General features: G+C 42.4%; 4 protein-coding genes across 4 annotated transcripts in view; 2 read left to right on the forward strand and 2 right to left on the reverse strand.

Moving 5' to 3' along the window:
* Window positions 1-19,521, reverse strand: part of rreb1b (ras responsive element binding protein 1b) — a 30,728-nt gene extending 11,207 nt beyond the window's left edge. The window contains exons 1-5 of the mRNA XM_048247822.1: window positions 19,133-19,521; window positions 7,543-7,654; window positions 2,796-2,900; window positions 2,191-2,447; window positions 75-164 (exon numbers count right to left, since the gene is read on the reverse strand). Coding sequence (XP_048103779.1) covers window positions 75-164; window positions 2,191-2,447; window positions 2,796-2,898 — 450 coding nt within the window. The 5' untranslated portion in view covers window positions 2,899-2,900; window positions 7,543-7,654; window positions 19,133-19,521. The remainder of the gene's footprint in view (window positions 1-74; window positions 165-2,190; window positions 2,448-2,795; window positions 2,901-7,542; window positions 7,655-19,132) is intronic.
* A 7,985-nt stretch (window positions 19,522-27,506) lies between these two features.
* On the forward strand, window positions 27,507-30,615 carry nrn1b (neuritin 1b). Its single transcript, XM_048253286.1, has 3 exons — window positions 27,507-27,731; window positions 28,770-28,908; window positions 29,672-30,615. The coding sequence occupies exons 1-3, from the start codon at window positions 27,674-27,676 to the stop codon at window positions 29,898-29,900; spliced, it is 426 nt and encodes a 141-aa protein (XP_048109243.1). The 5' UTR covers window positions 27,507-27,673; the 3' UTR covers window positions 29,901-30,615.
* An 11,466-nt stretch (window positions 30,616-42,081) lies between these two features.
* On the forward strand, window positions 42,082-59,004 carry lyrm4 (LYR motif containing 4). Its single transcript, XM_048240040.1, has 3 exons — window positions 42,082-42,229; window positions 42,826-42,946; window positions 58,732-59,004. The coding sequence occupies exons 1-3, from the start codon at window positions 42,114-42,116 to the stop codon at window positions 58,798-58,800; spliced, it is 306 nt and encodes a 101-aa protein (XP_048095997.1). The 5' UTR covers window positions 42,082-42,113; the 3' UTR covers window positions 58,801-59,004.
* Window positions 58,985-60,134, reverse strand: ppp1r3g (protein phosphatase 1 regulatory subunit 3G). The gene has a single exon (XM_048240022.1). It carries the CDS (start codon window positions 60,050-60,052, stop codon window positions 59,228-59,230), a length of 825 nt encoding a protein of 274 aa, XP_048095979.1. The 5' UTR covers window positions 60,053-60,134; the 3' UTR covers window positions 58,985-59,227.
* Between the last annotated feature and the right edge of the window lie 814 nt (window positions 60,135-60,948).

The raw sequence follows: 60,948 nt of genomic DNA on the forward strand, positions 1-60,948 counted from the left end.
GGTTCCTGTGTGCATGTTGAGTGTAGAGGGGGAGGGGTACCATATAGGACCTGTGTGTGTGTTTGTGTGTTTACCTGTCTGATGTGCATAGTGAGCTGGTGCTGGGAGCCACAGGACTTGTCACACAGCGGGCAAATGAAAGTCGCGCGATCCTCTTTGACCTCCTGCAACGTGAAGGCAGACAGAGCAGAGCAAGCATCTCAGTGAGGGCATACCATTCCAGTGAACCCCCCCCCCCCCCACCTACCCCCACCTCCCCTGCCCTACTCCCCTCAGCAGCCTCTACACAACCCAGCCTGGAGAGAGGGAGAGAGAGAGGGAGGAGAGAGAGAGGGAGGGAGAGAGATCAGCTAGGAGAACGATGCAGCCTTGTCCAACACCCCCCCCCCACTGACAGGCAACAACAGCTGACTCCCGTCCCCCGTTAAGTTTCCACAGGACATCAATCACTTTCGCATGAAACACATCAGGGCAAACACACGGGCCAATGACAACTCCTGCTGCAATGTGATTCAGTTACAATAGAGAGATAGCTAATCACAGCTGCTGCGTGTCATATACGGTCACATGCAGTTCAGGGTTTCATTGACTGGTGCATCTTCTTCTATTTTGACTCTCGAAGGTTACAGGCCAGCACATTTCCATGTGATGAACTAAAGTGACAGTGGTACAGCATATAATGCTACATCAATACAACCTTCATGCACACTATGCATTTACTTTCATGGATACTATGCAGATTTCATTGTAGATATACCCGATGTGGTGCACTATAAATATAGCAAACTTATATCAGTAAATACAATCAACCCAGAGTTTATGATTAGATGTTTTCCAGTCATTTTCAAATGAGTGTAATCTGAATGTGTATGTGCAGCCAATCTCATCATCTTGGGTGCTTAGTCTAAAGACACACAGTGTGTCGGATTCCTTGTCCTGTTGACTCTGGGGCTAATCATTAACCTGCAATGCCCCTGGAGCACTGTGCTGAACTCCCTATCCCTTACACGTCTCCCACATGGGCAAACACACAAACACACACTCTCTTTCTCTCAAACTTATACAAGAACTACGCCCAAGCCCATCACAATTAGCACCAAAGTTCTCCTCTCAAAAGCAGGTCACGTCCACAGTCTCTTCCTGAGGCCCTCCTGGCCTGTGTGTGTGTGTGTGTGTGTGTGTGTGTTGGGGTGCTCGTGTCAGGGTTGGGAGGGTGGTGGGGTATAAAACGGCAGGAGGTGTGTGTGTGTGCGTGTGTGTGTATGTGTATGTGTGTGTGCTTGACGAGGTGAACACACGGGGTGCTGTGTGCTGGGAACAGTTGTTCCAGCGCTGGCGTTACGACGGAGCACAAGTGGCCTCCCCATCTGTCTGCGCTACGTTGACAAGCAGCACTTCTGGCCTGGACCCGAGCATCCCTAATTCACCACGCCAGGACACGGCCAGACTCCTGCCGTCGGCCATCAGCCAGCCACCTACCCCACCCCCTCCTCCTCTACCCACGTGTGGAAACGTGCTTAGCGACACTGACCGGGCACTGAGGAACGGTTGCTTGTGGGGGTGGGGTGTTGGAGCTGGGCAGGGAGGGGGGTGTTAGGGTGCCTGAGAAGGGGGGAGGGGGGGCAGAGTGCTGAGGGGGCAGAAACACCTGTTGACTCCACAGAGGAGCGCTTCACTGGGAAGCGCACACTTTAATTGGAGGCATAAGACACACACAGGCCACTGACAAAGGGGGGATTGAGACGGCAACAGGGGCCATTTGCTGCCGCTCGTTCAGCCAAAGTTCAGGCCAGTCAAGCCTGTGAGCCACGCGGTCACATACACACACACTTACATGCACACACGCGCACACACACACTGGTCATGCCCATCCCTTTGTATCCAACCCATCCCTGAGTTTACAAACCCATAAGTGGTAACTGACTAAAGGTTATCCATCCATAAGCAACACAAGCATCGACTTCATGGTTTACTGAAGCAACAGTGAGACAGTGTGGGTGGGAGATTCTGTTAGATGGACAAAAAGGGAAATATATATGTGTGTGTGTGTGTGTGTGTATGCGAGAGAGAGAAAGTGTGAGCGAGAGAGAGAGAGAGAGAGAGAGAAAGAGAAACAGATGGGTGTGAGTGAATGAATTAGTGGGCGAGTGAGTGAGTGAGTGAGCGAGTGCACATGACAGAGGCTCATACCTGATTCCTCCTCCCCGTCCGATTGGCAGAGGGGGACTTGCTGGGCATCTTGACGGGCGTGGTGCTGGTGGAAATAGGCTCCACGCCGCCCCCGTTGATCTGCCCCGCGTTCATGACCGTGTTCATCATGGAGTTGATGGGAGTCAGGTCTCCTCCCTCCTCTCCTCCCCTCGCCTCCTCCGCCTCCTGGGCGCTTACATCACCCTGCCGGGGCGCCCTCTCATCATCTTGCAACTCGTTCTCTTGGTTGGCCTTCCCTGAGAGCAAAGGTGAGACAGCGGCAATTAACCCACTGATAAAAGAAGCAGTCCTTGTTAGTAGCATGGGTGATGATAGAACACTGACTTTTGGACTCCCTCCACCACCCCCCCTGGCCATTCAAGGAACAGGCTAGAATTGCCCGTTCTATTGTCATAAAAGTACTTGACATAGAGTCGTGTACTCCTTGCATAATTGCAGGCGAGATGGCCCTGAGTCGGGATAGGAGGGGTAATGGTGGATTGCTTTTTGCCCCCTTCGGTGTACTATCTGGCCTTATCTGAAAGGAGCTGGCCCATGTGTGTCCATTTCCATCATTATCAGGCCAGGTCACTCTATTCCCTCACCTTGGAGGTCCTCGTGCGTCGTGTCGGATTGGACCATGTCCGTCGGCATGGCAGCGGTGGCCCCGCCTCCGATAGTCGTCTGTTCAGTGGAGCTGCTGTTCATGTCTAACCAAAAGAGGCAGAACAAGAGCACATGAGTAATGGTGTGAATGATCAGGGTCGGTGCACACAGACAGTGTGAGGACACACTACAGCCAGCTGTGATCGCAGCATCAGAGAGAGGGTCCATCACTGGCTGTGTACAGCATCAAAAAAGACTGGGGGAAAAAAAGCTGTTTTGTATTTGTTTGCCACAACGGTACCAAAGAATTGACCACACTTGCTCAACATGATTCAGCATTATCAATAACTACACTGATCATAAAATATGATCACAGTCATTCCTTAATTATCAGCCATATCCCAATTTCTTGTGGTGCAACACATTTTTGTGTCTTGGAAGGAGAGACACAGTGTGTCACAGGAAGACATCTCATCACATCACCGAGAGTACATCACAATCAATCGCCCCATCCCTCCCGGTGACCGGGCAGCAGCCGAGGCTTATAGTGCGCGCGCGTGTGTGTGTGTGTGTGTGGTGAGGGGGTGCATGTAACTGAGACCATGCGGAGATTGGGAGTGTTTCCTGAAAGGATGTGGGTGGCTGTGCTGAGCTGGGAGCCCTGGAGGATGGGGGCTGGAAAGGGGGTCTGCTGATCTGAGAGACACACTGAGGCAGCACAGGATCACACACGGTGGCCCCCTTACCCAAGCCCAGAGCCTAGAGCTACACCCACAGGAAGGACCTCTCTGGACACTTCCTCTTTTAGCACATGCGCGTGGTGCATGTTTGCACATTCCAGGAAGCTCTCTAGTCACTGTGGCTTTGAGTTTTTGTTTGTAATTCGCAGACATCTGCAAAACAGATAGAAGTCCATATAGATATGAAAGTCAAGTGTGGTGTAAGCCCCCGCCCCCAAACCTCTGGCTCTCTTGGGGTCTATTTTCTTAAATCGAGACAATGTTTGAATTTTTTTATGGCAGAGGAAAAACTGCTGCGTTGTTCAACTCATCACCCTTGAAAGCATCTTCCAATGTTTACCCAAAACTGAGGTCAAAGTCGACCTTTTAAGATCCCACTCCACGGCAACATCTGAAACAGCAGCAAAATGTATGCAGAGAAACCGGGAGCAGTGAACTGCGAAAGTCAACCCAGCTGGTCTGCTTCTCCCCACGGTCGTTAGTCAAACTTCAGGGTGACCATGTCTGCAGACAGACAGACACAGAGAGAAAGAGAGAGAGAGAAAGAAAGAAAGAGATAAAGAGAGAGAGAGAGAGAGAGAGAGAGAGAGAGAGAGACAGAGAGAGATAGACAGACAGACAGACAGACAAAGAGAGAGAGAAAGAGAGAGGAAGGTCCTTTTAGAGGCCGATGTGAGGGCTGGCCAGTTGGGTAGAAACTCGATCGAGGACCAATGAGAGCATCCTGCACCGGGCAGAAGCCATGCGAGTCCTGTTTAGGGCAATCTAAGAGGGGGGCTGCAGAGAGAGAACTTGCAGGCCCTGCTCTATCTGCCACAGCTGTGGGTGTTTCCATTGATAGCAATGTACAGAGCAGCGGCAGTGAGGCCCACCTCCCAGGAGAGGAGTGGAGGACGGGGGGAGCAAGAGAGGACAAGAGCAAACAGCCTGAAACAGCCGAGGCAAGACCTTACTCGAGCACCAACACAAAACAAAAAAACGGCAGTGAAGAGGGAGAGACAGTGGGAGAGAGAGAGAGAGAGAGAGAGAGAGAGAGAGATGTAGAGAAATAGACGAAGACAGAGAGGCAGGAATGAAGGAGAGAGGAAAAGAAGGCGAGGAGGCAAGAGGAAGAGGGATGGGGGAGGAGGAGTGGAGAGAGAGGCTTGGAACTCTTCTCCTCGCTGAGTGAAATACACTCACTCACACACACACACACACACACACACACACACACACACTGAGCTGAGGGACACAGAGGGAGGGGGGGAGGAACCAAGCTAGAGCAGGAAGTGGCAGAGCAAAAGAAAGTGAGTGAAAGAGAGAGAGAGAGAGAGAAAGAGGAGCGGAGACAGAAAGAGAAAGAGAAAGAGAAATGGTGAGAGAGTAGAAGAGATAGTGGGAGGGGGAGAGGGGGAGAGAGTGCGCCGGACAGGGCAGATTGTTGTCTGCTGTTGGCTCCCCAGACGTGCGCTGCCGTTACATGGGCCCTATCTTCAGCAGCCAGCAGCGTGCTGCTCCGTCAGGCTAAACCGCCCCTCTAGCGCCTGCAAAGGGGGCTGAGCTTCAGAGCTGCTGCACAAACCTGCCCACAGTCACTCAGTGCACAACTCTGCACCCCCACTTTGACTAGCCTCGCTCTGCTGCTGCTACGTCTGCTCACCACCATGCTGCTGCCTTTCAACATTATCATCGGAAAATGCAGTGTTCGTGGGTGTCCTATTAAGCACCACAAGCAAGTCCACAAAGCGCAGTATTATCCAGCTTTTAAGACGGAAAACCATGCCATGTGGTCAATGTGATGGTCAGTCCCTGTGCAGTGTTTTTGCTACTTTCTGCTGGCTCAACTGCCTCAAAGGAGGAACAGAAATCTGCAACCGCCAAAATCCTCATATCTTCACTCTGCAGTGTTGCATTTAGAGTGTTTCTAAGTCCGTGTGAACGTGCACGGGTGTGTGAAGAACGTCTGTGTGTCGTTGGGCTTCCTCCCGGTGCCCCCTGGACGAGCGGGGCCCCCTCGACAGAGAGCCACGCACTGGCCCAGAGGGGGCACTGGTGAGGGGACCCCCCTGGCTCCTCCATGGTGGCCTTGGGGTGTGAGGGCTAGGGGGGGGTGGAGCTGGAGCAGGCCAGAGCTCTGAGATTAGCTCAGGATTAATGGCCTGTCATTAGCCCGGCATCCCTGCACTGAGCAAAGGGGATCAAACCACGAGACGCTAATTAATTAGCGACTCACGCTAATCACAACCAGATGGAGGTCCGACGCTGCTCGAGCGAGACAGGAGCCCGAAAAAACGGGGTGGTGCCTGTCTGTGCGGACCCACCTTGAGTGTAATGTGGGAATTATCTGGGAAGGGCGATGCTAGAAGCAGACAATGGGTGACAGAGCAACACGGACGTTGGGACAGAGAGAGGAGGAAGAGAGATGGAGAGGGAGGGAGGGAGCGAGGGAGGGAGGGAGCAAAGCGAAGGGAAAAGGAGGAGACTGGTCAGGGAAGCCACATGAGGGAAGTGCAGGCGAGCGGAGCAGCAGCAGCAGCTCGGATGGATCGCGCCCCGGCCAGGATACGACCTCATATGGCCAGGGGAAGAATGAGGGGAGAGGGCTGCAGCCCAGAGGAGCCCCCACCACCACCACCTCCAGCCCTGCTAAGCCAAGATAACCCAGAGCCAGTGGCCACTCCATCTGCCCCATCACACGCAGTCTCTCACTCGCTCGCTCCCTCCCTCCCTCTATCTCTCTCTCACCCTCTCTCTTTCTCCTCCTCCTTCTCTTCACACATCCCTGCGAAAGTCAACAGCAGCAGGACAAAGGAGGCATGGAAAGTTTCCCCCCCTCAGTCCTCTCTCTCTCTCTCTCTCTCTCTCTCTCTCTCTCTCTCTCTCTCTCTCTCTCTCTCTCTCTCTCTCTCTCTCTCACTCTCTCACACTCTCTCACACTCTCCCCCTTCCTTTCTCTCTGTGTCCCAGCGCTCCATCCTGTCACTAACAGAGAGCAGGAGCATTTCCGGTTTTCAGAGTCGGCTCTGGAGGCATGGGGCACGCCTCAAACGGTCTGCTACGCTCACCTCCTCCCTCCCCCTTCTCTCCCTCTCCCTCATCCCTTCCCTCCCCCACTATCATCCCCCCATCTCTGCTCTCTCTCTCTCTAGAGAAGTTCTCCTCACATAACTCTCAGCCTAAGTTTAACTAAAGTCGACTTCAAACTCTAACATTCAACAACTATCTATACTTTCTACATGGGAATTACACATTAACAAATAATCTTAGCCTGTTTTTCATCCGCCACAGACAATACACACACACACACACAATTCATAACCACCTCCTCTACAGCTGTGAGTTAACTAACTGCTCTGCACTGTTTTGTTAAGCAGTGTTTAGCAACCCTTGATCCCTTCTCAAAGTGTGCACACAAATACACACACACACACACACACACACACACACACACACACACACACACACACACACACACACACACACAGCCACCCATACATGCGTGCACACGCTCCCTCCCTCTCTAAGACCAGTGGCAGAGCGAGAAGCACCAGCCAGTGGGAAGCTGGGAGGGGTTTGGAATGCAGCGTTCCTACCAGTCAGAGCCAGCAGATCACACAACGGCAGTTGAGCAACATCCACACATCTCTCCACACATCGAGAGAGAGAGAGAGAGAGAGAAAAGAGACACAGAGAGATAGCCATCTCAGGAGGACCTGGAGGGCACACTCCTCTCCTCCTCCTCCCCCTCCCCCCGACCTCCTCCTCCTCTCCTCCTCTTTCTCTTCCACTGCCACCAAGCACTAATCTTAGAACTCATCTCACTTCAATGCCTTTTCACCCTCTTATCTAATAGTGTAGGGGTTTTGTGTCTGCTTATAAATGGATGAAGGATGATTACAGAAAATAAATGGGACCCACACACACACACACACACACACACACGTCACACAAACACACTAACAGACAAGCAAAACCCCAAGCACACTCCTCAGTGAGGATCATTCGGTGGCTGTGGAATATTTACCCGTTTGTGAGTTGGGGCCGTAGGGTTCAAGGGGTCATGGAGTGGTGGGGTCACAGTCGGATAGGTGAGAGGGCAACGCAGAGAGAGAGAGACTCAGCAGCTTCTGTTCATACTGCAGGAAGAAAACACACAGGCCAGATTTACACTCCACTTCATTCCACTCAGCTCCATAAACAAGACGATGTCACAGGGAACAATACACACATCACTGAGACAGGAGGACATATTGGCAACACATGATTAAAGGTCAGATACCAGCAGACATTTCAACACATTGGCCACATTTATTTAGTTTAATGATCATGGTCTAAACAGTTGACATAAAATATGTTTGACGTTAGCCCTACTAGTGTAACATTACTGCACTAAAATTACTTTGTGTCCAAATATAACAAAATAAATACATGTTACGTTGTGAGCACAATAAACAGACAACATTTCGGCAGAGAGGATTTCAGTAAACCAGAACCAAAGACACCCCTCAGACTCGCAACAGAAAAAAAACAGAAATGCATCGTGTTGGTTTACAAGACTGTGCTTGTAGAACACCGGGGAAAAGCCTGGGTGACTAGGATGCAGGAGGCCCATTTGGCGAGTCATGGAGGGTGACGTCACACTGACACATCTCCGCTGAGCAGGCCACGCTGCCGCCCCAGCAAAGGTAACAGGAGAGACTCGGCCCTGGGCTCTCGGTCCCTTGTTAAGCCGGTAAACTGAGACTTCCTGCCATCCCATAACACATCAAAGCCCCGCTGCCTGCCAAGTTTCCTTTCCAAGGCGGCGAGCAGACTAACCCCAAGCGGCCAGCAGAGGCGTCGGCTGCTGCAGCCACCGCTCGCCCGCTATGCCATGCACCCCAACGGACGGGAGAGGCAGACCGGTCGATAGGAATGACAGGAAAGAAGAGATGACAAAGGGATACTAGGAGTGGGAGTAAAGATGCTGGGGCAGCAGAGAGGCAGATGGGAGGCAGATCAGAGGGATTTGGAGGCGAGACAACGGGCTAATTAAAGTCTGACGAGCACAAACATGGCGGTGGTGGTGGCGAGCACTTTCTGCTCGTCATCACTTTTCCCCAGTCGCTGCCCAGGGAAGTGACCAAATGGCGGCCAGGAGGATTACAGAGGACCTGCAGAGGCTGGGGGGAGCCAATGGACTGAGCTACTGGGGAAGAGAAAAGAGGGTATCACTTCTAAAACTACATTTACGGAAATGAGCATGTCACAATAGTGCGAGTAATTTCTCTTTAAAAAGTCATTCTTGAAAATGAAAGGTGACCAACTTCTTTCCTCTCTCACTCTTGTGTGCAATCACGCTGGATGATGTCACAGCAGAGCTGGACAGTAGGACAGGAGGAGTGAAGAGGGGGGAAGAAAAGCCCAGACTGGGAGAGTGACTACGTGAGTGAGTGAGGGTGTGTAAGCACGGGAGAGTGAGTCAGGGAGTGAGGGAGTGACCGACCATAGTGAGGTGGAATGTCTCGGCAGACGGCAGCAGCCGCCACATTGGCCGGTGACAGGCACAGGCAAGTGCAGAGGGCCCGGGCCTGGGCAGGTGATGCATCGTGTTGTGCTTGTGCTCTGCCTCCTGGATCAGTTTCAGCACAGCCCCACACACAGCACAGCACAGCAGAGGAGAGGGGAGCAGGGGGTGTGTGGGGGGTGGGGTGGGGGGGAGCAGTAGTGATGGCATCCGGCAGCACGGAGAGGAATAACGCCACAGGAGAATAAGAGAGAGGAAGAGAAAATGAGGCAGAGGAGAGGAATGAGAGAGAGAAAGAGATAGAGTGAGAAAGCGAGAGAAAGAGAGAGAGAGGGCGCGAGAGAGAGAGAGAGAGAGGAATGAGAGAGAGAAAGGGAGGGAGGGAGAGTGGCTTGACTGGTTCGGCTGCTCTGTTTGCCTCTGAAAGCCTTGACTTAACTTCCCCTTGTTGTGTCTCTTTATCTGCGCGCTATCTGCACAACACATAGGCACTAATGTATACATGTATACAGACACATGAGCACAAGCACAGACAGGAACAACCACCACCACAAACACATAGACATACACATACATACACACACACACACACACACACACACAAACAAAGACACAGTGTGATGCACTGATCTTCAGACAGCTGTGCTCAACTACTCAGATGGTGAAAAAAAGAGCTCACAGCGCATCAGCTCCATCAAATAAACGAAAAACATATTTAAACAAGAAAACAAAAAAAGTGCAGAAAAGCTGAACGTCTTTTGCATGATAGAAAAAACAAGAGCAACAGGGAGCAAAAAGATAAGAGTGAAGCATGGTGAAAAGGGAGAGCGAGAGAGAGAGAGAGAGAAAGAGAAAGAGAGAGAGAGAGAGAGGGAGAGGAAGGAGAGAGAGGACCCCTAAGGGGTTAACAGTAAGAGCAGTGAGGGGCGGAGCGGGAAGCCCTTGGCAAAGCTGCACTCAGCTGTCAGTCCGAACAGGTGGCCCTGACGCGACCTTTGGCTTCTTTTGCATACAGCCTCCATTTTGTTTGAGGCTTCAAGGCTTAAAGCTCAACCAGCTTTTCTTAAAAAGAGAACTCACTTGTGTCCAGACGAACTGATGCTATCCAAATGTTGCTACCCCCCCTCCATCCATCCCCCATGGATGACTCTGTGGGTGTGTGTTTGTGAGTGTGTGTGTCCGTCCGTGCGTGCCTGTATGCATGTGTGTGTAAACAAATATTAACCAACATCATATTCCCAATGTGGTAGGTGGGAGGAACATACTAGGTCAACCTCACCTGGATAAAGACCACAGCATCTTTAAATAACAGCGTTTGGCTATTTGAAGGAAAAGAATAGCAAACACAGTCACACACACACACACACACACACACATCAACACACAAAACACTTTCACACATGATGGTGTGGTTGATGGTGAGGTTTATTTCGTCCAGAGAAGCTCTTGAGCACACCACTGTTGACAGACACAGACACAGACACACACACACACACACACACACAGGCTCTGGTCGTATAGCTGCACAGCCCGGCAGCAGCCCACTGCAGAGCCACCCATTTCCAGCACTGTGCATTCCAAGCTATTTTAAAACTCAGCCTGCTTGCAGATTTACCCAAGCGTACACTTCTGTTCATTATTTCATAATCATTCCTCTCAAGCCCCTCATCCCAACCCCCCTCCCTCTCCTCCTCTCCCTCCATCTTTCTCTTGCTCTTTTTATCTTTTTCCTTTTCCCGGTCCTCACCTTCCTCTCCTCCACCCTTTTTCTCGACACAATGAGACGACACAACGGGCCACAGACGCGAGCTGAGGGCAGCGGAGCGGCCGCGGCCCATCACACAATCCAGCAGCAGCAGCAGCAGCACTGAAGTTGAAGTAGGTCAGAAAGTTTATTTGGCAGCGTGGAGCATGTTTACACGCTTAGATCCCTCTGCCTCTCTACTATATTCCCCACAGTCTGACCAGCCTCCCACCCCCCTGGTTAGGCCCTTGTGATTCACAGCTCTCTCTGTCTCTCTCTCTCTCTCTCTTGTGGGCTCTCGCTCACTTTCCCTCCCTCAGTCCCTCTCTGTCTGTCTTCCTCTCTTTTTCTCTCTTCTGCAACATCCTAGAACCCAAAAGCTCATATGTTCCAATAGTTTGAGCTTCATCCACCCTCTCTCTTCACCCCTATTCTTCTACTTCCATCTGGTAGACTCTTTCAGTCCCACAGTAATCATCATGTTTTTGTTAGCGTCTTGCTCCTTTTCCCCCTATTCTCTTGTTGTCTTCTTCACATTTTGCCACTTTAGCCTGCATTGTGTTTATCGTTCACACTCTGTTTTTCTACTCTGTATTTAGCTCTCTCTCTCTCTCTCTGGTCTGTGCTGCTGCTGATGAGTACTCTCTGCTCTCAGAATCACACTTATACAGGAATATGAATGAAGTCACTGAGCTGACTAAATTATTAACACAAGAGATCCGGTTTTATTGGTTGAAATCATGTGTTGTGCTGCACTGCACAGCAATAGCTTTTTACTTCCTGTTGAGAGTGTTCTTTATCTAACTACTTGTTTTTAACTCATTCATCCTTCTCTCAACTTCAGGACCCTTCATTATAGTGGATGGCCACATCATCAGCCAGGGCCTGAGGTTCCCATAGAAACTCCCATCCACTGACCTACACCTTCAAGCTGCCACCTCCTAGCCCCTCCTACACACTGACTCCTCCAATCTCCACTCCCTCTACTCATGTCATGTGACCCTTCCCTGGCCAATCCAGTAGGGGCAGGTCAGATGACAGAGCCTGGGCAAGCTGAGGAGTGGGGGTTGTGTGAGAGGGATTGACACCTGGGAAACAGCAGGAGACAATCCATCAATCACCATGTGTGTGTGTGTCTACTACTGCCACAACAGCAACAGGCCTGGGCATTACACACACACACATATGTGCAGTCGCTCTCATTCATACACAGACACATGCCGCACACACACACACACTCCAAAACTGCCACTCCGAAATAAGAGTCACATTGTGCTTGGGCAGCTCTGCTGTAGCAGTGGGCTTTATGAGAATCAGAGCCTTGGGACAAGCTCCTACTGTATAAGAGGGCAATTCATCTGGAACAGGGGAGGGGGCAATAGCTCTACTGCCACTCTGGAGGAGGCAATTCATTTCAGTCTTTTGGGGAATACACATGAGCAGATCTGAGGAAAACTCATGCGAGCCTATAGCTAATTGTACATGAGCCATGCAGTTACCACATAGAGTCTTCAGAAAGCTCATCTTTTCACCATCTTTCAAACATCTTTTCTTCTCATACAGAAATGGGTTTCTCTAATCATAACACTGCATCACGTGACAAGCTTGTCACCTCATCCACATCCGTCTTATTTAATTTTGTTGCAGAGACATCATACAGAGTAGAGGATAGACACCAACAAGTTATTCTTAAACTAAAGGCTAATTATTAATTCATGCTCTATTACTATTTTGTGCTCCATCAATGGCTTGCACTGGGAGCCAACAATTACCTACCTCTAATCTCAGATCTATGATATGAGCACAGCCCAAGATCTTCAGATCATGATTCTTCCACTACATTCAGATTTGTTATAGGGTACAACATGTCTACATCAGCCTATTTGGCAAATATTATCTAGTTTATCTAACACTAGTTTGAGGAATATGACTGAATTCCGTTTAAAATAAAAAATTTAAAAAAAATCACATTTCCAAAATGTTGAATTCAGCGCAGCCAGTCCCAAAGTTACCAAAGCGAAACCATCCTGCATTGACACTACACTAATACCCGCGCAACAAATGCTATTTCCACCTTGTCAGTGTCATTACTCTGGATCACAAAGAGCAAGAGGGTAAGTGCCAAACAATAAAAATCAACATGCCATTGCTCATTTTATACAAGAGCCAGTTGTGTCCATCCATCCTACAACAATGAGGCCTGATTCTGAACACACTTTAAGCTGATGATGACTCCAAATATGAAATATAATCTCTTGTACTTTGACCTGCCTGGCACGCGGGTGAGATTCACAGGCAGAGGAACGTTGGTCGGCTTTCTATCTCTGACAGCACACTCAGTTAAAAAACTAACAAAGCTCAACAAAACCAACACAATCAAAACAAAAACAGTGATTGCTCAAAGCTAGGGTCATCATGAGGAACCTGCAGAAACCCTGACATCAAGGAAAGGCTCTTATCAACACAATGACCCCACCATCATGATGGAACAGTGGAGATACCACTCTATTTTAAGTGTTGCTAACTCTCCAGTGGCTAGCTAACTAACCTACTTTATTACTAACTGTGTGGTTATCCCTACACCCCTTGCCAGGATGTTTGGTTCTGATTGGGTAGAGGATGCTCCACACCGACCAGGCATCAAGCCCTGTACATTGACAGGTCTCTCAGCTGCCCTCAAAGTGATAAACAAACCACAGTCTCATAGCAGCAGGACACTGATGGGCCATGTTTGTCCCGGGGTGTGTTTAGCCAACAGGGCCTCCATGGCTGCGTTTTTTGTGACACATCATGTGTCAGCGGGTCCATCAGGGAACTGGGCTGCTATGTCAGGTCACTGGTCAGGGTCAATGGCTTAGGGAGTGCAGGAAGCCATGCTGGAGAACTGGATACACTGTAAGCCTTCAGTTTGCTCCCTAAAGTCTTTAGCACAGCATAGTGCTGTGGCTCCGACACCGGCACACCGATTCGACAAAGTAAAAGTTTGTAAATAAAACTACACTAGATAAGTTCATTATTTGAGTGTGGTCACTACTACGTTTTTGTTTGTGATACTTTACTTCCTTACTGTGGCTACAATGCAGGGGAGCAAGCCTAGCCTAGCCTACCTATCCATCACTAAAACAAGATAGGAAAGGCTTCATTCAAGGTTTCCCTGATAGTGTGCTGATTCACTATCCAACTGCATGCAAAAAGTGCTGAAGACCTCAGTGTTTTTCAGTTTTTCATCTTTAAAAATGAGGTAACAATATCCACTGAGATATAACTGGTGCATTTAAAAATGGGAATCACATCATTCATCCTTTTAGAAAGCTAAGATTATTGATGGAAGTGAAGTTTAAACCTAAGGTTTATGACATGGAGATACACATTTAAGCAATTGTTTTTTTTTCTGTTTGCAGGTCCTTGTCATAAGACCCAGGCTGGATTTCATGCTCTCCTTTTGCTCTGATGAGTGCTCTATTACATTCCTCTGAACCAGGAGAACAAGTCTCATACCCTGTGATAAGGGAGTTAATATTTACAGGAACTCTGGAACGAACCAGGCTACAAGAGGCACAAGTGACCTTTGCCTGGTTTCCATGCTTCATTTTATATATTTTTTTTTTCACCCACTGAAGGTCATGTTATCCATTTTCTCTCTGAAAGAAGCTTAGGAGGTAGTTTGATGCTACATTCATTCACTTTCATTCAGAACTCCTGAGATGAATTGTTTTTGACCACAACAGTCTCTGGCTAGTTTCACTTGATTTGCTTAGAGAACGCTGTGATTGTTAGTAAACTTTTAAGATGTTTGCACATCACTGATGTGCCCAACAGGTTTGAAGACTTGAGGGCTGTAAGTCAGTGCTTCAGGAGCATCACTAATCCACAGCATGTTGCATGCTAGCAATCCTCCATTATGTGTGTGGGTGTGGGTGCGTCTCAGTGTGTGTGTGTGTGTGTGTTTGTGTGTGTGTGGTTAGGAGACGGGAGCGGCTGGGTTTCACATCACTGAAAGCAGGCCCTTTCTGGCCCATTGTCTACACCACCTCGGGGCATGTTGGGATAGGCTGCTAAAGGGCTGGCTGACTTGCCTTCATCCCTCGGGATGGCGAGAGCAGAGCGTTAACATCCTCCCGCATCCATGCCTTTCTCTCCCCCTTTCACCAAACATCTCCAGGTGTCTTTTTCTATGGTGGACTAGGGACAAAAGAGGAGGGAAAACGCGACACAGAGGAGAGCTACTCTGGAACAGGAGGAGGGCAGAAAGATCTCTGTGCCCTTCATTTTGCAATGACACATAAAAATGCGGTCCTGCCTCTTCATCACAATATTTTAAATCAGTGATCCCTATGGCGTTGTGCTTTCACAGCAGTGTGTTTCTTGCTTTAAGAATCGATGTTGCAAACTTAACCGAATTACATTACACTGCCAATGGTGGAGAAGCTGGGAGGGGGGGTGCTTATTTAATCTAAATCAAAACAATTAACAGTGGCAGCCTGATGAGTTGAATGTTAAGAGTTTTGGTAAGGTCTGGGATGGAAAGCTCTATGAGAGGAGTATTGAGCCGAAGCTTCGAACACATCTGGTTCCCATTGCTCAGCCTTCTCAGAGACACAGAGGAGGATCTGTCCAACCGGAGTGAGAGCTTCGGCGGCTCCCTCGGAGTCTGCTCTTGGCTGTTAAGACTCAGCATGGCCGCCGTGCCAGATTATCATCTACGCCTCCTCCTGACTCCAACTCCAACTCCAACTAGTCCAATCGAAAGCTATGGACATTAAGAGCTTGATGTGACGACTTCTACAAGTTTTTAAATGTCACCGATATATAATGAGTCGTAACAGAGGAATGTCATTTGTTAGTCAGGATGAAGATATTAGCAAATGGCAACTGCTGCCAAATATGCACCTCTCCACCATCCTGGCCCAATCACCCTCCCTCTCCTCCTCTCCTCCCTCCATTCACAGTCCTGTGTATTCTACACTACAATGGTGAAAAATATTATCAAAAATATGCATTTTGTCCTTGAACAACAAACAATAACAGTACTGTGTCAATTTGCAATCTTGTCTTGTGACAAAAGTAGAAGTATTAATAACTTAACGGGGTCATCACTTTTGGGGCAGCTGACATGCTGACCTAATGTTAACTTGAATTGGATCACTTAAAACACTCTACACCCATTCATGACTAGGCTTACGAATGCATTACTAATACACCAGTTACAGGCAGAGTCAACTTCACACTGAAGATGGCCTGTTCTAGAGAAACAGGTTATACGATGCTGCTTTGCCGGACATCCTCCCCCATCTCTCTCTCCACCTCCCTGCCTCCTTCCCTCCCCCTGCACCGATCCCAAATGAGCAACAAGTGTAGCTCTTCTTGAGTACCGACCCTCCCCCCTTTCTGTTCTACCTCGAGAAGCTATCACAAATCCACAGACTGTGAGCAACTGCCAGCTGACAAAACTGTTTAGTCAGCAACAGAGCCAGGGTGGGAGAAAAGGGGAGGGGGAAACCAGGGGAGAAGAGGAGAAGCCAGTACGAGTTGTGGGTAATCTGTTCTCTCCCTCTCCTTCTTTCTATCTATCTTTCTTTTCTTTTTTTCCCTCACACACACAAAAAAACACATGCATGACAGATGAGTTTACAGGACTCATGTTAAAACCTTCGGCAGGACCACAGAGTTAAAGTGGGAGGTTACTGTATCCAACTTCCTCCATCTTCCTCATACACAGACTGTTTCATTTCCTGTCAACCACATCCCTACTCCGCTCACAGCCTCCATTTTCAGATTAGTCCATCTCTCTCTCTCCTCTTCTCTCCATCTGAGCATCAGTGATGGTCTTTGAGACCACAGGAAAGAGGTGTAGCAGAGAAGCATGTTACCCCTAGTTGCTGATTAAGAGGGAAGTTGTTTCACAGTAAATGGCTACACCATATCCTGAACTACATGGCTAAAATCGGCCAAACATCATCTGTTAGAGCTTAAGAGTTTAACTTATATTTAGGAAAATTATTGTGTGCTACTCAAACCCACTATATTAAGCTTTTTGGTAAAACACAGAATTGAGCAATCATAATATAACGTCAATGTGCATTTTCCAAGAGCATATATAAATAAATGGTCAACTCGCTATTGCAAGGAAAAAAAACACAGCACAAAACAGTTAGCATCCTTGATGAGAAAAACCAACACAACAACTCTTCGACATCTCCCCAACCCACACAGGTACAGTAGCACATTCTACATCATGTCTAGCACCTAAACAGGCCTCCCATCCCCTGTGTGAGAGAGGGAACATAATCTTATCCAAAATAGGCGCGTTAAAAATAGGTCCCAAGCGAAAGAGGATGCCCATCCTACCCGTGGACGAGTGAAGAGAGCGGCCATCACTGGGGAGAAAAGGCCTGCTGAGGTGACCCGCCACTCTCCATCCTCCACAATTTAGCTCTCTGACCCTCTGGCCTGCCAGATTGGTCACTTATTAGTAATTATATTCATCATTTACAAATTATACAAGCACATTTGTGCATCTGCTGCTTCAACCTTGACTATATAGTTTTGAGAAATGCCCACCAGTAAGGAAGGAGGAGGCCAAACTTCATTTTATAACTTGTATTTTAACTTCTATGGGTGTGGCTCCTCAGTTGTGGTGACTAAAGCCACAGATTCATCACAGGTGTGTGGGCCACATTTGTTTCACCAGACACCTGAATATGCCTCATATCTGTGGCATGTAAAATCAACCAAGCCTGAAGTTATTCAATGCTTTTGAAATTGTATGGGATTCCGGGTTAACCAGATGCTTTTGGCTTCTGGTTCTTGTAGCCTATTGACAGCAGTTTGTTTCTCACTATCCCCTGTTGACTACCCATTTAAAACAAGGGAGATTATCCCCCAACCCCATTTCATGTTGTACCATTGAGCTTAATGTGCCTTAGGCTTTTCAGCCTGCCTCAGGCTTCACACGTCTGATTCGCACCGAACAAACAGATCTCCACCCAACACCTAGCTCTATTGTGCAAGCAGCCTTTTCAATGGAGATAAACTGAGAAGAGAGGAACAGTTATATGTCTAGTACTGCTTCAAAAAAAATGCCTGGCCATTTTGAAAGGCCAAAACTGTAATGGGAGTTCCACTTTTTACACTTGATTATAACCTATTTTATAAACACCCAGTATTTGTTCTATGTAGTCTATCTAAAGTTAGTCTGTCATTACTGCATCCAACCTTGAAAAATACCTGGCCACCGCGTTTCTTAATACACATCATCTGAAAGCTGATGGTTTAAGAATCAGCGCTGAGCTGGAGTAAAATAGTGGATGATACTGCCTCCCTAGGCCTCCTGGAGACCCGTGTAGAATTTCGTAATGGAATGTGAACTGTTCATCCGGATCTGCACTCTGCTCTTCTATGACTCGAAAGTTAAACGATCATGGGAAAAAGATGGGAGGAGAGTGATCAAAAAGCCAGAGGCAGGACACTCATTGTGTACAACATGTACTAAACAGCAACTTAACCTGTTCTACAGTATAAAACTACTTACTTGTTTACTAACAGTAGCACCGCGTCGACAACTTGTTTGTCTAGACTCAACCTTGCAAACAATAGTTCATATGTGTTATATTGTCCAGGCTACTGATCAGCAATTACATCTTCCATGTTTAGTTCCATCTTTGAGGAGAGTAGCCTATCTGATGAGGAAACTCGCGCCGTTGACTCGACGCCCGCATTATACTTCCTCCTTTGGGACGACATTTGTTCCTAAATATCCCTTTTACTTGACGGGTATATAAAGTCACAATGCAGAGATGATGATAACGATATATGATGTGTACAGACAATATGAAGACAACCCAAATAAACTATTTGTAAAACATCTCTGCAAGGTCAAAAACGTAAAAAGGACGCGTGCCCCCCACACGTTGGCTCAGATCAAAGTACACTGAATGATGTGGATGCTTCGCCGCTCCGTCGACACAAACTTGGTTTCAATCTCAAGTTATCAATCAGTCATTCGGTCTCAATATACAAGTTAAATTGAACCACGAAAGCAAAATACAACAAATATATTCTCCAATCCTCCATCTCGAGTTACCGCAGCCCAGGTAGTTATAAATACATGTGCGCAAAGGACGGACAGTCAAATTCCTGTAGTCAGGCGATCGAACTATGGATGAGAGTGAAACTAGGAAGCGCTGCCGACCTGTAAAGAAAGCTAACTTTATCCACACATCTCATTCGAAACTGTTTTAAACTTCAGTAGCCTAGTATCTATCTTACAAACTCATATCGTTGAACATCTGTCAATGTGTATGGCAAATATGAAACCAAGAGATGCCTGTTGCATTGGCAAACTTTTCAAACTAGCCTACTTACATTTGACTTTGTCGGGGTTGGGCTGCTTGCGCCGAGGCATAGATGATGGTGAATGGAGATGATGGACTTAGAAAAAACTGCAAACTTGTTCCGGAGAGCAATCAAAATGGCGTTTCAGATGATGTTCAAAGTTCGTCAACTCAATAATTTAACCCCCCTCAGGTTTCTCCTCAAAAAGAAGTAGGCCTGCGATGGAGAATGTCGACAGTCGACAAGGGGGAGAAAACTCACTTTTTCTTCTTTCTCCCACTTAGGTCGTTCCTAGGCGCTGCTCACTAAACCTGATAAGTAGACACATCACGTGTTGCTCCTAGTCTCCAAGGGGACGTGTTACTGAGGCTGCTGCCACTGCGGTTCAGCATGTGAGCATCTCTACGGGAGGGGTCTCCATCGAGCTGGGAGGAGGGGTGGAGAAGTTACCAAATTGTTATCTTCCCTGTCTGAAACTGCTTCGGTGGCGTCACAGAGTGGGGGATGATTGTCAGAAGTTTCACGCAGCATCAAATAGTTGACTTTACAAACTATTGTGTAGACTAGGCCTGCGTTTTAAGTTCGGCTACCCGACTAATCATCCACTGGACCAACTTTTATTTAGAGTAGGGTAGGCTATGTTAGACAACTCAGCGAAGTCTTGCGCAAAAGTTTTTTTTACCGTAGTGAAGAGTCGTGTTGAACCTATATTTTTACATTTCAATGTCAATGATATTCCAGGATTTACCATTCCCCGTGTGCTATACGCTATTGCAGAAGTTCACCCATTATCTAATTCATGTTGATAAACGTACGTTGCCAAGAAACGGCTAACCTACCTCACGCTAAAAAGTTATGTCGCTTGCACGTCATCAGTGTATTGATTGTCAACTATATTATGCATTTATATGTCGAGTTTTGGTAGTAATACGTAGATGAAGGTGGGGGAATTGTAACGTATTGATTAAATAAGTGTAGCTTAGAAGTCTTCTTTCGATGCCATGTTTGTTACGGTGATGCAATCTTCCCCTAGCCTCGCGCTCTGGCGCCTCCAGCCCATCACATGAGACGAACACCTGTTGGTCGTTACGGTGCAACAGAGAACATCACTCATCTTAGTGATACTCTGAAAAGAAAGAAACAGGATTTCTGTTCACTTGAAAGACCATTCAAAATTAATACAAGTTATTGATTTGCGCGATACTCTAATGTTTTTCAGTGTTTTCAGATTTGGTTTGTTCGCAAGTCACAATTCATCACATAGCCTAATGCATTCCTTATTGTGCTGCTCTAAGTGAACAAAACAAAACTCTCATTAACAATTAAGTTTCACTATAGGCCTAATTTTTCCTTTTCTTGTGGATAATAGCAGCCAAAGGTTACCTTGCTTATGACAATAGGCTATCCTTTCATCTTAAAAAACCTCAAAGATGCAGGCTTACATTTATCATAGGTTTCTTATTTTCATTTAGGATGTAGGGTGTTGTTCCCTCAGAATATCCTCAAATCATTAGGTCACCAACAGTAAAAGTAAGGCTTTTATCCTTATATGACATAGAGTTTGTATTTATTCAGGGAGAAATCAGACTATCACGATTAACATAATGTACAGACTAAACAACAAAGATATAGGCCATGTTGGCAAGAAAACAAGCGAAACACTACACCTTCAAGCAAAGCAAATCCATGGCTCAACATATTCACAAATTCTCTTCATATTTGACATTACTGTATGTCATATGTTCAAAACATATGCAAAGAAAAGGAAAGTGAAAGAGCCATTGATACTGTGAATGAAGGAGTTGCTCTTGTTATGTGTTACACACGCCCTTTGTCATCTCTGTTATCAAGCTTGCATGGCATCTGGTTGGCCTGGTCCTTCTGAGGAGACTTGTGGTGACTGACTCAGAGTGAAAACAGCTGGTCTACTGAAAACAATATTCTAGCACCAGTAGAATTCCTCATCATAACATATAAGTCTGGTCCTCTGTGTGTGTGATGGTGTGATCAGGGTAAAACAATGATATCTAGCAACTGGAATGTGCTCATCTCTGGATGCTGTTTGGTATTTTTTTGAGTGTTTGATGGTGGACTTTTCCGAAGGAAAAAATCTAAATGGCACATCATTACAGATGGTTGCTGAGACAACTTCTGTCCACTCCTCCAATGGCAAACTGCTTCACAATTTCTCAAGAAGAAATCGAGCTCTGTTACAACATGAAATATACTCCCATTACAGGAATAGCTGATATTTAGACTGAATACATGGTATTAGCAGTCATCCATGCAAGTGACAATAATGAAAATCTATGTTCTATGTTCTTGGATAAGAGATTGTCCACTGCAGATGTAATTTGACTAATATTGGGACAAAGCTTCCTAAAGTTATTTTTGTAATGTTCCTGTGAGGTCTCCACAGTAGCATGCATGTGCATTGTGCTGCACAATGGGGCTTAAGTGGGGAACTATGAGGACGTTCAAGGTGTTGATGTTTATTCAAGATTGTTTCATCAGATAGGCTACTGATCTAATCCTGTCTAACTCTGCCAGGTTAGATGAATGTTTTTAGCAAAGAGAGATTAGGAGGTGTGGTAGGGCAAATGTAAAAGGTTGATACTTTCTTCGATGAACAAAAGAATTGCAATTGTCATGGCTGATATCATAAGGTTGGGTAAGGATATGTAAAACAATATTAGCTATTTCTGTTGTAAGCTCTTGTAATAGTCAGCTTCTCAAGACTGTAGTGCCTAAAGGAATTCTGGGGGAATACTGAGTTGTGCATCTCTGTTAAATCAACCACTAGATGGCAGTCCTCCCTTGCATAGAGCTTATGTAACAGTACAAGCCCGACCTTGTATTTGCACAGCCTTTGACACACTACAACCTGCAGAGTTGCCTGTGGCCTACATGCTATTTCTCATCTTACCCAGCCAAAAAGGTTTACAATAGACATCACAGGGTTTATAGCATTGCACTTGTTTCTCTGTATTTAGACTAGGTGGCATGTGTATGGCCATTATTCATTTGTTTTACCTTTATCTGCAATAATACAAAATCTAAAACCTTACCACACCAAGGCAATGTATGTATAAGGTGACACATTGTGCAACTATGGAGGTCCTCCAATAATGAGAGAAATGCAATTACAATTTAGGCTATAAATACCATGGCAGTTAGTGAACAGACAATAGGACGCATCAAACGAGCACATGCATGTGTTCTTGGAAGGCTGACTACAGAAACAGTGAAACACATTGCCCTCCAATGGTGATTTTCATGAACTTGTCAGTTGTATTCATATGCACTGATCTCCCCCAGTTACCCTCTTGCCCTTCTGGCTTTTGTATGAAAAGTGCTGGACTTGATTACATGCCACTGATAGTCCACTTACATATCCATTCACTGTTGCTGAAGTAATAGTATCTTTTGCATAACAGTGATGAAATTATCAAGAACGTACACAGCAGGCTAGTACAACCCCAAAACAGAAAAAGTTGGGACGTGTAAAATGTAAATAAAAACAGAATGTGATAATATACAAGTCTCGTAAACCCTTATTTAGCAGCAAAAAGGACATAGACAACATATCAAATGTTGAAAATGAAAATGTGGACTATTTCATGGAAAATATATGTTAATTTTGAATTTGGTGCCAGCAACATGTTTCAAAAAAAGTTGGGACGGGTGCATGTTTACCACTGTGCTGCTTCACCTCTTCATTTAACAAAATTCTGTAAATGTTTATGAACTGAGGAGACCATTTGCTACAGTTTTGAGAGTGAAATGTTGTCCCATTACTCCCCGATATAGGATTTCAGTTGCTCAACAGTATGGGGTATTCTCAGTCCTGTTTTTCATTCCATTATGCACCTAATTTGACAAATCTGGACTGCAGACAGTCCATCTTAGCACCTGGACTCTTCCTCTATGGAGAAATACTATTTAAATATGTGCAGAATTCATTTTGCCATTGTTTTCCTGAACTAGTCAAGGTAGTCCCTGGAAAAGACATTGCCTGGATGGCAGTATATGTTGCTCAAAACCTGTATACATCATTCAGAATTGATTGTGGTTTGCCAAATGTGCAAGATTCCCATGCTGTAGGCATTAATGCTCCTCCACACCATCTATAGATGTTGAGTTTGGAACTGAGCACTAAAACAAGATGGATAGATTGGATACTTGGATGGGCCCTCTCCTCTTTAGCCCCGATGAGTCCATGATTTCCAAAAAGAATGGCAAACTTTGATTGGTCTAACCACATGACCTTTTTCCACGTTACCTCAGTCCATTTTAAACAAGCTCAGGCACAGATAAGAAGGGGATATTTTCTGTATCATGTCTCAATACAATTAGCTGTTACAATTTTGGCTGCAGTTTTTGAATTGAGTATCAAACTGTGCACACAATGGTTCTCAGCTGACTCAGAGGTTTTCCTAAGCTCATACAATGACAGGTCTGGAAACAGGTCTGGTGTCAGATGCAGTGCCATCTGAGGTCCAAAAGACCACGGCCATCCAATGTGTTTTTTAGCTCTATCCCTTGTTTGCAAAGATTTTTCTGGATTCTCTGAATGTTTTTATAATATTATGTCCTGTAGATGATTAACTCCCCAAATATATCACAATTTCATGTTAAGAAGCATTAAAATTATATATTTTTTTGCGCACAAGTTTACGCAGATGATGAATACCCCTACATCTTTACTTCTAAGAGACCCTACCTCTCTGGGATGCTCTATTTCATACCCAATCTAATTAGTTGTGAAACATTCTTCCTTTTGTTTTCTTTATCATTATACAACTTTTCCAGCATTTTGTTACCCCGTCTTTTTCTGAAACATGTTACTGGTATCAAATTCGAAATTAACATATATTTCCCATGAAATAGTCAAATTTGTCTTTTTGAACATTTGAAAAAGTCCTTTTTGCAATTAAATATGAGTTTAAGAGATTTACAGATTATTACATTCTGTTTTTATTCATATTTTACACAATGTCCCAACTTTTTCTGTTTTGGGGTTGTATAATCATCTATGAAATAATGTACTGTACATAATACAAGGAAGTTTACAAGGAAGTTTATTGTCACATGCATATAGTTACTGGAAGTAAGAAATGCAGTGAAATTATGTCTGGTGTCAGCCTATTTGTGCATTTATGGGGGGTAAAAGTGCAGTAGAAGAGGGGTTTAGTATATTAAGCGGCAAGGGCTGCATAAGAAAGGTGGGGGAGGATTGGGATTGGGGGGGGGGGCACCAACAAGGAGCACCCAAGAGCAACAGGGGCAAGGAAAAACTCCCTTACCAAGGAAGAAACCTTGGGCAGATCCACGGCTCAAGGGGCTATAGCACATCTGTAGTTGTGTATAAAACCAAAACAGTTGTTCTCCACACAGAGACTCCCAGAGTATCTGTTAGGCTGTTCAACATTAAATTATAAGCTTAAATTGAGCAGCTGTTGAATTCATGGAGACAAACGTTACCTTTAATGATGTGACGGATCATTAATCATCAACATGCTATTAGTCATAATCAGGGTTGGGTAGTAACGGACTACATGTAATCTGGATTACGTAATCAGATTACAAAAATCAAGTAACTATAATCAGCCCAGATTGCAATAAAAAAATTGTGTAATCAGATTACAGTTACATTGTTGGGGATTACCCGATTACATTTTATCATGCAAACAATGCAACTTTTTTATGATAGCCTAGCTATCTTATAATTTGACAAGCAGTTTATTTGGATGTTCAGTTTTTAGACTTTTTAAAGATATAGTTAAGAACTGGCAAATATTGATTTTTCTCTTGACCAATATGTTTGTTCTTACTTAAAATGACACTTGCACATGCCAAAAGGTTGCAAGACAATGGTTCATATAATACCCACCAAGCCTCTTTTTCACAGCAATCTGGGTTTTGAGGCAGGAATGATTATTTGCCATCACTTTGGCCTTGTGCTCAAGTTTTTGACGGATTGAGGTCCGCTCTAAAATGTTGATATTGTTCTCTGTTAACCATTTCTTGCCTTGTTTGGCTGTATGTTTTGGATCATTGTGTGGTTTAATGTTCAAATGCTGCCTTTTGGGGCAGCCATTGCCTACTGGTTAGGGTTTCGGCCTTTGGGCTTGACTTCGACTTCACTAATTTACAGACTGGGATAAATGCAAAGACCAAATGTCCCTCACGGGATCAAAAGATATACTTACTTACTAACTTACATAGGCTACTACTGGGGCAGGTCTCTCGGCACACTGCCTGATCTTTTCCTCCTAATCTTAATGTAGCCTCTTGTTTTAGTGTTACCATTTACTTTGAGATAGTCACCAGGTCCCCCTGGTTGAAAAACATCCCAAAATAATAATTTTCTCACCCCCACAATTGAAACAGACATGGTGTCATTTGGGTTTAATGCTTCCCTTTTTTATGCCAATCTCAGGCCATGTCCCTGGGTCAAAAAAATCCAGCGAAAGCTAAATTATTTGTCCAGGTGTGCCCTTATAAAGGTTAAGCCGAGTTGTGCATGTTTGGAGAAGAGTGGAGAAGAAAAATAGAATGAGAATTCTTTCATCAGTTCTGTGGTGGTGTCTTTTACTTAATGGGCATATTTATTGAACATGTTTTTGGTAATCCAACTGATTACGTTACTGATTACAAAAATTGCCATGTAATTTGTAGTCAGTGATGGATTACATTTCAAAGTAATCTGACCCAATCCTGGTCATAATGACAATCATAATCTCTGTACAAGGGTAAAGTTGACTTTGGTTTGGACGTCACATAATGAGCATGACATAATAAATATTATAAGAGTAATTAAGTTATTGGGTTTTATGTACGAACCAGACATTTGTTCTGATGGTACTCCATCCATTTTCACCATCTGTTTACAGTTATTTCAATAAGAATTAGATTCCCATTTTAATGTATCATCATTTCAAGTTAAAGGCAATTCACCAGCAGCTGGTTTATAAACAAGGATAATGGCGGCAATGTTAAATGACATGCAAAGTTATGTGCAAAGTAATAGGAAACTGATGACACAAGTGTCACAAGGAATGTTTTCCTTCTTTTTGTATGAGTGCCTCATACCACCCCCTGCATGATGCCACACTGGAGGGCTGCCCATGTCGCCTATATTGAAATCCGCCACTGACTCTGTAGCCTGTAGGTTTGTGCTTTGTCTCCATCCCATTAAATGGCCAATGGCCTTTATCCTGCAATGCATGCAAATCAATACAATCAACAGAAACATTTAACTCTTGTAGAAATGTGTTTTACTAACCCTTTCAAGAGGACCGGTTGTAAGGTTTGATGAAAGCACTGGTTACTCCAGCGCATTTAGTTTATTTCTCTTTTTACTCACAATACTCTGCACTTATATGGTTTTAATTAGAGGGAAGCTGTTTTACAGCATTACTGCCATTGGTTCAACTTCTGGCTCTAATAGCACTCTGATGCTTTACATAAAAGTGCTTGCTATACTGATATGGAAACATGAGTAATTATTTGCTGGTCGATGTATGTCATGGGTGACAATTCTGATGATCTAGTCCGGACGCATCTGCCATTGCCTCGCCTACGGTCAGTGATTTTTTTATTCTGTTAGTCATTTCTGTATGTTTTCTACGCATCTGTTGTTGAATCCATTTTGTATCTTTCAGACTGTCTTAATAAGTCATGTTTGTGTAATGGTTACAGAAGCTTTAGGTTCTATCTTCAACATAACAACAGATATTTTAAATGATAATGTGCAGCTCTTTGAGAAAGTTATGACCCAAGGACTTTCTCCATTTACTTTACAATTTTACAGGAAACAAACTTCTCATGGAATGTATAGCCACAAATGGCAAGGGGGCTTCTTAATTTGAAACACAATACTGTTTGTTTTGTTGTTGTTTTGGACACAGGAGTGTTTTGTATGCCATGTTGACTTGCTCTTATTGTCACGAGCCCCCACTACATCCTGTAAGTGGTGAATGCAATCTCGGCAGCAAATGTCAAGGGACCCAATTACCTCACAGTCGGGTGCTTGCGCTCAGACCATGGGTCAGACAACATGGGACAATTCCCAAGCACATACCTTGCCCTACATGCCAAATGCAGTCGTTATGACAGTCATCTGAGTTTACCCAAAAGGTAGGGTAGGCTACTTCACGACAAAAAGTCCATCAGTTTATTTTTGGCGATTACCTGTCAAATTACCAATCACTTGAACTGTCTACGCACATATCCATATGGCACAACTCCCTGATTCCTGCTGTTACCACTCTGACTCGTGACCTTTTAAGAAAAGAAACAGCGAAAGCGTTGGAGGGTGTAGGAGGGAGTGCATCCGTCTAATATTTACGTCACTGAATCATCGCTGGCAACTCCACCCTTGTCTAGTGATGTGCACTACCGCTCACGCTGCACTTCGCCTCGCCTTATCAGCTGCAGACAGGCAGAGACAGGCGAAGACGACCAAGAGGACCTTGGGCATCCTGAACTCCTAGGAGATGTCTTCCAATATAATTACTTGTGTCTCCATGCAACACGTCATATTCGATTGGTTGAACTGATTGTACGATGGGACTAAGTTTGGCCAGTAAATTTATCTTATTACTCCTTTTTTTGGAACTGATAGGTAAGACGTTTTACTTTTCTGTCGAATGTCCACCCATTCTTAAATTATTGTGAATTGCAAAGTAGGTTATAAACTGAATTGTTGAATTTTAAGCATTATGACAGTTAAATGAAGTAGGCTATCGTAAAACTGGGGCATTACTGAAGACTGCATGGGCTTTTTTTGATAGCTTAGCCAATCATCTGACCTGCAAACAAAGTCTTCTAGACTGAAATGGGAAAAACGACATAAGAGGTCGTCCCATCTGAAATAAAATGCCCTAATGAAATATTATGATGAATAGCCTACATCAATGGTAGCTTACACGTAATTAGTAAAATAAAAAAAAATGAGATTAACAATCTACAAGCCTACATTTAATAATGAACAAACTTTAAGGTTAAACCCAAAAACTTTCAATCCGAAAATGTAGCCTAGGCTGTCTCATCAAACTTCAGGCCTGTCATAGGCTACCCCAGATTTAATGACTAGTTTGCATGTGTAATTGGCGGTAATTGGTGTTTTATATGCCTTTGGGAGACCTATGGTTGGATGACGAAAGGCATTTGGGGATCCATGTGAAATACTATTCAGCTTAATGTGATTGCAAATGTTCGCTTTATCAAGTTATTGATTCGAAAATACCATTCTGGAATTCCCTTTGTACAGTAATCACTCACCCACGCCTAGTTGGTCTACTAAACTCTTTGCCCTTTGGAGACTGAAGTGCGTTTTCACGTTCCTTGTGTGCTTGTCAATTACTGCCTGCTTTTTCTTTGAAAGCAACACTTACATGACTTGTTATATTCAATCAGATGACCATAACATAACCATATTGTGTAGGCCTATCTGAGCTGCTCTTCGTCTCTAGATCCAATCCAATGAACCAACCAACTTTATGCATCTATAGGCCTACATATCGCCTTCAATCATTTTAAGGGAACTTTTCCAGTCTATTGAGTCTGTAGCCTACTAGATTCACATTTGACAGAAACTCAATGTAGCCCAATCTATTTAACTGCAATGATAATGTCTGTCATTTTTTGTCATCTTTTTCAGCCTCTAGGCCTGACTCGGTAGATGCTGCATGTGACGCGGTATTCAAGGGTTTCTCTGACTGCTTGCTAAACCTGGGAGAAAACATGGTCAACTACCCTCAGGCCCTCAACGACAGAGAAAACCTTCAGACCCTCTGCTCGTATGTATTATCCCTTTCGAGACTGAGTGTTTTTTTTGTTTGTTTCTGAAACATTGAAAACGTCAGGACTAAAAAGTAAAAGTAGGACTGAAAAGAGTGAGTGGGCGCAGGCGCAACCAGGGACAGGCCCATGGGTAACTTGCCAAGAATGAGGCAGATGGCCTAAGCACGTTTCAGTCTGCGTCACTGCAGGGCTCATCATACGATGACAAATACACCACATTTAGAGAAACATTCGCGATTTTATATTATTGGACAAGCATCTCATGCACCACATTCTTATACAACCAGGTAAATCATCTAACAGCCTGGGTAGCTTACTTTGCTAGACTGACTTATTGAAGGGATGGTCGATGACCAGTTGTTCCACCAGTCGTTGTGTAGTCATTAGGCTACCACTACCATCAGAACTTAAGCAGTCCATAGGTAAATCTGTGGCAGGGCACCATACACAGAATAATTCAGAAACATATTTGTAGTCTGGTCATCTGCAGCTGGTCATTAACTGTGTCAAGATGAAAATGTGAATAGTTATAGTCATTGTATTTCCCAGACTGAATAGGTCATCCATCCCTTAATTGGGAAAGGTCACTTGAGAGGTCCTTGCAATTTATTGATTCGGGTTGTCTGAGTCTACACACACACACACATTGGAATGACAGATATAAACAGAGACAAACAGAAAGACAGATAGAGAGAAAGAAGCACAGCACATTTCAGTTCTTCATATGTTGGAATTGTGATGTTTTTCCCCATTTTGCAGGTATTGGGATGACTTTCACTCTTGTGCCACCACAGCACTCGCAGATTGCCAAGAGGGGGCAACTGTGATCTGGGAGCAACTGAAACAGCAATCCAGGAGCTTGAACTTTGAGGGGAGCCTATTTGAACTGTGTGGAGGAAACAGCAGGGCATTTAAACATAGCTTGTCTTATGGAGTAACGATAATGTTTACAGCTCTTTCTACACTGGTGACATGGCTTTTTTACTGAGACGAGAAAACAAAATAAAACAAAGCCAAGGACTGCCAATTTTGCCTAATAGGCATCTACATCTCATAGGAAGCAGTGCATTAAACAGTAATTATGGAGTTATGGCATGGGACAACAGGCCATTATCGCAAAAAAAGTATTTACTGTGGTTTGCCAGGTTTTTAATGCATGATAAGATCGGCTGCTTTTCAAGCATTATTCAATGACAAGTGATTATAGTATTTTCTGTTAAAGTGTATTGCACAATTTTCTTTTTTTAGTTTGTTGTCAGTTTTGATGTTGACCTAGTTGAGTTGAAAGCAGGCTTGTGCAAAATTCCAGAATTGAATTGAAACTGGCTCTTAAATTCCAATTCAATTCTTGAATTTCACTTGCATTTCAATTGAGGTAGCAAACAGGAAACAGAATTGCAATTCGAATTGTGCACAACCCTGGTTGAAAGATATCTCTAGAGTATGTTGGGGCATTTAGAAAATAAGTTCAAACTCAGGAAATATCAGGTCTTAAGAACTCACCTAAATCAAATTAGCAAATGCTGTCTATTCTCACAAAAAATGGCGATATGTTTTCATGTGTATTGCTGTGGTAACAAAGAGTCCTGTGATTTACTTCAAGTTTGTTTGCTTGGACATACTTTGTTTTGCACTTTTGATATGCTTTACATGTCATACCTAATTTGTACATACATATGAATAAATTTTAAATTGCTATCAAATATGTCTGGTTACAATAACACCAAGGAAAGTAAAACATATTACACTTCTATGTTTCAATGGGTATCAATGTGTTTCTAAAATCTATGTTAGATAGACACAATGAAGACAAATTTAAGTTACAAATTACAATTCAGGTGACATTTTTAACAATATTCTGTATGACAGTGGATTTTTAGCATAATGTGATCAGCCCATTCAGAATAAATTATCTGAAAGGTTGCGCCACATTTTCACTGAATGTTTCTCTTGATGTTTTGTAAGCCTGGTATTGATATTGCACAAATAGCCATGTTCAGCACTTGGCTAATCAGAGTTTGGTAATAAATGTAAATGTAAATAAATGTCAATTATTGTAACTGCAGGGAAAACCATGAACACCTGTGACTCAGTTTAGGCTTATGCCTGCCCCTTGAAACCAACCAAAATCTGTCACTTTCATGGCCTAATTTTATGTTTAAAGGTTTTTTTTAAGTCATAATGAACAGAAATGTATTTCAGGAATGGAAGCTTATCAAGTTTGAATGAGAAATGAGCATAAGCATATCCCAAAAGTGACAGAACCCCTAGTTTCTATCGCATTGGCAGAGAGAACCATCTTGTATGACATATAACTCATCCCATGAGCATTAGGCGTAATTGCTGTCATTCACAAGGCAAGTGATTATGCATTAGGTGAGTTAGAGAAGGCTTTGCACAAATGCATGCAATATATTGCAAGCTGTGGTCAATTCTGAAAGAGTGCATTGTTTTTCTTATCCATATTTTAGCACAAATGTCGATGTTCCTCAGTTGTGTGGAAAAGTACATGGTTTCCATGACAACCACTGTTCCTGTTACTCCAGTGATGTATGATGGAACAGACAACTTGCATTATTTCATGTAAAATTTACAATCTGTTCTCAGGGACAAGGGTAGCACGAGATCAAGAGCAATATTTTCAGTTTCGCTGTTGAATCTTTTTGTTGAGACCAGATCTGACTGCTTTCGAGATGTCTCTGCTGCTGCCAAAAGGACTGAATGCTCTGAGCATTGTGTTGCTTTTGGGTGGAAACCTCATTACTCCATATTTGTTTTGGAGAAAAATACAATGGATATAATGGATTTAGACATACAAGGTTTCCACCCGACAGTAGCACTAATATGATATGTAAAGAGCAGCTAAGTGAGTTATATGAATGGGTCATGGATTCTTCTTTCATGCTTGGTCTTATCCAGACTGTTGCATAGGGGTTTGCCATACTCTGCATAAGGCACTCAAGCGCATCATTTTAAAAATCAATACAGAGCGATCAGGAGTCTGGTTTCCATCTCATCCGGTGTCTGACCGTGTGAAAGCCTAGAGCATCACACTACTTTCTATCCTCTGCATCATTCCTTGGCAATTCTCAGGCTGTTACTTTCTCTAGGTACATAATGTCATAAATTGAGAAGCCACTTACGTCAAGTGTTTGTGCCTGTCCTAGAGCTCCTGAAGCAGGGATGAGAGCAGTGCATAATCATTTATTTAGTATTGACACTAACTGCAGAGAGTAGAGCATCATGATTTGTGCATGTACATGATTTGTCTGTAGAATCTCTCTTTGTAGTCACAACATAACACCCAGCCACGGTCATGGCCCTGAAAAGAAGTGAAGATGTTGTCCATCCACAGGCAGCTCAGTCCCCCATCCCCTCCTCCCCACTGCAGCAGCAGCAGGATCAGTCCCACCTTAGCTATATATATATATGAGCAGTCCTTAATAAAAACACATCCTCGGTTTAATTGGAAGGAGAGAGGCGTGCTGGGGTATTAATGGCATAGGAATTGCAGCTGCTCCCTCCTGTAAATCACCCCGCGCTCTCTCTCCCTCGCCCTGCGTGGCCTGGTTGCAGCAGCAGTTGTGCCGCTTGTGAGCTCCCCGCCCCCAGTGCTGAGAGCACATCTGTCCTTCTGGAGGTGTAAACCATGTAGACCACAGCACTGAAATAAGTTAAGGTGGGATTTCACAGTACACAGAATCTCACCATGCCGATGTGGCAGACTTTAATTAGAATATTTTACACTTGGCAGATATAATTTGAATGTGTGATTTCACATGGGCAAATCTGCTGAAGACTGAATAGCATTTATCACATATAAACATACAAACTGGAACATTTGGTCATATGGTCATATTTGTATTTTGGACAGGTAGTAGTGCATTCTGTAACAATATTCATTTTATCAACCAAGGACCTTGAAAATTACAAAAAAAGATGTTTCAGAGTGCTCTGTTCAAAGGCAGTCTCAACATGTGCAAGAAATCACAATAAAAGCCCATGAAGAAGTGGAGGATTAAAATACTCCTTCTTCATATGTTGTTTCTCTATGGACTATTAGTACCCTTTACACTGTTTATCAGTTGTAGCAAGAAGATATTGGTAGACCTTGATGTCCGCAAATTAAAAATTGTATGTAACAAAAGAAAAAAAGCCCTCCCCTGCTGGGTGCAAGGTTACTGAAATATTGAAAGCCCTGTCACAGTGGACGGCGGATGTCTCTATCTGAAGTGGGGCAGCCAGCTCAGATATTGTGCACCTGCCATCTGCCTGAGAGGAACCCCGTGGAACAAGAGGCACTCCCTCAAAAGGATCCTGAGAGAGTTGATAATAGCACTCTCAAAACTGCACAGAACCTTGTGAAAGCAATTGATACACAGAAGAAAAACATGTTTTAAAACATATTATGATATAATTTTATGTTATAACATTTACATATATATATATATATAATCTAATCTAATATAATATAATATAATATATTATAATATAATATAATATAATATAATATAATATAATAATCATGGGTTATAAAATAATGACATATTTAACAATCAAAACAATGCATTGAAGGAGCGTGGAACATGCCCAGTTGTGTAGGGCTGGAGGAGGAGAAGGCTGCAGCCTGCAGAATGACACGTGAACAGAAGACGAGAGCTGATGATGGATGAGTAGAGCCATAACCTCATCGGGTTCCCAGGAAGCTAAATATCAGTTCTTCCACACACAGATGACTGTGTGTGTATGGGTGGTGACAGTGACCTTCTAGTGGTGACGATGTCATGCTCATGCTTATAGTGCAAACACTCACGCAGAGTTCTTCTACTGGTGAATATGCTGCACTGCATATTTAAAGAGCCAGAAAGGAGAGAGAGATACATGTGCGTTCATACCCAAGGGTTTGAACAATCAGTCACAAATTATGTAAAAAAATGTTTAACTACCTGAATGTTCTGAATGTTTGGGGGATAGTTGTCTGATGGCCACTGCTGGCCAGAATGAGTGGCACAAGAACTGAGGACACACAGGATGAAATCATCAATGCAAACACATGCACATTTAACACATTTAAAGATGACAAACAACTGCCTCTGAGAACGTTTGGCAAGGCTGGATCTAGGATCTAAAGATTTACATCTAATGTTTCAGGAGTGTCTTCACCTCTATCTCCTTCCTCCTCTAAATGTTCTTTCTCCAGCATTTTTCATTCCTGTGGTCCTCTCTGCTAATGAATTATACAATACTCTGTGTAAGAAGGCTTAAGAGTGGTCACTCAGAGAGCCCTGAGGACATAAAAGAAGGGGATAGAAGTATGAATAATACACAGCTATCAGCACTATCAGAGAGGGCGGGGTACAGATGGGTGATTCCCAGTATGTGGTGACATTTAATCTCCAGATGATTTGCTTACTCTTATTTTTTTCTAAATTGAGTCACATTAACAACAAACATCTTGAATGATATATTTAGTGATTCCACTTCATTACTACAGTAGATGTAATGGTCATTCAAAATGATATATTTAGTGATTCCACTTCATTACTATGTTCTTCATTTCATGTTCTTCATTTGTTATGTGGTCCTGAAGCCATCCTCTTTCACCCTGTTAGTATGTACTTTCTTGCCTCCAGAAAAGACTTTAATTCCAAGGAGACCATTCTCAGGAAGTGAGAGCATTATTTATTTATTTATTTATTGATTTTTCAATTGGAATTCAACTGCAAACTGAGTCAATTACTGTCACTTGCATCCTATGCAAGTTCTTAACATAAGCTTCTACGTCATTTTGAAGGTAAAGAAACTTGTAATAGGAAGAATGATCCATCAATCCAGCCATACCCTACCTGTCTACGGAGAACCAGCCTTGCAACTTCGCTCTCCCCCGATTCAGAGTTTCACCAATTGCTTTATGCCAAATGTGCAATAGCCTATTTGTATGAAATCATGTAATATTACATTGTCTATCTTTGCCGGTTTGTAAACAAATACACATGTACCATGTCTAAGGGGAACCTTACCTGTCGGAGAACCAGCCTTGCAACTTTGCTCTTCCCCGATTCAGAGTTTCACCAATTCACACATTGCTTTATGCCATTTGTGCAATAGCCTATTTGTATGAAATCATGTAATATTATATTGTCTATCTTTGCCAGTTTGTAAACAAATACACATGTAGCCTACCATGTCTAAGGGGAAGGGTGCAAGCATGAGTGATGTTTACCTCAATTGTGTAAAATACAAATACTCCACAACTGTAGGGGGAGCCCAGTAGCAGAAAAAAACACCCAGAACTGCACTGGATACCCTTAAAGTTCCACCCTGATTGATTATGTTATGGAGACAGTCCAATCAAAACACTTTAAAATCATGTCTGAGATCATTATAAAAGTTAATCTCTAGAAGGATTGTTTTTTAAAAGTTGATAATTCAAAGAGTTAGGGCTCAAAATGCCTCACACTGTCAAGCCCAATTCACACCAAAGATTCGCGACGAGATGAGCTGCAACATTTTAAACCAGCAACCTTGCAACTGCGACTAGACATGGTGAACACTTTGCGACTTGACTAGAAATGGTGAACACTTTGCAACTGCCACTAGACATGGTGAACACTTTGAGACTTGACTAGACATGGTGAACACCTAGCGACTTGACTAGACATGGTGAACACTTTGCGACAGCTTGCAACGACGTGCAGCATCTAATTGACACCAGTGCAACTCCTTTCTGCAACGGTTGTGTCTCATTGTGAATATTTGGTGTGAATTAGGCCTTAGACTTTACATTAGATTCTATAGATCTCGCAAGGTCTACAAAACACGGTGGAATTTGGAATTAAATTAGAATGTTATGTACATTCCGCCAAAAATATGTAAGGGATCTGGGATCATTTATAGAACGCCTTTTGAATGAAGTTTCAATGCTAGAAGTGACCGAACTACTTGCGGTGTGATATGAAAGACGTAAAGCTGTTGCCATTTCAGTGGTAATTACATGAATATATTTTACCGTAGAACATTGGGAAATCCCATTCAAGTTAATGGAGCGTTCTACAAGCATTGTGAAGAGCAGTGTAATATGTTAATAGTTTGAGTCAATAAGCTTACTAATGTCAACATGTATTCTTTAATAGTTAAACATGTCATAATTCGGATAGAATGCTACAAATATGACAAATATTGATTTTTTTCAAAGGTTATAAAGCTAAGATTTTGCCGCATGCCAGGAATCACCCATCATCCAAAGATGTATAGAACAGGACAGAGGTTCTCAATCTTTTTGGGGCACCCCAAAGGTCAAACCAAAATGCCAAGGGACACTGAATTATGCTTACTGATTATGATGAATATCACACACATTATTTCATTTTCATATGCCCATACCTTTTCTGTACATACGGGTGTTCATGAGCTGAGCACAAAAGAAAGGCAAGTTATTATATATCCACTGATTGGGACGGGTGATTTTATGCAGTTGCTCAACACTATTTAAAAAAGGTTGTGCATATGACTACCTAAAATCGTTTTTAATTAAGAAGCTTCCACAGATGCATTTAAACCCTTCTAGCATATTTCATGATTTTGTACAAAAACATTGGGTTCCTCAAAATTCAATGGCACGACAACATCACTTTGCCTCACGGCATACACCTCACCTTAAGGAAAGAATATAGCACTCTGGTTCACTGCGTGTCACACACTTATTATTATTATTGTAAGGTAATGTGTCTCACATCACAAAGGTATTCAATCTACAACTTTTTCATACACGTGATCATTTTTTTTTTTTTATCAGATGAACTAACAGAACTTTTGATATAATGACAAATTCTAGGCTACAAGAAGAACACTAATGGTAGGTAATAGACATAATATTGTTGAGACTATGTTATGATATAGGGGGGAAATCCTGAAATTTCAATCGCATTCAGACTACACACACGCACTACGCAGTCATTAAACATGGGGTTGGAACATCCCGGCCTTTGATATTGTTGAGATGTCTGATATACTAGTAATAATATTCTGGTATTATGTTTGGTGATACATACAGCATATTTAAAGTAGCCTCATTTGTGACTGAACAACAGTAGGCAATTCATTCCTGAATCACTGGACAATGTTTAAGCATTTTTTTACTCACAAAAAAAAGCCACAGATGGCTGTGAATCACCCATCCTATAAACAATTACACATTTCATTTTGGATATTAAACAGTACAGATGAAGTTGAATATTTTTGGAGCTGCCTATCGAAGAGAGTGATTCAGTCATTTCGTTCAGCACATACCAACATTCAGCTCAAAATTCAACAGCAGCAGCTATTTTTTTGGTGCTTTCACATTCATCAGCATGTCTTCATTATTTGCACTTTGTTTTGAAATACCCCCATGCCAAATATACAGCAGAATGTCTCCAAGTTAATGGCAGGAAAAACCAAACCTAAAGCTGTCAGTATTGAATGGTATGGTGGTGAAATAGTGGTGTTTTTTAACACTCTGCATGCATGGTTCAGGAAGAAATATCATAAATCTAACTGTCACCAATTTAATGGGCACCAGAGATGTCCTCCCTGGGATCCTCCAAGAGGTATCCCAGCAGCAGAAGTCAAGAGGCCCCCAGTTTGCCCTGTGCATTGTCTTAGACAGAGTAAACATTTGGCTTTTTCTCCAGTGAGCGAGCGGGACCTAGTCACAGCTCATTACTTACCCCCTGCCCAGTGCTGGCAGCGTGGAGAGGAAGGAGGGAAGGAAAGGGGGTGGGGGCATGAGAGCGTGGGTGGAGTGGAAGGGAGGGCTGGAGAGGGTGGGGGCATGAGAGCGTGGGTGGAGTGGAAGGGAGTGCTTGGAGGGGGTGGTAGTGGAGCCGCGCCGACCTTGAGCTCATACTGCCAATCTGCGCATCCTAAAATACCACAATCTGTCTTTGCTTTGGACGGTCAGCCCCCATCTGTGTGAAACTGTCCCGTCTTGTTAGCAGCGAAACACATTGCAGCCTGGTGGAGTGCAGGGATAAGACGTTGCTCAAATGCAGTAATATCCTGTGTACTGGTTTGCCTATCTGAGTAACAAAATGCTTACACATTTCAGCACATTTAGGATATAAAACCAAGATTGTACACAATTACTAAAATGATTCATCTATTTGACTGAATATTTTCATGAACTCTATATAGATTATCAATAAGAGAGTGCTTATAATGGCAATCCGAGCTCCACAGAACCTTGTGCAATCAATTCTGACTCACAAAAAAAACATGCTTTCATCAATAGTATAAGACTGAGCATTTGCTTCAGCCTTCATGCACATCAGCTAATTTCCTTGCTAATACAAGGCTGGAAATGGCTGCTAAGAAGCACCCGACAAAACAAATATTTATCCTGGGCTTAACAGGCACTGGGGCATGTGGTAATGGAAGGGGGGTTGTGCAGAGGAACTGAGGAGGTTGAGCTGGTGGGTCTGTCCATATCCCTCCTGCATCGCAGGCTGTCCCTGGACAAAAACTAGGCCCAATGGAATACAAACAAGAGTGAGCCATCTCCTATCGGCATCTGTTAACACTGTCAAACAAAGGCAAGAACTGAATTTTATGAGTAAATAAAAGGCAAGTACTTTTTAGCTAAAAAATAGTGACTGAGACCGAGAACAGGGAAATGGCTGAACACGCTTCAGGCAAACTACACTTAAAAACTGGTGCTGCTTCAATGCTTTGACAAGAGGTCCTTAAGACAGACACTAGGCAGGCAAAGCCTGTGCCCTCCTGTGCTCCTTTCCCCTCCCTCTCCTCCTCTTTACCCCTGGGTACAAAACTGTGATGCTAGGGTGTGTGTGTGTGTGTGTGTGTGTGTGTGTGTGTGTGTGTGTGATTAACACTGGGTCCCATATGTTTCAGAAGAATGCTGGGGCACACCCAAGGGAGTCCTGCTGTCAGCCACTGTCAGATATGGGCCAAAAGCATACACTATACTCCCCTTAATGAGTGATAGCAGTTACAATGGCCTCAACTCTCTCTCTCACTTTCTCTCTTTCTCTCTCTCTCAACAGCTTTCAATCAGCCAATCCATCAATGGGACCTACCTTACAGATATTATTTCATCAATAATTTTCTTGTCTCCTACCTGAAATCCTAGCCCAACACTGCTACACAACCCATCCTCAGTTTCAGTTTCCAAGTGTTCCGATCCACTATCCTCCCAGCATGCCTTAAATCATGAGAATTAATGACGGTTATTAGGAGCAAATAATAACACTGCCAATTATTGAAACAACCTAGTCATCATTACAACATCACTGACACTAGAGATTTGCATAAATTGCTCATAAATGTCTCTTGGGAAAAAATGCTATGGACTCATATCCATGTGTGACACTTCCAGTTAGTCACTAAAAATCAAACATGACTAAACAGCACAGCAACCATGTAAAGTTAGGTTAAGGCATATCTCAAAGCATGGCTGTGAATACAGACTGATCCACAATTATCTCTTAATGTTTGATATTGTGTGATGGAGTAGGCTGCATTTTCCTTGATGTTTCTAGTGTAAATCCAACTCAATCAGTCTAACAAAAAAAAAAAAAAAACAGAAATTGTTTATTGACAAAGATAGGTAAGATAAGATTCCTGAATTTCCCCTTGGGGATCAATAAAGTATCTATCTATCTATCTATCTATCTATAGGGCCGATTGTATGTAAAACACTACATAATGCTCTGTTGAACTCCTGCAAAATACTCCCATCTGGTGGCAGAAAATGAAACATGTAAAGGATGCTGCAAGAAATTCTCTCTGCAGTAGAAGCTACCGGTACTTCAGTTATGGCTTGGGCCTATCTGTAAGCTAAAGGCTGACAGACTCTTAATGCTCAGACGCCAGCAGTGTGAGCACATTCAGTTCCTCACATGAATTTTAACATCATTATGAGACCTGAGGGGTTTTGCCAAACCAAATTTGAATCCATATTCAGCAGACGGTTCTTTAGAAGTTTCAAATTTGACCTATGTGGTTTCATAATAGCATATTTAATTATTATGACCGCCGTGCATGCCAAGTTTTGTGAACTTTCGTTCATGGGGGGCCTTACAATAAAATGATTTATGTGTACATTTAGTGACCGTCCACCAACAAGGATTCCTGGGACACTGAAAGACCGGGGTACACGAAACTTGGTGGGCATGTAACCCCACATGGATAGCATGGAACCATCGTTTTTCGTTTTGATCTGTAGCCCCCCCGCTGGACTGGACCCCCCGAAAGGAGGGTAGGGCAGACACAGTTTTTTGTGAATATCTGAGAACCGTAGGGCCTAGGATGACAATTTTTTTCTGTATGTTTGCCTCCAGGGGTCATGTTAACCCATTCCATGTGCACACATGTGCATAAACAGATACACACGCACACACATACATTCACAGTAATCATACGTATGACACATACTCACACAGTAGACATTTGTACGCATGCATGCACATGCACATGCACAAACACACATACGCAGACAAACACACAAGCACGCACACACACACACACACACACACACACATCCACACACATAAACATAAACGTGTGCACGCTCACATGCACACAATTTAAGAATTTCTCAGAATTATGAACAGGCAAGATGGGGGTGGGGTTGTATAAAATGAATTTTACATGTGAAATCTATGAACTAATCGTGTTTTGGTACTTGTTGTCTAGCAGATACCAGTGAGAATTGAGTGTGGATAATGCAATTTAGTGAGACAGTTAGAATCATATAGGCCTTTCAGCGTGATTTATTTTTGTGGAAAAAATGTGCTGGACTGGGCGGCGGTCATATTTTGTACCGCTCTGCGGTACATCTAGTTAACAATTAATTAATTGCAGCGAATTCAAGTTGCATGAGAAGCCATTTGGCTGCAGAAATGTGAAATGTGTGGATTCCTAGAGTGTCTGTTCACATATAGGCCTATGCTCCATAGCTCGATAGCCAACATGCTCAGAAGGGGTGACTTTCAAAACAGCAGTAGGCTACAGGAAGGAAATATCACACCATCCCAGAAGTCATTTGTCCCCAGGGCCATTGAACTGTTCAATGCTTCACTTAAGGAAAGAGGAGAGATAGACTTCTCTGCATAGTCTGTCTGCCTCTTCACCCCCTCCATATTTGGATACTGTCTGTCCACTAGCCACTTTTTACCACTGTCTTCTGCCTCACTGTTTGCGTGCTATATTAGCACATTAGCACATATGCATAACCCCTCCCTCTATGCCACAGTCGAACTGTGGCCACACTTATACCTTTTCTTAAAATAGTTATATATATATATATATATATATATATATATATATATATATATATATATATATATAGACTTTATTCTTGCACTGTTGGACTTACTCATTTGCACTATCACCATGACACTCACTCACACAGAGCACCTTACCTTACCTTACTATGCACAGAGAATCACAGGCTCAGTCCCTGCCTCAGTCATTGCAAGCGCTTCTTGATTGATTAATCACCACTATGTGGATACTGTTTTTAGAATTTATTTAGATTAAGTGTTAGTTAGTATAATTTGTATTTTAGTATATTCTTTCTCTTCTACTGTCCTTATTGCTTAGTTGTGTTTTTTTATATTATATACTTTTAATTACTTTTTCTGCTGTTAGTGAATGTGTTTGTGTTGTCTGTATGCTACTGAGACCTTGAATTTCCCCTGGGGATCAATAAAGTATCTATCTATCTTACACAACTGAAGAATAGGATACTCAAAATGCATGCAGTTTCCCCTTTGTGTGAATCTGTGTCTGAAACCTAGGCCTATATTCACCTCTTCAGGAGAATGTTGAGAATGAGTTCACCGGGTGGACTGGATTAAACACATAATCAGAGTGTAGGCCTGCGTGTGGCAAACTGATTTTAAAACAGTATGTCCTTTTCTTTGTCTTTATTCTCAGTCTCATTAGCCCACATGATAAAAAACTGACGATACATCCATGTCAGCATAAACAGACATAACGGTGGCTGGTTTTTTTCCCTGAAGGATATTAGCCTAGGCTATATCTTCTGTATATTTTCAACCACGGTGCTATTCTCTTGGTAAGGCCTAGACTAGAATAGTTTAAAGCCGAAGCAACACGCTGATTTCACAAGTATGGATAGTCTAACAAAGTTTGATGACGGCTACATTGTCTCACACAGGCAATAATCTAACTTCCTATGTCATTGCATTGGGGTCCTCTTGTAAACATGGCGTCGTCCAGTAAGGCACAGGTTCTCTCCCTCTATCGGATGCTAATAAGGGAAAGCAAAAAATTCCCCTCTTACAACTACAGGTAAGATGAAGGTTATCAAATTGGTGACAAAGGTCACTAAAGCAATTGTGATTAATCTATGATATATTGACGACGTATTTGCGGGCGTGATGGCTAAACTAGCAACGTTAGCTAAGTAGGCGACCTAGTGTGAGCTGTTGTTAGTGTTAATGTCAGCACTAACTGGCTTCTTCGCTGTCTAATGTCTACCTTACGAGCTTTATGGGTATAATGCCCTTGTTAAAGTCAGTTATCTAAGTAGTAACTGAGAACACTTACAAAAGTAATGCTGCCAGAAACAGTAACTGGTCGTTGTGGCCGCGGCTAACATGGTCAGAACAAGAAAAACATGCGTCGATTCTGTTTATAGCGTAGCCTACCGTTAGTATTCACTGACATATGTAGCAGCTAGCACTAGGCTATCATGGAAGTTATTTAACATGTTTCGAGCCCATTTTGTAACATGTTATATGCCTGCGTTGTTAGCTCGGTGATATTAATCAACGAAACTTCTAAAAACTTAGTTATCGGAAACATAAATGTGATTAGAGTCGTTCATGTACATTATTTGTTGTTATTACAAACACCTCATTAATAATGATTATTTGAACACCTAGGACTTATGCACTTCGCAGAGTGAAAGATGGCTTTAGAGAGAACCTTGCCGTGGACAACCCTAAAACGCTGGATGGGCTTTTAAACCAGGCTAGAGAGAGTCTTGCAGTTATAAAGAGACAGGTAAGGAAGTTAAAGAAATACTTCTCATATTAAATGTTAGGTTATTGGGTTTGTTTTGTAGCATCTGTTTTTCATTGACACACAAACACCAGTAACACCAGCTCTAGACATTTTTAATTTGTTTAGATAATCCGTGTTCTAGTGATGACAACTCCTGGACAATTCCATTTCCTACACTATTTGAACTTTCTGACACTAAATAGGATTCATGCATACCGGATATGTAACCCACCTCTTGTAACATACACCTCAGGTGGTTTTAAACACCACTATTCTCTACATCTGAATAAATGCATTTATCATGTATACAGACCTTACTGTTCTGTAACTAATCCTAGGCAGATGGGTCAGGCTCTTGAGTCGTGGATCTGCTCGCGGTTTCTTCCTATATGTATCTCCAATTCGTTTTTCCTCGCCCCTGTTACCCATGGGCCTTCTTTTCTTTTCTCTGATTGTCTAACATTTGTAAAGCGCCATGAGATATGTGTAATGTTTTGGCGTTCTATCAGTGAAATTAAATTAAATTCTTGGTAAATGCACAGGAATTTCTGTCCCGTCAGTCAGGTATTGCATGGACAACAAAATTACAACAATGTATAGTGGTGTGCATTTATAAGTTTAGGTACCCATGCTAGGAATAAAAATCATCTTTTCGAAATTGGTCTTAAAGGTTGGATTTTTCCTAATTTTTTTAAATTAAGGCATTACCAAGGATACCAATTTTTTTGTGAATGAATCATGTATCGTAAATAAATAAATGTTATTCCTTAAAATACAGGGGGCATAAGTAAGGAAACCCTTATGTTAAATTCCCATAGAGGCAGGCAGATATTTATTTTTAAAGGACCGTTATTTCATGGATCCAGGATACTATGCACCCTGATAAAGTCATCTTGGCCTTTGGAATTAAAATAGTCCCATATCATAACATCCCTTCACCATACCTAGAGATATCATGCTTTTATTTCAGTTGGCCTAATAGCTGGTTTGATTTGCATTGAGCTTTTAGGCTAACTGAATAAAACCATGATATCTCTAGGTATGGCGAAGAGTATGTTACGATGTGGGGCTATTTTAATTCCAAAGGCCAAGGGAACTGTACATTTTTGTCATTGTTGATCTTTTAGAGTTGAATGCATTATCATACTGCATTGGTCTTACTGATTTAGAATATATGCTGTAGCACTAACTAAAGTTGTGGCAAATTGTTGATACACTTCCACAAAAGAAGAACAACTCTCAATTTTTTTTCTGAAATATTTGAAGAATCTGACTTTCATCATTGTTTATTCTATGTTTAATGCAAATCAGACTTCGCTTTTGACTCTCATTTAACAGAATAGGAGCAATGATTATGGTACCCTTTACCTTATAAGTGAGTCGACAGGTAATTTTGAACTGGACTCTCGACTCATATGCCCCTCCCCCACCGTCGGGCCAAAGCTGGGGGAATTGAGGCTTCCCCGTTATCACTTCTGGTGCTTGGCCGCAGGGCTTCCTCAGGGCTATAGTCCGCGGGTTTCTGGCCTCACCTTCACCCTTTGGCCAACCTGTACTTAGTGGTGCTTGAGACGGTGTTAAGGTAGAAAAGCGGGATTAACTGAGTCAGATAATGGCAATTCAGTGCCAATTCAAGATACTAGTCACTTCCCTTGCTTGATCTGAGCTTGACGTTAATGTTGAGTTCATTCAGCATGATGCGAGCTTCTGGATACTCGAGATTAATGTTGAGGCAGAATTGTGGGCGGGATTTAATACAATAGAAAGTCCAATAGTTTATCTTCTTTTTTTTAGGGGTACTTAAAAATCTGTGGCCATTTTAGAATATCTTTGTGAAATAAACAACAAAGAATCTCTTTTCAAACTTTCTTTGCTTTGTTTTAGTGCATACCAAAGCGTGCACTGCTATATATTTGAAAACTGCTTTGAATTTCATCCCTTTTAAGGAAGAACTGGTCTTTCAGGCCCCGTCCACACGGAGACGCTTTTTGGGTTAAACGCACCGGTTTTGCTTCGTCTTGGCGATCGTCCAAACGAATCCTGTAAATGCACTGCCCGAAACCGCACTTTTTTTGAAACCTGGTCCCAGGGTGGAAAAATCTGAAACCGTAGCCCTTGTGAGTTCGTTTGGACGGCGAAACCGCATACTTGCGTATTGATGATGTCTTCGCCACACCTCAGCTGCCTTGGACTTGACACTTATAGTAGGTATTGCCTAACAATACTAGTTTTCATACATGACATTACGATTACACTCAGTAGGATAAATATCACAACTGGTGCTGCGCAGCGCCATGACTTGGTGGACTGAACAGTAGGCCTTTTCACACTGCCAAAATCGCCGTGATTTTATGTACCAGAATCGCAGAACGACTGTCCCTTTCACATAGACCGAGGCGGAACGGCGGGACAAAGTGTCTCGCCAAATTTTCTACCAAGCCCCCTAGACATTTTGCCGAGTTTTTTCGTTCCGGCACCAGTATGAATGGATCAAGGCGGAAAGGGGAATCTGGGCGGGCATTTAGATGCTATGTCCAGCCCACCACAGGAGATTGCAAATAAATCTAACTGATCAAAAGCAGCAATAGCAGAGACAGCACATTATGTAAATCTTTAAATTCACAAAGTCTCCAGTCATTTAATGCCTGCTAGAGTTGACTGTAGCTCGGTTGCCATAATAGGCTATCCTAAAATCCAGCGATAAAACAAAGCATGAACTCATGAGCGTCTGTCTGCCCTATATACGTATATCCTCTGATTGTAATGCTTACAGATATCTAGGCGATATTTGTAACATTTATTTTGTATTTGCCCTGTTATAAAATCATGTAGGCCTACTGAACAATTTAAACACATTGTGAACCCCAAAGTTGGAGACATGCATATAGACATTGCTGTAAATTTAAAAACGGATTAATCTGGAATGGCTAACTGTACAGGTGAATGCTTTACACCTTTGTGTTCGGTAAGGTCTGCTGTTTATTCTGATATATGGTTTGTCATGTGTTGAGGGAAAGTTCGCGAAGTATTCCACCAAGATGAATGGGTAGGGAGACGGCGCAGAAAATATTAAATTAAAGTTAATTTTCTCGCGAACCGTTTACCACAACAACTAACCGCTAACATTGTTTAAAAGCTGAGAAAAAGCTCTTTCGTGTGATACATGTGATGTCTGTGATGAATAGGCTACTTAGCAAGTAGTTCAGCAAATTTGGGTGGGACAGAAATACCTTTACATAGCAGCAGCTCTGGCCATATCGGCTCTGGCTCACATGATGTACTGCTTTAAATGCATTATCGCTTCACACACGAACAAGAAAGAAAAGAAAAAAGAAACCAATGAGCTTATGTTGCGATTTCCGATAGGCCCAGGCCTAGAGAAAAGACAGCTATGGTAACCTAACAATTAGGATTTGCTTTGCCTACACTGCTGTTTGGTTGTCCCAAACTTTGAGACGATCCATAGGCCTACTCGCATTAACTGAATCTTATCAACCCAAACTGCGATGTTCCAAACAGAGTGACTGTAGGATGCAATGCCTAATAATTAAATAAACAGTGCGCCTATTGTTAAACACCTGAAAAATAGCATATTAAGCTGCTGTTTTCTTTTCATGACGAGCACTATGCTTGAATGATGTATGACTGAATGAAACGTTGCGTTTTTAAGCGCCAGAACTGTCTTATCACGTCGTGTGACAAAGTTTACACCAATCATCCTCATGTATACTTATGTTGAGATGTCCATTCTCTTTGCCCTAGGCTATCATTTGTGCGCGAAGCATGTTTCAATTAAGACAGTACACAAGCTATTTTTATTGTTGTAATATTGAATGATTTCATGAATAAAGCGTTAAAAAATTGTACGCACAGTGCGTACAGGATTACGGCTGGCGGCGCCACTGACCAAGGCCACTAGCCTGTGAACCTCTGATTTTCAATGGGGAATCACAGCCAATGCAGGGGGCAACTCTTCTCTTCTATTTCCCTTCCAAATTACTTTTTATTGTCTGAAGACATCAATCGCAATCTATCTAACATTCTAAGCAACAGCAAAGCAACTTCACTTGCATTTGTAGGGTAGGCTACTACAAATGCAAGCTAACCAAACTGCAGTCGGTTCTCCCGCCATGGTTTTTGAAATCGCACACATGCTGCATCTGAAGGCCCACGCATAATAAGGACTATCACTCTACACGCCCCCTGTTGCACGTCACATTTTAATTTGCTAGCTGATCCTGCCTCCTGGCTCCCCAAATGCCGCATCATGTGAACAGATAAGCAGGCCAGCAAATTTTCACCTTGCTTTCAGACACTTTGCGGCAAAAAGACGTCTGCTCTTCCTGCAAATTTAGTGTAATCTCTGTGTGAAAAGACCTAGTGACGCGAGAGAACTAGTCAGAAGTTATTAGGGAAGTGCGGTGTAAGTTTAAATTAATTTGTGCGTAGTGCCGGTGTCATTCATTTATTTTACATGTCTTACAACATAAATGAATGCATTCATAGTCTAGTGAAGTCAAAAATGAACATACAAAGACGCTTAGAATCATGTTAAGCCTATGGTAAATGTGCACTAAATGCGAATGCGCGATATGATGCAGGCAAAAGTATCGACTGTTACTAACGAAGGTATTATAGCAATATTATAAATGTGCCGACGGAATAGCCTACAACTTGGGTAGGCCTAGCGTTTAGTAGCCTATGCACTTGCGGTGATGGCCAAAACTAATGTGAATCGTGGACTATCCTACAACCAAAGAAAGTAAAGGAGATTATTTGTACCTGCGTTAGCCAAATAAAGGACGGGACTGCACCCTTCACAAACCATAAAAATGAAGTTTATTAGTTTTACAGTTGACTACAGTTGACAGTTCACCATCAGTCCACACAAACAATTCTGGTTTTTTGTACTAGACATTTTCGTCGTAGCCTATTCTGTCTGTTTGTATAGCCACAGCGCGCAAGCTTTGGTCAATTTCTGTAAAGAAACAGTGCCACCTATAGGCCTGGGATATGAAGTAACGTGTTGGGTGGATCCGTTTGAACGCAAATGTTCTTGATACAGTTTCAGGGAAGACCGAGGAAAAAAAGATCGGTTTGGTACGTGTGGACTAGGCCTCAGTCTAATCTGTAAGGGTACCAATACATTTAGCTATGATAGTCTGATGTGGTAAAAGATACCATCTAAAATATTTTCTAGTAGACTAGGATAACAGCAGTGCACTGAGTCTCAAACTGTGGTATAATAGCCCACATGCTTAGCTTTATTTTATTGTAAATTTGATAGCAATATTAACATTCTGGATACCCAGTCCACTGCCCTTGTACCATCTCTATTGAGAAACAGCTCATGCCAGTGAGGCCACGTTAGTCTATCTAGAGGATTTATTTTTGGTCAGTACTATACGGCAGATTTATAGACACTCAAAAGACTCTTCCTGCATTCTTTGGGTGCATTTTTCAGGTAGGCACAGAGTTAAGCTTAGGTACTGTGTATTCCCCAGATCTAGTGTCTGGTTTCTACGGTTACCCAGTCTAATGACCCCCTTCACACACACCCAAGATGAATGGCTCTCAGCCTCTTCAAAGGACTAGCTGTTCCCAGGCACTGTTTCCTCTGTCCTCTAATTAGGCTAAACCTCATCCGATGGGAACAATGTGCATTATTTCCCATTTTTATTCATGCTACTCATTAATAGGCTAATCAATGGCAAAGCCTCTGGCTTTAAGCCGATTAAACATGCTTGGGTTATTATCACAAGATTTAGTTTCAGTTCAGTGCAAGAGTTTCTTGCATTTTCTATTCTTGTTAATGTAAAGCAGCTTGATTAGCCTCTGATAATTCCACTAAGTCCTGCTCACATCTTGTAGACATTTTTTTTTTATGTTGAACTTTGCCTCTTGCCTGACTTGTGCCACATGCTCTCTGCTAAGTAGCTTCTAGATGCCACTATGGAGGATCATAGAGAATGCATTTTATTGGCCTTGAAACTGTACCAGTCCAGTTCAGTCATCATCAGCACTTTACAGTTCTACCATTTGTTTTATTGTTACACATCCAATTGAGTCTTAACTCGACCTACCTCAACCTTTAGTTTACAGGTCATTTGTGTGTCTTGTCTAACTACCAGTTTAGTGAAAGATTATACATTTGCCTTTGGTGCCACCTTACGGACATTATTAGTATTGCATTAGTGTCATCTTGGCAATACATGCATGGCAAGTGAATGTATACTGAATGCATATGCATGCAGGACACATAATATGCATTGTTAAAATAGCTAGCTTGGTACATCTCAAAGTTACAGTGTAGGTTTAAACATGAAAAGACCAGTGGTCCTTCTGTCAAGTTGTGTTTATGTGTAGTGGGTGGAGGGGGCAATTGATTGCTTAGAGACAGCACACACCTAGCCGATGGTCAGACGTTTGGGTATGTCAAACCGGTGAGCAAGAGCAGTGTGAAAATGGCAAGTTAGCGCTGCTTTGATTATCCCAAGTTTTATATTGTACAAGTGCAGAATGTACACTACTGTTCAAAAGTTTGGGGTCCCTTAGAAATGTCCTTATTTTTGAAAGAAAAGCACTGTTTTTCAGTGAAGATAACATTAAATTAATCAGAAATACAGTCTAGACATTGTTAATGTGGTAAATTACTATTCTAGGTGGAAATGGCTGATTTTATTGGAACATTTAATGATTAGAAAACCCTCGTGCAATTATATAAGCACAGCTGAAAACTGTTGTGCTGATTAGAGAAGCTATAAAATTGGCCTTCCTTTGAGCTAGTTGAGTATCGGGAACATCAGTCAAGTCAGTGTCAGGATCTGTCTGGATGGAATGACTTTGCGCCACCCTGGTGGCAACTTTGTGTAGTGTCCTGTGTCCTGTGTTGCCTGGTTCCCCATGTGCTTTGTGTTACCTGCCTGTCACCTGTCTTTGTCTCCACCCCATCTCCTTATTTGGTCTGTGCTTCCTGTCTTGTTAGTTTTTCCTACGTTTCTGCTTCCTCACCTGTTCCCTGTTATTGTCTCGTTGGTTTCGTCCAGTCCTCTTTCTTTCTGTTAATTGGTATGTGTATTTCTACCCTCCTGTTTCTCTGTTCCTTGTCGGATTGTCTCTCTGTTTACACTGTTGAAGTCCTGCCGGTTAGTTAATAAAGTGAGTTTTTCTAATTTCTGCCTGGAGGAGTCTTGCACTTGGGTCCTATCCGTCAACCCTGATAGTCAGTTTATTTGTATAGCACATTTCATATGCCATACATAGACACAATGTGCTTTGAGTGGAGAATTGTCATTAAATTATCTAAAATAAACAAACACACTTAGCAAAAGAAAAGAAAAAAACAACAAATACCTTAATTCCAGAGGTAGGCTATTCCAGAGGATTGGGGCACCATGTGCTGCATTACTGTTTACTCTGGGGGTCGTGAGGAGACATTTACTGGAGGACCTGGGGGTCGTGAGGAGACATTTACTGGAGGACCATTTTAGCAAAACCTACCTTAATTATGCAGGTTGAGAGTCGTTCTGATGGTTCTACAACACTTTTTGGGTCGTTTGGTGGGTGCTTCGTCTCCCCCCTAGTGCTTCTCGCAGAAAAAACGAATATGCAACTTTCTGGTCACGGTCCGAACAAATCCGGATGTGACTCAGTGGAAGTATCCAATCGCGCCTCGAAAATGTAGTTAGATTGTAGTTTCTAAGAAGACTGCAAAACAGACTCTGACTTGGCTTTGTTGTTGTTGAAATTGTAAGTAGCCTACCCTTGGGTGAACTTCGTTTTTGTAATGTGGTTTGATAGTCTCTTGAACAATGTGTTTGCTCGACCGTTTTATTGTGAGCCTTGTATGTGTTTAGCTTGGTTTCTTGATGGCTAGCTCGCTAGCTAGTGGGGGATTTAAGCGAGCAGTCACTTGCTACTGAAGCTGCAGGGGGAGCTATGTCGTGAAAAATGCGAGCCCAAATCAGGCGCAAACCCAGAAACAGCGAAGGAATAACCAGACCTGCATAGGGCTTCTTTAAGTAACGGGTTGGATCATAAAAAGAGATCATATCGGCAATATAGGCTGGGGCAAGGCCGCTTAATGATCTGAAGACAAGAAGGAGCATTTTGAACTCAATTCTTTGTTTAAATGGGAGCCAGTGAAGTGATTTAAGAATAGGGATGATATGATTAAATTTAGATGTTCTAGTAAGTACTCTAGCACCTGCATTTTGGATAAGTTGAAGTTTGTTTTTTTAGACCAGCACAGAATGCTTTACATTATTCTAAATGACTGGAGATAAATGCGTGTACTCATTTTTCAGAATCCTGTAAAGACAGGAGGCCAAAGTAAACCCTCGCTGCACTAATGTCAATGGAGATTCCAGTTGCTGCTATTGGAAGAAACTGGAATCCATGCATTTCCACAGAATTATTTTTGGAATCTGATCCCTTATCATACCTGTTCATTCTTACTCTTCGCTCGACTTATCGTGACTAAATTTAAGATGGCTGCAAATGCTAAACTTTGTGAAGATACTGTCTGTATAAATCGTCTTGTAAGTAAACTACCAATGCTTTTTCAAAGTTCTCAAGGTCTCGTTTTAAATGTCAGGGCCCTCGGAAGTCTACCAATGAAGTGTGGAGATACATTGAGCTTCATAAATGGTGTAAAACAGTGATTTATTTGCATGGCTAGCCCGATGCCGAAGCACCACCGTTGAAAAAGCTGTTGGTAGCATCGGCTAACTAGCGCCAGATTTTGGAGTGCAGGGGACAAGCCGAGATGGCCTATGAGACATACGTTCACACTCTGTATCATGTTTCAACACACTTTAGGTCAATAGGTCACACCGGAATTCTCCTTTAAAGGTGCCATGTGTAATGTCCGCCAAAAAATCAATTCATACTCCACATTCCATAAAAGATGGGGGCAGTATACCTCCAGAAAGTGAGTTGGTCTACCCTAGAGTAACAACCGAGAAACGTGTATTGCAGTTATGTTGCCCGCATACCGCCTCCCATGGCCGAAACTAGTATTATGACACCTGTCGGGCTGTGGCTAGTAATTTAGCATGCTAATTCAGGTTGATTATATCTGCAGCACTATACCTTGTCATTTTTTAATGACATCATCGCCCTTATTTCTTCTCGTTCTTTTGATGTGTGTAGCTAATTTTTTGGATATTTCTACCTCAATTCTTACACATGGCACCTTTAAGCAGTCACATGAAATAAGGAGACTACAGACAATTCGGTTTTCAATTCAACTGTTAAACTAATAAAGTTCATTTTCAAGGTATGTGACTGCTATGTGAAATTTCAAATGCTTAGCCTACGCATTGCATTAGGTCTGAGCACCACTGGAGAAAACATTAACATGCAGTAGGCTAATGTTTAACTAAGTTAAGCTAACGTGTGCTTCTAACTTAGCCACAAAAGGCTGATAGGCTACATTGTGCAAATAAATCATGACCGGGGAAAGAAAAAAAAAACATTTTAATATGATAAATATATGGTTTAGTTTGTTTTGACAAGCAGCGTGTCAAGTCGAGTGCCATGGCTGAGTTGAGAGGTGGGGCTATGTCGTCATAAAATTGCCGGCTTCGCACCTACAGGCGTCTACACGGCGAAAGTTAGCCGGCGGTTTCAAAAATTCCCACTTCGGAAGCCGTTTTCAAAAACTATCGGTTACAGTCTCCTAAACTGCCGGCGTCGTGTACACGCAAGGCGTAACCGATAACAAAACCTCACCGGTTTAACAAAAACCGGCGTCGTGTAGACGCCCCCTTAGATCAAGGAGAACAAGAATCAACATTTTGTGATTGTCAGTCGCAATTCTAAAGCCCTCCTTACACTGAAAGACTTTGCAAATATTTGGAAAAGATTTTTGAAAGACTACAGTCTCAGACCCTCTCACATCTAAAGACAAGTGATAGAGTTGTTGAGTCACAGACTATGATTTTGCAACAACTAGGGATCATGCAGGGTCACTATTTACAAGACTGCTACTAGATTCCTTTAAATTATTTCCATCGTGCACTACATATCAACAGGAACTCATATGATGGCCTACTCATATCAAAGTAATTTTTTCGTGTTCCTGCATGTGTGATATCCCTAACAGATATAATTGTTCTGTCACATGGAATAGCCGACTAATAATTTAAAAGAAATGAAATAACAAATAATCATATAGGCTACAGCTGTCACCTAATTTGCCCCTTCCTGTTTGGTGGTGAGGTCACTATTGTTTTTTATATTGTTCATGTCACTATTTGCATGAGCCACGACTAAAAAGACTTGCGATAATATCAAACATGTTTGCTATTGTTGTAACGGCAAAACTAGAAAAAGACTGACTTAAAACCGCTAAGATTGGCACCTTACACTAAACGATCTAGTTGACGGGAGCGCGCCGCGATTCCAGTACAACTCCCATGACTTCTGTCCGACTTTGGAAATTTAGTCGCCGACTGTGAAAACAGACCAAAATCGTACAATGTAAGGCCGCCATAAGGTCATTTACAACTCTGACTAGAGCAGTTTCTGTGCTGTGATTTACCCGAAACCCAGATTGATAGGCATCAAATATAGAGTTTTGAGACAAATAGGTGCAAAGTTGCTTATAAACAACTTTCTCTAGAATTTTGCCTAAGAAAGGCAAGTTAGAGATAGGTCTGTAACTCACAAGCCAAGGGGTCAAGTTTAGGTTTTTTTAGTAGTGATGTAATAATGGCATGTTTGAGGCAACCAGGGAATGGTCCAGATAGTATTATTAAGGTATTAACAATTTGAAGTATGTCAGCAGCCAAGCAGCTGAAGACTTGTTTGAACAGCTTAGTAGGTACAGGGTCGAGGGAGCAAGTAGCTGAACCTAATTTTTGGACTACTTCTTCCAGCTCACTCAGATGGATTGGAGTAAAATTGTGGAGAGTAACTGTACTATCGGGCAGAGGTTGGCTAAGAGGTTGAAGATTGAAACCATCAATGATGGATGATGAGATACTTCTCCTGATAGTTGACATTTTTTCACAGAAAAATGTAGCAAACTGATTGCACTTCTCTTCAGTGTGGAGCTCATAAGGTATCAAACGCGGAGGATTGATTGGTCTGTCAATGGTATTAAACAGGACTAAATAGGAATTATTTGGACTATCTGATCTATAATCTGGGAGAAATACTGTCGTCGAGCTTTTTTTATTTCACAGTTGTACATAAGCAAATGACTCTTATAGTTCATGAGGTCAACCTGTGATTTAGCCAATACTATCACAAATAAAATCAGTAGAGAAATTCAGATTTGGGTTTGCAACAGAGACCTGCCTCAGGTCATAATGTGACCCAGCAGCATTAATATAAGCAATCCTTCGGAGTGTCTTCCCCAATGTTGCGCCTAAAAATAGTTTTTTGGCCAGATGTAAGTTTAGTTGGCTAGGCAACATTGAAAAAGATATAAAGATGATCAGAGATCCCAACATCTAAGGTACCAGTTATGGAAATGTCTAGGCCTTTTGAAATAACAAGGTCTAAAGTGTGACCACGATTGTACAGAAATGTGTTGTGTAAGTGCAAACATTGACAACTGATCAGTAAATTGCATAGGGTAACAGTCTGCTGTGTTATCAATGTGAATATTAAAATCACCACAAATGAGAATACAATCGTAGTTTGTCATAATATTAGACAGAAACTCACCAAACTTCGAGATGAAACCTACTTCTGCGGAGGATTGTAAATTGTGACCATTAGACTGGAGTTTGGTGGCTTCATTGCAATAGCTAGGTATTCAAAGGTGGAGTAAGTAAGCTGCCACGCCACCACCTTTCTGATTGGAGCAAAAGCAATGTGAGAAGGAAAAGTCAGATGGTGATGCTTCCAGTGAGAAGTTCATAATTGCCTGAGACATCCAGCCATCAGTGAGAAAGATACAGTTCAATTTGTGGGATGTGATAATGTCATTTACAATAAATGTCTTCTTGGAGAGCGATTTAACATTAATGAGTGCCATCTGTAGGCAGGGAGAAAAACTAGAATTTTCCAAGTCAATAAGACAAGGTTAAAGGTTAGGGTTCTCTAGGTCTGTAACATGAGAGGGAGGGCAAGGATCAGCAGGACCCATACTAGTAGACCTGGGTATATTAACAGACTGAATTGGGTCATGCTGTTGTGTCAAAGTGTGCTAAAAGCAATAAACTGAATAAAATTGATAACAGGCTGGATTCCCTTTTTATTGGGGTGCACACCATCAGGCCTATAGAGACTAGAGTTTGTCCAAAATTTATCAAAATTTGGTATAAAGTCATGTCCAACCGCAGAGCAGAAATTCTTAAGCCAGTTATGGAGACTATACAGCCTACTGAAGCGTTCAGATTCTCTGGAATTGAATGGAATCGGGCCAGACCCAATACAGTGCTTCCCCAAGCTTTCTGTGGTGAGACATAGCGTTTCAAGCTCATCCTGAAGTTTGATTGAACTTCTGTCCATGACGTCATTCGTTCCCACGTGAACGAGTACAATGTACATCAGCATTTGTGTGTTCGATTATACTCTCAAAATGGCCAGAAAAAGATAACTTTCTTCTGAAACTCAACAGTCTATTGTTCTGAGAAGGCTATTCCATGCGAGAAATTGCCAAGAGACTGAAGATATCCTACAATGTGTACTACTCCCTTCAGAGAACCGCACAAAGGGGCTCTAACCAGAATACAAAGAGAAGTGGGAGGTGAAGTACATTCGAGTCAAGAGTAAGGTTGCAAAATTAACGGGAATATATGGGAATTAACAGGAATAAATGGGAATTAATGGGAATAGACTGGGAATTTTTAATATGACAAGTTAGTCTATAACGGGGAACTTAAATGTAGTGGACAAAACCCCATCCTGCAGTCTTATATTAGTTAAAACAACCTGATTTAATGCAATTTCAGTCGAATTTCTACCCTGCCCATAAGTCAATCACATGCACACAGCAATCAGCATAGGCTACTAGACATAAAGGAAACCTATGGTGCGTTCATATGCATGGGGAAAAAATGTTCCAACAATCGGATTTTGTTGTTGAGTGGTGTGGTGTATCTTGGGCAGTTCAGTGTTGCTAGTTTAGCACGCTAGTAAACCATAGGCAGAGAATGGGATTCCCGCTAGCATGCTAGCTAGCTTTGTATGCTAAGCTAAGCGAAAATACGAACATACAAATCACATTGCTTATTACGAAACAAAATGTTAATGTTTGTATACAAAACAGTTTGTATGAATTACCCAAAATGCCCAGTTAATTCCCATTAATTCCCATAATTTCCTTTAATTCCATGAAAGTTTCCAATTTGGAATATTTCCAAAATTCCCCATTTTAACTTCCCATGGTAAGTTTCCGGAAATTTACCGGAAATGTTCCGCCCCTTTGCAACCCTAGTCAAGAGGACAAGTACATTAGAGTCTCTAGTTTGAGAAATAGACACTTCACAGGTCCTGGCAGTTTCATTAAATGGTACCCGCAAAACGCCAGCCTCAATGTCCACAGTGAAGAAGCAACTCTGGGATGCTGACCTTCTAGGCATAGTGGCAAAAAAAGCCATATCTGAGACTGGCCAATAAAAGGAAAAGATTAAGATTGGCAAAAGAACAGACATTGGACAGGGGATTATTGGAAAACAGTGTTATGGACAGACGAATCTAAGTTTAAGGTGTTTGAATCTCACAGAAGAACATTTGTGAGACACCGAACATGTGAAAAGGTGCTAGAGGAATGCCTGGCACCATCTGTGAAGCATGGTGGAGGTAATGTGATTGTCTAGGGCTGCTCTGGTGCTGGTGAAGTGGGAGATTTGTACAAGGTAAAAGGGATGATATGCCGGGAAAAGTGATTTTGAATAGGGAAGGCTATCACTCCATTTTGAAACGCCATGCCATACCCTGTGGACAGCGCTTGATTGGAGCCATTTTCCTCCTACAATAGGACAATGACCCAAAGCACACCTCAAAACTATGCAAGAACTATTTAGTGAACAAGCAGTCAGCTGGTATTCTGTCTGTAATGGAGTGGCCAGTGCAGTCACCACATCTCAACCCTTTTGAGCTGTTGTGGGAGCAGCTTGACCGTACGTAAGAAGTGCCCATCAAGCTATTCATTTTGTAACTCATTTGATGAATAAAAGTGTGAGTTTTCATGGAAAACATGAAATTGTCTGGGTGACCCCAAACTTTTGAAAGGTAGAATATTTGCTAGTTGGATGTTGGCAGAAGTTTTTGCGGTGTGTTCCAGTGCTACATTTCAGTGCCACACAGGCAATACAAGGCACTTGGCATCGAAGTGTGTACTTTGAAGTCTGTTAGGTGCCAATCAGTTACAGCCCTCCCTTTGGTGCTCCTGAAGCAGTGTTGTTGATTGGCTGAAATAGTGATGACCTGGCTCATGCTCAGTTAGTTTCCTATTTACTAAGGCCTGGACTGTGCACTTTTTTTATCTGATTTGATTTATTTTGGATTTGACAGACAACAATCCAAAGGATAACATGTTAAAGTGCAAACACTTATTTCCAACATGGTCCTTGGTGTTAGGACAATTAACACATAACGAAAGACCTATTGCAGGACAAAGGCAATAATATTTCATACATTATACAAAAGGAGTGTTCTAAAATCAGAGAATCCCCAATCAAATAAAACAAACCATCTACTTGTAACCGGAGGGTTGCCGGTTCGAACCCCGACCAGTAGGCACGGCTGAATTAAGTGCCCTTGAGCAAGGCACCTAACCCCTGTTGTTGCAGGCAGCTCACTGCGCCGGGATTTAGTGTGTGCTTCACCTTACTGTGTGTTCACTGTGTGCTGAGTGTGTTTCACTAATTCACGGATTGGGATAAATGCAGAGACCAAATTTCCCTCACAGGATCAAAAGAGTATATATACTTATACTTACTCTAATTAAAAAGATCTGTTACTCTATTCCATAAAAATGCCTTTACCTGATGTCTAAAAACCCCTATTTAAAATTTTGAGGGAAAGCGGCAGATATTTCCACAATATGATGCCTGTATAGAAAAAAGCACTTCTGGCTGCATTGTTGACTCTGGGCACTTTACAAGAACGGACACTGGCCCTAGTATTATGATTATGCTGTGAACCATTTCAATATGAGTGTGTAAATATTTGGGAGCAGAGCCATTTATGACATTGATTCAACTTTAACTGCTCAACTCTAACTGGCAGCAGTCCTACCCTTTTGAAAGCATCTCTACCAATGTGGGTCCGGGGGGTGCATTTAATAGATAGCGCGTAGTGGATAACATTATTTTGCATTACCTGCAGTCGGTTTTTAAGTTTAACTGACCTGGACTGTGCACAGTTAGCTTGAGTGGACAATCTGGACAGACAGCAAGAGGAACATGAAGAAAAGTTCTGTCAATTTGACAGCAGATTTAATGGATCATAATCAAGGACTGCCACTGTAATTAATAGCAAAGTACAGTGGCAGTGGTGTGCTCCTAGTCAGAAAGTCCGGCACCACTAGACCACTATTGAAATGGCAGTGAGCAGTTTCACAGCAGTCAGCAGTTCAGTGTACATTTTCAGAACCTTTTATTGACAGTTTTTTTTTTTTTTTTTTTTTTTTTTTTTTTTTTTTTTAGTGAAAACAATTTTTAAAAACATGCACTGAGTAAAAGTTGGCCTACTTTATCGGTCACAACCTTTCCCTTGTTTGTAATAGTGCTGAGATGAGCTCATGTGCAAGCCTTATTTGTCAAACAAAAACCAAAAAAACACATCCAGTCTGCTGCAGTCACACACTCTTGTACTTTCAGGTGTCCATTGGACAGTACTACACAACCCAGAAGACTGTTGTTGAGGATCAAAGGAGCAGGCATTTCTGACTGCTGAGGTGATGGTTTTGATTGGGGACCAGCAGCAGAGAAGGTTTAATGTATAGGCATCAGCCACACATGCACCTGTTATACAACCAGCCATGTATACATAATAGTAAAGTGTACATTTTGATGTATATTATTATAGTTATCTTTTGTTGTCCATGTCAAGATTATGTATGTCAACATCTCCATTAAAGATGTAATGCTAAATACTGTGTTTCAGGGTTTTTTCCCCCTCCTCTAGGTTCATGCATTAATCTGTTTCAGGTCTAAACATAGACATAAGGTAAAAGTATGTTTTAAGGCATCATGTATTGCCTCTTGGAAATTATAAACGTTTAAAGTTTAGTGCTAACAATGATAATGGTCAATTAATGCCCTGTTATATAGAAATATGAAATAACAGCATTTTTAGCATCCTGCTGCTGAAATCCTATGTATTATCCCATCTGAGGGTGTAATTCTGGCCTGCATTATTGTCCCAGAGGTCTCCTTGATCGGTGAGATAGTACACAGCAAACTGCACAGAGCATGCTGGGTTCATATACGGAGGTATGTAGAGAGTAAACACAAATTGATTCCAAAGTTCTTGTTCTGTTTTGCTAGACTCGAGCACCGCTTTTGTGTCCACAAATGTCATCCAATCATTGAATGTATACCTCACTCCGACTTCTTTCCTTGCTGAATCAATATTCATCGCTCGAATTACACCATTAACGTCAAAATGGGTGATGGACACTCTCTCTAAAGCAACCCCAAATTGCTGGAGGCGCATGTCGAAGTCCTCTGAATCAACAGGCATTGTGAAAGTTGGATTCAAACGGTACAGTTTTAAAGACGATGAAAATGTGTCGCACAGGTCGACGACTCGGCCATCTTTCTCCTCATGAGGATAGCTCTTCAATCTACTGAAGACTTTGGGTGGGACGTGTGGATCCTCGGTGACATTGAAGTGCTTCACATTAGCCAAGTCGAGTCCAAACGTGTCTGCAAACTGTACCCTCTTTGCGCAGTTCTCGAAAAGGCACGCTTGTTCTGCCGATACAGGTAAGGACTTGGCTCTTCGACGGTCTTTAAGGCTGCTTTTCTGCAGATCTAATGGACACCTGTCGTCATCACTTGACTCGAGGTCTGATGGCTTGTCCTCCTTTTTGTGCGATGACGTTGAGAACTCTTGAAAAGCAGCAGGTAGTTCGGGGGGAACGAACGAGTTTGGTGGATCAGTGTCCATGACTTGCGGATAGCAGCGAATAGACATGCCGAAAGCACGGACACCGGGAACGGAGCCCTTCTTATGTAGATATTATGTACACAAAGTGCAGTGCTTGTGAAACCACACGTCAGTTTCACAGTTGCGTCATCTCTACGTAGATACAAAAATAAAGAAACAATAATATTGACAAGCCTAGGCTATCCTAGATGTCCAGATGGTGATTGTATTTAGAAGACGCTTTTGTCCATAGCGATTTATAGATTATATTACAATATTAAAATTAGCCAAGCTTAAAAAAGTTATTTAAGCCTAGGCTACATTAAGCAAAATACTAATAATGACAACATAACAAAATCAAATATCAATAATTCAAATAAACATATACAAACCATATGATTTAAGGCTAAGTAAGCTGAACAGTTGAGTCTTTACACCTCTTGAAAGACTCAAAACTATCGCAACACTAAGCAACTCATTCCATCATAAATATAGGCATTAGGCATAGCTCAGAAAACAGTATTACTTTTCATAATGATGAAGCAAATTGGCGTATAATACAGATTAAAACTGCTATGAATAAACTTGTTGGCTTAAATGGATTTCAGTTAGCAGTCACAATAGCCTATACGTTTTGCTTTTTCAGAAAGAAGCCTATTCTGAAAAAAAAGTTTAGCCTATATATTATATATGGGATCATTTTTGGTATAGGCCTATCCTGTTAACAACAAAGTACAACCCCAAATCAAAAAAAGTTGGGACGGAAAAAGTTTCAACATGTTATGTTACAGCCTTATTCCAAAATGGATTAAATTTATTTTGTTACCTTCAAAATTCTATACATAATACCTCATAATAACGACTTTAAAAAGTTTGTTTGAGATTTTTGCAAATGTATTAAATATAAAATATAATATAAATATAAGAAATCACTTGTACATAAA

Source organism: Alosa alosa, chromosome 1 (genome assembly GCF_017589495.1).
Source record: "Alosa alosa isolate M-15738 ecotype Scorff River chromosome 1, AALO_Geno_1.1, whole genome shotgun sequence".
NCBI lineage: Eukaryota > Metazoa > Chordata > Actinopteri > Clupeiformes > Clupeidae > Alosa > Alosa alosa.

Excerpts from the sequence above, each read along its gene's own strand:
- nrn1b (XM_048253286.1), top strand. The coding sequence starts at position 27,674 with ATGGGACTAAGTTTGGCCAGTAAATTTATCTTATTACTCCTTTTTTTG. Across the intron at positions 27,732-28,769 it reads CCTTTTTTTGGAACTGATAG|CCTCTAGGCCTGACTCGGTA; the intron begins GTAAGACGTTTT and ends CATCTTTTTCAG. Across the intron at positions 28,909-29,671 it reads AACCTTCAGACCCTCTGCTC|GTATTGGGATGACTTTCACT; the intron begins GTATGTATTATC and ends CCCATTTTGCAG.
- lyrm4 (XM_048240040.1), top strand. The coding sequence starts at position 42,114 with ATGTCATTGCATTGGGGTCCTCTTGTAAACATGGCGTCGTCCAGTAAG. Across the intron at positions 42,230-42,825 it reads TTCCCCTCTTACAACTACAG|GACTTATGCACTTCGCAGAG; the intron begins GTAAGATGAAGG and ends TTGAACACCTAG. Across the intron at positions 42,947-58,731 it reads TTGCAGTTATAAAGAGACAG|GTGTCCATTGGACAGTACTA; the intron begins GTAAGGAAGTTA and ends TTGTACTTTCAG.
- ppp1r3g (XM_048240022.1), bottom strand. The coding sequence starts at position 60,052 with ATGTCTATTCGCTGCTATCCGCAAGTCATGGACACTGATCCACCAAAC.